Source organism: Atractosteus spatula, chromosome 1, assembly GCF_055471065.1.
Source record: "Atractosteus spatula isolate fAtrSpa1 chromosome 1, fAtrSpa1.hap1, whole genome shotgun sequence".
NCBI classification, from domain to species: Eukaryota; Metazoa; Chordata; class Actinopteri; order Semionotiformes; family Lepisosteidae; genus Atractosteus; species Atractosteus spatula.
Genome location: NC_142706.1, coordinates 248,286 through 320,374, shown reverse-complemented (window position 1 = coordinate 320,374; position 72,089 = coordinate 248,286). Strand labels below are relative to the sequence as shown.

The 72,089-nt window shown below is 38.1% G+C and overlaps 1 protein-coding gene across 3 annotated transcripts; it reads right to left on the bottom strand.

The window, feature by feature from the left end:
- Positions 1-12,949: 12,949 nt before the first annotated feature.
- On the bottom strand, positions 12,950-36,104 carry kdr (kinase insert domain receptor (a type III receptor tyrosine kinase)). 3 transcript variants are annotated; one of them, XM_088923784.1, is made up of 30 exons: positions 35,723-36,104; positions 34,005-34,101; positions 32,562-32,776; positions 31,461-31,582; positions 30,973-31,141; positions 30,146-30,285; positions 29,575-29,743; positions 29,268-29,385; positions 28,990-29,162; positions 27,998-28,154; positions 26,701-26,824; positions 25,351-25,459; positions 24,036-24,377; positions 22,620-22,766; positions 22,395-22,526; positions 21,860-21,966; positions 20,748-20,883; positions 20,170-20,274; positions 19,971-20,084; positions 19,640-19,728; positions 19,027-19,183; positions 18,548-18,645; positions 17,964-18,086; positions 16,835-16,946; positions 16,641-16,740; positions 16,190-16,295; positions 15,907-16,049; positions 15,149-15,233; positions 14,260-14,345; positions 12,950-14,095 (listed from the first exon to the last, which is right to left on the bottom strand). In XM_088923784.1, exons 1-30 carry the CDS (start codon positions 35,784-35,786, stop codon positions 13,879-13,881), a joined length of 4,056 nt encoding a protein of 1,351 aa, XP_088779910.1. In that variant the 5' UTR covers positions 35,787-36,104; the 3' UTR covers positions 12,950-13,878. The 3 variants fall into 3 exon arrangements, with proteins under 3 accessions (XP_088779910.1, XP_088779928.1, XP_088779919.1); XM_088923802.1 differs by having other exon boundaries at positions 15,200-15,233; XM_088923793.1 differs by having other exon boundaries at positions 19,027-19,180.
- Between the last annotated feature and the right edge of the window lie 35,985 nt (positions 36,105-72,089).

The following is a 72,089-nucleotide window of genomic DNA, read 5'->3' as shown; positions in this document are numbered from 1 at the left end:
TTTCCTTCCCCTCCACTGAACCAAAGACCAACAGAAAACTGTTCTCTTCCTACTAGGCAATAGACTGTCGGTTAAACATTTTAACTTTTTTTTCATAACCCTGCTGTCAATCAAGATTTTTTTAAACCACATTTATTGAATTTGCATTGATATTCCTTTACAATACTGTTCAGCTATCAGATGATTTTTGTGTAAGAAACTAATTTGATTTTTGCTATTTGGAAGTAATAGCTTTTCTAAAGTTTTAACCGCTATCACATTTAAGAGCCATAATGCCTCCTTGGTGAACAGTGCGAGTGTGTTTTTATGTGGAAGGTAAGATGCTATCAATTTCAGAATGTGATATTAGCAGGCGTCTGAATATCTGAAAGGCCAAAAATGAGAGGAGATCATCTGGTCCATCATGTTAATTTGGATTTATTTCTCTCAAATGCTGTGACTAGTACTGTTTGTATTGGGAATATATCCCCTTCCCAGAAATGGAATCCCTTCGAAAACACCTCATAGGACACCAAGGTGTGAGAGACAGGAGTGCTAACTCTAACCCTAGCATGCTATATGTAAGGCTCTGCAGTGGCATTAATGTCTTGAAGTTAAGAAAACCTTTCATTAATTATTTCCATTGTGAGTATAGTGTTATTTTATATAAAAAGAATGGTTGATTATATCCTGATGGAACATATTTCAGAATACACGCTTGAACATTAAAATCCAAGGATCACTTTAGAAATCTTAAGAAATTCTGATGTGATAAAGTATCTGAGAGCATGTGACTATGATGGAATTCTATGATGTAGACTAATGGCAAACTGTTTTCCTAAGCAGAGCAGTACAGCATTTACTGTTATGAATGTTTACCATAATATGTTGCTTGAGTATTGTCACAGCATTTACCATGCATATTCTGAACATTTATTCCATATTTTCATAGTTGCCTGTAGTTTTCTTCATGCTTCACCAGGTTTCTGTGCACAACAGAGACTTGAAGCTGAGGCCTCAGTCTTGTAGCTGAACCTACTCACCACAGGATTGTTTCACCACTGCTCTGAGAAAGTTGCACACAGTCGAAATGGAAGTGCTAGACCTCAAAGAAACTTTACATTTTAAGCAAAACATTATTTGTATGGGTGTGCTTTTATTCAACAAAAGATAAAAAAATAAAGAAAATTTAACTGCATCAAAATCTAAACCAAAGATTTCAGCTTTCCTGTTCCTGTTCATACTTGGAGCAGCCAGATCAGCAAAGATCCATTGTCTTAGCTCTCAAGTGTCCAGCTGCTTCTTACTAACCTTTAATCTACTGCCAATTTCACATCCGTAGACTGAGATGATGCAGGGTTCTTCACAATGGGAATGGTTTTCCAGAACTGAAGACATTTATCAATACAGTTGGATATAATTTCCAAATGTAGAGTTTGTTTTATACTTTTCAATTGTATTATCAAATAGTTTTGCCCAACAATTTATTCTCTGTTTCCATTTTCAAAACATTTTACATTTACTGTATTAACATTATAAAAAGATGTGGGGAGACATACAAAAGCAAACCTTTAAGGAACTGATGGAGTTGATAAACAATTTGTTGTACTGGGAATGTTAGACAGCATATTGTATGTAATATCTACAAAATAAGCACATTGAGTCAAAAGATGAGTAGAGAAAAGCATTCTGAACAAAACATTTAACTTCAAATACAATTTCAACCTGTTACTAAAACATGGTTGTTAGTGATTTTGGAATTCAAATTATTTTTTTTCTAAAACTTAAATTGTAATTTTATTTATTTATAGTAATTCAGTGCAGGATACATGCATCCATAGAATTCCCCATAAAAATGATTGACTCCCAGAAATTAAGATAAAGTGAATAGCAGCTATAAAGAAAAAAATATATTTTAAAATCTTAATTAAAAGCATTGAGGCAGCTCTGGGGGTCCAATACCTTTATAAGTGTACTTCCATGATCTGTTGAAAAAGTCCCTTAAGTGCTGTAAATACTACATATAAATTCATCCTTGTTATGTCTTAATACCAAAATTCACCTTCATGAATCTGTTCAAATTCATGTGGACATAGATGAACTCTCACCAACATTTGAAACTGAGCAAATTGCTCATTTAGAAAAAAGTAGGACATGACCCTAAAGGCCTTTGCTTGTTTATATACTGTCTATAAAGCCACCTTGCCTTGTCAGCTTTAAATTATTTTTGTCCTACGAGCAGGCATGGCCCAAGAGAAATTCCTTCCCTGGTCTCGAGTGTTACACTGCACTTCCATCGACTTCCAGTTTCACATACAACCCTTCAATAAATGGTTCTGTTGAGGCGCCGAATGAGACATCCTGAAGGCAGGCATCTCCCACAAACAAACACATTCATAGAAAGTGTAAAGAAGAATTGTCATGTTGGATTGTAAAAGGCATTGCCACTGTGGTTTTCATAGCTGGTGAACTGAACAACAATGGGTTTGTCTGTGTACCAGGGAATAAACAAGATAAGATCACTTTATTAGCCATACACAATTTCTTGCATTAGGAATTTGTCCTTTCGCATACCCCAACGTGCTCTTCATTAGACACACAGACAGGGAGAAAAGCTTGGGGTCAGAGCACAGGGTCAACAATTTATACAGCACTCCTAGAGTAGGTGGGATTAAGGGCCACACTCAGGGGCCAACTGGGGTATGATTCCTCTGCCAGCCATGGGATTTGAACTGGCAACCTTCTAGCCACAGGCGCAGAGCCACTGTTCCACCCATGTGGAGAGGCACAAGAGGCACATTAAAGGTAGATTCACCAAGGCTGACAGACTTTAAAGGTTGTTGTATATGCAATGGAAGAGAATTTTTATACTTCTATATTTTCTATAAAGGAACAAGTAATAGGTTTATTCCATGCTGAAAAAAAGAAGAGAGAAAAAACACAACATTTCGGCCGTGGAGCCTTCTTCAAAGAACTTGTTACTTTGCAGCCTACGCATGCTGACGCAGCTGCCCACCTGAACTATATTTTCTATATATAAGTTTCTCAATTTACATTTCTATAATGCTTCAAAACCAAAGAACATTTCTCTATTTCTATAGGATGGATACAGAGGCCAAACATCAGGTGAGTGGTCAAAAGTGATTCTTACATTTCACCATGTTAAATGCAAGGAGTCATGGTGCAGTTCGCTGAAGATTTGAAAGCATGTTTGTTTAGTAATGATATCAGACACAGTGATTCTTTCCCTGTCTGATCTGCTTACCACTGGCCATCTTTGAAACATCTTCTCCTTGCACCCAAGTTGGTATATAGAGAATCGCATAATTCAGGACCAGTATGCTTAAAGTTAACCTTTTGATCCTTCACGTATATTATATATAAACTTTATATACAGATTTCTATATATGTGATTCATCTGTGTACTGTCAGTTCTTTTTTGAATACAAAAAGTAAGAAAGGTTACAAATAAAAGGAGGTCATTCTGCCCATCTAGCTTATTGGGTTTTCCAGTAACTAATTGATCCAAATATCTTATCCAAACATTTTCCGAAAGAAGCCAGGATATCCTCTTTGAGGACGTGTCTATACAAAGGGTTTACTGTACCTCAAGCTCTTGGTTCTAAATGCACTATTCTTTAAGATCCATTGTTTCATATCTCAGTGTTGAGTCCAATACTGTAGGTTACCTTTGTCATTATCTTTGAGGATTTTGAATATCTGAATCAAGTGCAATCACTCTTGATGTACTTTACTTTCTTAAACACTATAAATAGTGCATGTGATCCCCTTCTCTCCCTCGCAAACATCTTTTTGCATCCCTCCTCTAACCCATGTCCACCTCTGCATCACTCTGCATGGGGGTCCCAGTCTCCTAGTCTTCTGACAATGGGTCAGGCACTCAGTCTTTCAGTACACTTCATTTTTGGGTATTGTTATTCATAGTGAATTCTAGACTAAGTTCCTGTCTCTACCCTCTGTAAAAAGCTGAGTGATTTCTTAAAATACTTGGCAGTAAAGAGCACTGTATCATCATATACTGTCACTTGAAAGTACCTGACAGAATGATTATCTAGCAAGAACAAGGTACTGTAAATGTACAACCCCACCTTCCCGGTCAGCACAATTTCCATTGGATACCTAGCTCAACTGGTTTGCCGAAGCCTCACCTGTGCTTAATACCAAAAGATCAATCACTAAATTTTGTATTTTAGAGGCAGATAAAGATACATAATGTACTTGTTTTAAAATTACAGACTCGGCTAACCTTCTGTACAGAATTAACAATGATATTAAAATTCTCTTTAATTTCATTAACCAGGATGTTTACTTTGCCAATAAAGTATGCTTCTGTGTGACATTATAACTGAGAGGAAAAGATATAATTCAGCGATCTTGGTTGATGAACACATAGAATTTTTCACTTAGAAGTTATAAGATTGAAAATATGAAGCTTGCAATAGCACCTTGATTTAGAAGAACTTAGCTAATGGTAGGAAGGGTCCACCTAGTGGAGAAGACCAGTACTAACAAACACATTGAGAGAGGTAAACAGAAAAGGAATAACCAGTTATCTAGTTACTCATGAACATCAAACTGCACTGATTTTTGATGCATTACATATTTAAATGAAAAATGAATAAACATGTACTGAAACAAAAGAACAATTCCTAGTATTTTTCATCATCAAATAGCAAATAGCTGTGAAGCCACTACACCACCCATGAAGCAGAGCCCCTTTGTGGTTTGGTACCATTTACAGCACACCTGATCACCTCATTTGAAATTCTGCTCCATGAGAAGAGTGCCACTTACTTGTCACTAATATTAATTTCAGCATTTTATTAACTACTCATTTCAAAGAAACCAAAATCAAAATGTCAACTTAGGTTGTGATAGGTATTAAATATCTAGTCTGAAGTTTTCTGTGCACTGAAACTGAATTTTATTGCAAAACAATATTGCAGCCATATTTCTGCAAATAAAACTAGAGTTGTTTGAAAGGCATGTTTGTTGAGTCCCTTTTTCTAAAATAAAAATGTATATTAGCAGTGAGGTGGTTGTTCACGCTTTTAACATATATAATCATTGTTTGTTGCTATCATCAAGTAACTACTATTATTACTATTACAATTACTATTACTATTTTATTTATGTAGTTCAGGTGGGTAGATGCGTCAGGATGGGAAGGCTGCAAAGGAACAAGTAATAGGTTTATTCCATACTGAAAAGAAAGGAAACAACATTTCGGCTGTGGAGCCTTCTTCAGGTGTGAGGGTACCTGAAGAAGGCTTCACGGCCGAAACGTGTTTTCTTTCTTCTCTTTTCAGCATGGAATAAACCTATTACTTGTTCCTATTTTATTTATTACCCCTTAGAACTGCAATATACTACATATTTCAGCTTTACAAAATAGTGCACATTCAACTTGAGTTGCACCATCATAAAAATGTCCAAAGTAGAAATTGAAAATGAATTGGAATCACTTGTCTGCTCAAACTTCCCCATTATTCATTTTAAAATTTCTCATAATGGCTACAATGCAACTTCTGCAATGCAAAATGTCATAATTGTTGCTACTCACCCACTTGTGAAAGTGGGTGAGTAGCAAGATGTGACTGCATGTGCTTAGTGGCTGCATGTGGTTAGTGATCAGACAGCCTGTCCTGAACTGCACATGAAGCTGTTTGCAGTGAGACTGACTTACACCGCCTTCTGAAAAGGTGATCACAAAAATATTTTTTCATAGATCTCAATGCACATATCCTGGCATGTTGTACTTACATTAGAAAGCAGCTGATTTTTGTATAATAATTATGTTTATTTCTACTAGCAAACAGATGAGAATGATGGGATGAATAGCTTCTTCATTTGTAAACTTTATGTTCTTTTGACAGAAACATATTGTAACGGGAGCCGGTCCAAGCCTGGACTCAGACAGTCAGGACGCTGTGAGGAAACCTATGCTGTCGGGTCCCTCCTGGATCCACTGGCAGGCGGGCTTCCGGGCGTCCATCTCCCAAAGCTGAGTCAGGAATTGCCAGGCTTAAATAATTAGGCACAAAACAGGTGGCAGGTGCACATAATTAACTAAACTACGAAAGGGTCGGAGCGCCCTGAGGAGGGATCTCGATCGTGACCCATATACAATATAAAGTATATTGTTTAAGAAAGTGTTACAAGATTTTACACAATACACACTGTAGCATTTAAATAACTTCTCATGTTCTCCACACCATTCTGCTATTCTTTTATAGTTTTATTTTGACTACTTGTTGAAAAGTACTTTTTATTTTTTGTTTTTCTGCATATTTCTGCCTTTATTATTTGCCATTCTAAATTTCTCAGAAAAAAACTTTTGAAAATATTTTTAAAATATATTCAGAATGGAGGCAGTGCAGCAAATTTGGGGGATTAACTTTTGACTTTTGCCAATGATATTCAGAGCAAGGCTTTCCATAGAACTCTAGAGGATTTTTTTAAATAGAAAACCTGTAGCATCTGAAAAGGTCTTTTGTAAATAATAGGTTAGTAGGAGAAATAAAATACATTATTGATATGAAGAACTTCTTCTAATAACTAAAATATTAGGTGGCCTCTGCATTTATAAACAAAATCGAACTATATTGTAAATTAAGTCTTGTTAGTGCATTATACCATTTTAACATAAATTCACTTAAATTGTATGCTTTAACTATTGTTTGCATGTTTATTTCCTCTCCAATGTATCCTCTCCACTGCATCAAGATGTGAATGTCAACATAACACCTTTTACAACACTGGCCTCCTAGCTCTGCTTCTCGTTTTGTGTTTAAAGTTTGTTTTTCCTGCTTGCATGCAACTTATATGTGTGCTTAGTCTTGATTTTTTCTTACATTTGAATTTCATTTTCTGCTTCTAGACTGTGTGCCAATACTGTTTCCCAGTACTGTACTTAGTTATCCTAGTACAGATCCCTAAAGTACTCCACCAATGTCACCTACTGTACATTTCTAGAAACCATCAATTCAGATATGCATGTTTCTAAATGCTTATTGCCTATAATTTCATAATCTCATTAGTAACTTTTTGTGATTAACTTATTTAAATGATGAACAATAAATGAACATTGAAACAACAAAAAAGGATGGAACCCCCCCAGTCCCCTCTGAAACCAAATGCCTTTCTAGCCTCTCCCAAACCCAATCCTGTCTTTATTGATGCGTGCAACATCAATAAAGACAGCGGCCCACTGAGCTGGGGAAGAGAGTGAGGCAACTGCTAAACCATTCCTTGTTTTTTTTTAATTTCATGATTCTGATTATCTAGGTTATTCTATTCTTTAGTTGAAGTAACTATCTTGATTACTTTGGTTTAATTTTCTCACTGTTTTTATGGGTAAGCACTACATTAGCAATTCTACAGTCCATGGGTACTACCTCTCTTGAATATCTATTGGACAAGTTGCGTCAATAGATTCTGAATAACACCTGTTTTCTTGAGTACAACTGGTAAGATACCATAGTTGCCATTGGATTTATTAATCTTACGTGCTCCTTAAATACTTTCTCCTGCATTTCCTAACAGCTTGTCTATTGTACTATTTTATGTGTTTCACACATTGAAGAGAAAATGTAATCATTTAAGTCTATCCACATCTCTGAAGAGAATCACAATAGAAGTGAAAATTGAGTTTTTAATGAAAGTTCAGGAGGAATGAAGGCAGCCGAGCTCATTCAACACAACTGCTGCATTCTCACTAATTCTGATGTAAGCAACCGGTCTCCATATATATCTAACGTCACCCTCTCTTCTTCCTCGTTCATTTTCTGCATCCCTCCTCCACCCCCTCTCCACCTTTGCAGCTGCCCAATAGGTCCCGTCCAACGGCCGGGAGGTTTGCCCTCAGCCAAGCGGGTTACGCCAAATCTCCACATCCCAATAAACGATCTAATTTCTCCCAAGCTTTCGGCTGCTGTCATTCCTCGTGAACCGTAGAATTGAACACCAGAGGGCACCAACATCACAGCACCGTTACACAACAGTAAGAAGGTAAGAAAGCAGGCTTGAAAAACAAAAGCTTAAACTGAAACAAGCTGTTAAAGTGACATCAGAGGTACAAATCAAAGGGCTTTTGTAGACCCTTTTTTTACAAACCCACATACATTAAGATTTCAAGATGGTTTAAACACCTGTGACAAATCCAGAAAGCCAGATATTCAGAGAATGTTAGAGTGAAGATATGAGTTTATTATTCATCCAAAAGGGAGAAAAGATCTTTGGCATCACCATACAAAACTACAAAAGACAAGTAAATACCCATTTAAGACAAGTAGTACCAAACATGCAGCAATACATCTACACGCATCAGGGATGATTAAATTAAAAGGGCTCCGGTGGCTTCTAAAAATAAAATTCAGTGGAACACCTTCCCATCTTGTCTGGGTTTCCAAGACCAGTCTCTTGCTGCATAGTAATGATCTCCTGATTTGAATGAGTTATGGTTTGTGTAATGCAGCATCAGTGTATATGTCATATTTCAGTTAACAAAATCCTCAGTTATACAACAGCAGTACTCTTTACAGCCATCTTAAATTACAGCTTTTGAATGACATTTCAAATTAAAAGGGACATTCTTGTAGTCCTGTAGAAGACTACCATTATATACTGTACCAAGTCTATATACGAAACTAAAAATGTGATTTCCATTCAGGTGTCTACTAGTGTGACCATTTGCTTTTATCGTTTCATAAAACCTTTTGTTTAGCTGCCACTAGGAAGTGATTTAGAACATAAGCCCAAGATGCACAGAACACATTTCTTTCAGACAAAAAAAAACATTAAAATGCAAGATGTTAATGTTTAAACACAATTTTAACAGCTGTTGAAATTCAACACACCATAAATGTGGTGGTTGTGTTTTAAAAAGAGACCATTTTCTGCATACAAAGTTACAATAACAAATGATAAAGTACTGCATTTTTTTGCACTGTATTTAATGCGGTTAGTGTTTTGAGAAAAGCCTGCACCATTCATTCATTTGAGAAAATCAGGATGGGTGGATATTAAATTGCTTTTGGAAGTACTTGTAAATTGAGACATGTCTTTCATTGAACATCAAACTTATATATTATTTTGTCTGAGAGAAAATAGGATTGATAGAATCAACTGAAAGTTACAGAACAACATTAAACTATAAACAAAATGATAAAATATAAGCTGACAAATTAAGTGCCACATCTGCGATAATTAAGCACTGATAGGTATTCCTACTAAGATCCTACAAAACAAGAGGCTGCTTTTTTTCCCAAAGTGGAAGATACCCTACTGGAGTAACATGTATAGTAGGAGCCTTCAGACACAAACTGCACTCTAACAAAAAATAATTTAAGGTTAAACTAATAATCCTGGGTGTATCTTGAAGTCATTGACAACTACCAAAACCCATAAAAGCAAGTCTAAACAGCTCTCAGACTCCTTTATGTACTATAAAAGGATTTCTAAATTACACCACAGTGACACACCCCTATATACACAAAGCCCACTAATTAATCCCATGTGGGAATACCACATTTCCAAAACAATTAGCTGAACAACACAGGTGAAACTACAAATTCCTATTTGTAAATAGTCTACTTGACTAATAGTCTAATAGTCTTTGACTAATAGTCTAATAGTCTTTGACTATTTACAAAGTCTTTTGAAGCTATTTTTGGAGGCCTCTAGTGATGACTTCATTGCTATTGCAGTCCTCTCTGCGGGCAGCTTTTACACAGCTTTACATCAAGGTTTCAAAAGCATCACCCCAGGTGGTGTATGGTGTACTCTAGAGCTAAGATCTGATCACTTATAAAGTGTTCAGTGAAAACTGTCATTACTAACATGTAACTTCATGGTGGCTTACAGTGGACTCACTGTCACTATCCTTCAGGCTTTACTTGTGAAATAATGCTGGTGAAATCTGATTACGGCTATAACATACAAATCAACCAACTAAATGACAACAGTGTCTCTGCAGTAGATGATAGTCTTAGAAAATGGTTGTAAATCGATATATAAATTTCAATATAATCAGAACGTATATCCTTATTTGAAGAATTAGAAGATTTTGTTCCCAAGCAATAATTAAACAAGCGTATAGTGTTTATACAGTATATTGTATGACTTTCTGAAAACATTGTGAATACCTTTCTTGCTTTATTGGTGCTACATTTGGTTTCCTGTGTTACTTTACACAATGCTGCCCAGAGGCAGTAATACCAAAGGAAATTAATGTGAAGCTGCTTTGTTTTCAGAGTTATTTAAGGATGTCCTTTTATCTAAACATACAGCATGATTAAAATTCCCAACAAAAAGGAGTTCTCTGTGATCATTTTGAAAAACTCTTAAACTTTTCATATAAAAGAATTTCCAAAACAATACGTTTTTTCAAAATGTGAAGCATTTAGCAATCTGGGTGACAGAATACAAGAGTGAAGTACAGTAGCTGGACAGAAGGGTATTTAAAAAGATAATTCATTGATCTGAGTTGGAGAACTGGAACATTTACAAGAATTAGGGATGTGGTATTTCTAAATTAAACAGAGCAGTTTAGTGTAATGAGCAATTCTAAAGAAATTTCACTGCATGTTTTTAGAAAAATAAACTATACATATTTTACATAGTAACTAAATGGTTTCGAAGTTATTATGATTAACAGATAGCTAGAATAAAATGGTTAAAAATTAAGAAGAAATGTTAAGATTTTTTTTTCAAATTTAATTTGGTTGAATTACTTTTCTAATTACTATAATTTTCACAAAAAGAAGTTTGTAAGTCCTCACATACTGTAGTATTGTCCTAGGAAGGCAACTGCAAGAAATGGAATACAATAGTATCAATGAACAGGTTGTTGGGAACAAAATGCAAGTACATCACTATACTCACCGCTTAATAATTGTTTCCATATAACCTCCCCTACTTAGAAACAGGAAACTCCATACTGCCTTGTCTCTATTCTGCCTATATTTAGTCAATGAATGTGCATGTGAAGAAGGGAAACACATAGATTTTTTAAAACCTCAGCCTGTTTCCTTCAGTGGTCTATTATTAAAAAGTGTTGTCCTTGATCAAAACCACAGTACAATATAGTATGGGAAACATTTTGCACTGGAATAAACAAGTATGTAAAATGTTGCAGTGACCTGTCAAATATAGGAAAAATATTTTTGAAAATCAGTTTTGAAAAAATAAGTGTGTGACTTAAAACTGATTTTTCATTTATCTGGGCTTTGGAAACAACTTCTTTCAAAAGTTACCCTTAAGAAAGTATAAAAACAAAGTAGAGGAACCTGGAGGAAATGGATGAGGCATGAAAAAAGGACAATCTTTTAAATTCAAGAAGGACAATTGCAGCTCTTTTATTTTTTAAAATTCATGCAAGATGCATTCCTTTCTGTTTTTCAAATAAGACAGTGTGCTTCCTTTAATGAGAAGAAGGAGGATAAACAGATTTAATTGAGCTCTTCAGGCAGATGCCAAGGGCTTCTTGGTACTACTGTATGCAAGCTCTCACAGCATATATCAGTAATGCAATACTTATGGAGGAGATAAGGTTTTGAATAGTTTCAGCGTGGAAAGTGAACTTACTGTTAAGGATGTCTTTACAACCAAACTGCAACTGAAGAATACAATATAAACAGAGATCTAACAAAGAAGTAATTAAAACACACATAAAACAGTGTAATGTCTTTGCTTAGAACCAGTTTCAGAACTTCCTCCAGGAGGTATCAAAGTATTTTTGGTAGGAGAGCAGGGGAAGAATTTTCCACAATGTGATGTTAGTGTAATATTTTTATAACAGTGTATCAATCTCAGTTGGAGCAAATGTTTGTTGTCAAATTTTACCTGACTACTTTCTTTATACACTGTTTTCATAAATAAAAAAAACATATTTTGTAATTTTTATGTAAGTTCCTTGCTGCTCTGTTTTAGTGGGGTCAGACAGGGGACAAGAAAATGAAGATGTGTTTTCATACACTGTAATAAAAATGCTATTGTTCTTTTATTCCTTATTTTAAAGAGATCCATATGCCCTTACCCTAACCCTTCATGTCTATTTTGGCTATCAATTGTTAAATGAAAATAAAAGGCATATAAACAAATCCCAACCTGTCGTGTTTCCTTTTGATTCCAGATTTAGGAAGAACCAATTTCACAATGCCGTAGTTGCAATTGTTAACCTCAATTGACAACAGAGCTGTGTAGGGAAGCATCCCATTTAATGTTCTATGCTTCCTCATCAGAAGTTTAGCTAGGACTTGTCCACAGAAGTTCGAATGCAATGTATTAATTAAATCATGTTCACGTTTTCTTTTAAAATGCATCTTTAAATAATGAGTAACGAGTAACGAGTAATGAGTAATGATTAACATTAAGAACACTTCTTATTGTTGTAGAATATAAATGTGTAAGCTTAAATGTGTTTAAACAGGGCAGACAGACCAGATTCAGTTTGTTATTCCACTCTGTTACACCCATTATATACAGTTGGTATCATAGTGTGAAAACCTCATACAGACAATTGTATTCCTCACTGAAAGTGTGTGTATTTTAATATAAATGTTTAGAAGAATTCCCATTCAATGATGATTTGAAAGAGAAATATATACATTTAAAATTTCACAGTTGTAACAGCTAAGAGTCCCAGAACAGTGTCAGGAACCTTGTCTGTCCTGCCATCATTCACTCTCCATGATACTTGGTACTTGCTGACACATGCCATCCCCACTGGCATTAAAAATGATCCTGTTCTAAAACTAGATAGGTTCAGTCACACTTATACTCTTGGTTCAATCTCTGAACATCAAAAGATTTGTTCGGACATTTATTACATTTCTTTTGAACCTTGCAGGTGTCAATATGTTTTTCAGGCCTGCATTGACATTTTCCGTAGACATAATATTAAGTGTACAACACCTAATATAATATCTTTGATTTGAACAAAAATGCATTTATTTTATAAAACTAATTTTATTTATCATAATTCAGAATACAAAAAAAACTAATTAATATAACATTTAGCCTTTCTACTCCTGCAGTACTCTCAGCCCACTGTACAAATTAATGTCTTATTTAGGAACGCCTTACATGATATTTAAAAAAGTAAGGAGTAGAGCAGTGATGGCTTATACACTTTAAGATAAAATAAAAAATTGATACTGTTTTCTGAACGCATGCTTTGCGTGTAAATATTTTATCTGCTTGGTTCCTTCACAGTTTTTATTTATTGTGAAATACAAACACAAACATTATTGCATATCTTATCACTTGAAAAATAAAGTCCTCATAAAGCAAATTGCATATATTTATTTTCTGCTGCATAATATATTACGTTTCTTTTTACGAAAAAAAAATATGCCTCACTGGTCCCATGGACTTAAACTCAAGCACACTTCATATGATAAACCAATAATAAAAAAGCTTTAAACAAAATAACCTTATTTAAAGTACGTTTTATCAAAAGTTGAAGTTCCCTGGATGAAAAAAGACATAGAAACAAAACTAACAGGGCTGCTCTGAACATAGTGAACATAGTGAGGTCTAATGCTTTTTAAACCAGATTCCATGATTCAAGAATCTGAAATAAACTATTTATTCTGTAATGTCAATAAAAAATTACCCATTTTTATGGCAATGTAGTGCTCACAGGAGGTCATGGGGAATGTGCAAAACAAAGGAATATTGATTTTGCATATTAGCTCTCGAGTACTTTGGTCTTGATGTTTCATCATGAACTTAATGCAGAAAAATAAGCACAAACCTGCATGGAGACACAGGTGGGCTCCCAAAGGACACAAGTAGTAACAGCTTGTCTCCATCTACTAGTGTCTCTGTTCTGTCCTTCACAAGCTTGTGTTTCCAAGGGCCAAAAGTGACCTACTACACTGGTGGAGCACTATAACGTACAATAGGGCTGTATTTTCCAGGGGACCCACAGCAGATGTGAGGATCTTCCTGCTTCTGAAACAGCTCTGTTTCCTCGTTCGTGTACAGTGGGGTGTCTGTGTCATCAGAATGGTATCCGGACTGGTATCCACTGGTCTGATTGGATGTTTCCGAAGCCACAGATTCTTTGCTTTTGCAGTGAACCATAGGGCTGTGGAAAACATTATTTCATCGTTAAAGATTTAAATAAATGCTTTTATCTGAAAATATTTCTTTCAGTGTTTTTTTTTGTATCATAATTCATACTGTATTTTTTTAAAGAATAATCATTGTACTGTTAATCAGTTATTAGAAATTGTGACACTGACAGCTTACCTAAACGGGGATGACTGAGTGGGCTGGGGTCCCAGGCTTTTGAGTTCTTCTGAAGGAAGAATCATCCCACTGTCTGTCTGACTGTCCTGTAGGATGAAGTAGTTGGGAAAAATGTAAGTCCAGAGGAGATCAACCTTTTCTAAACAAATCCTGTGTCCAAGCATCAAAAGCAAAACAGGATATTTATGATTTACAAAGATGGTGCCTAAAAAGCTAAAGGGGGTTAAGGCTCTTTACTCAAAGCAGAAAATTGAAAGTATCAATTTTTTAACATGGCATAAGTGGGAGGATTGTGCATTTATGACAGATTGACCATGACAGGTTTTGTAGGATTTTAGACATCTCTGGCATAACCTCCATTATCTCAGAGATCAGAGAAAGGGAGATAATGATGTTGGACTGCCCTAATACTTCATGTTCAAGACCTATTAAGGGAAATTGAGAGACTCCAGCTCTACAAGATGGTTAGATATCATGGACATTAACACTTGGGTGTCTCAAAACTGAGATCAGCTAGGTATGACTTCTGCATACTGAAGATTAGGTTTAAAAGAAATGAGTAAATCTGGGATCCATTGCTCTGGAACTCATTGCATTGAAAGTTTGAATTTTGTGTCTACAAGTAAGAAACATGAATACTAGCATACACAAAAAAATAGTTCAGAAGGATAGCTGTGTCAGCATGCATAGTCTGCAAAGGAACAAGTAATAGGTTTATTCCATGTTGAAAAGAGAAGAGAGAAAACACAATGTTTCGGCTGTGAAGCCTAACACAAAAAAGAATTCGGGTACACATGCCAAGCAATGTGTTCCGCAGCAAAACAGTATCTTTTGCACTTTTCATGTGTTTAAGGTACAGTTAAACTGGTAGAAATTAAGACATCCTTACAGATACAGGGTTTTTTTCTACAGGAACATCCTCAAATGTTTTCACACTCACTGGTCGACTTCTTCTGTTACATTGCTGGGTATACCTGCAACCAGAGCAATGAGCAAAAAAATTAGATTTGTTTCCATTGAACTTTTAATATTCACAAAAAATAAACCCCTTCTTGTTTTGTTTTTCTCAAAGATAGCGCCTCAAGCAGCTTGTGCAGATCTCACTGTTTCCATGAACAGTGATGGAGCAACAGCTGGTGCAGCTGGTGCCATTAGTGCAGTTGCACAGGGATCTACACATTTTCATGGGGCAAATCACAAATCTCCTTGTAAATCTTAAATTTCTGTCTCCTGCCCCATTTCAGGAAATCATTAACTTTTCACCCAGAAACTCTGCACTGGAACTCATTTTATTGTTTGTTTGTGACTGGAATTCTGACTTTCAACTATTATTTAAGATAAGAGGAAGAAGAGCTCTCAGCTACAGTTATCAGCGACAATGAAGAGTGATTTCTGTTACAAGACGTACTGTATGGATGCAGAATAGCATCTCCTGGTATCATGAAATTCTAGGAAGCCTATTAACATCACCTATTGATTATATTTGTTGAGATATGTTAATCACTTAACCATATTTCATAGGATATACGCAGTGAGGCCATGGTCAAGATCTGCATTCTTGTTCTTTCTTAAAAATTATGACTTTTTCAGGCTTATGGCAGTGTACCATAATTTATGTTACCAGCTGTGTCCAGCTATAATATTGACCTGAACCCTGGAGCGTTGTCATAGTGGAACACAGGGTCACTGCTGTCTTCCTCTGCTGTGCAGGAAACAGGTGATCTAGGCAGTGAGATACCAAAATCCTCCTCTGTATGGACTGATGTGAGGGGAATGTAATCCTTACCATCCTAGAGTTTTTCAAAAGACAATATATGTCAATGATGATTTGTCAATGCTTTCTGTGAAACAAGGTAATAGAAAAGCATATATAAGCCATATTAAAAGATTTGTTATTGAAAGAATACAGAGGAGGGAGCTTTTCTTGTACCTGTTGCGCATTTGCTTGAAGTAAGTTTCCTAAATGTTCCACTAATTCAGTGAACGTGGGTCTATCCTTTGGATTGTCAAGCCAACAGTCCAACATAGTCTGATATCTGATAAAAAACATCCAAACTTAGTCAATGGTGTACAGTATATAGTATTATGTTGTCCTTAAGCTTCATTCCCAATTTATCATAGCTGTTCTGTCATTATTAAATATATTACAGTAGTAGTGTTCATTGTAAGCTAAGTACAATTCAGTCTTTTCCAGAATGACCAGATGTTTATGTTAATACATACTAGACAAATTTCACTCCTTCTTACAGGTGCTTTAACAAAACCCTTTCAAACACAGGAATAAATGAAGCTCTGCACCCTGGCATTATTACCACATCATGCCACAAGCTGGGGCTTTTTTAACTTGACACTCACTGGGTTCTGAATTAGCAAACACTTACATCTCAGGAGTGGCATAGTCAGGTGCTCTCATTCTAGTACCCTCTTTTAACCTAATGCAGAAAGTCTCATCAATGCTCACTCCAGGATATGGGGATGCTCCTATCACAATAAAATAAAAACATAAAATGAAATTAGAATGTTGCACTGATCCAAAAAATGAAAATCTTTAACTTTATAATTATAAATAGCTTACCTAAAGAAAATATTTCCCATAGAAGCACACCAAATGACCAGACATCACTTTGTGTTGTATAGACTCGGTCAAAGATTGTTTCTGGGGCCATCCACTTGAGAGGAAGACGAGCCTTTTGAGGTAAAGAAATAACTGTTAGTCTACCGCAGTCCACATTTCTCAGACCGGTTATTACTGTTAATCTAGGTAATAGAAGAAACTTCATTGATGTTATAGAAAAAAATTACAAATTCTGAATTAAGCACAAAATCGTGAACTTTGTGAAAGTACTGTAAGTCCCCATGTTATCGCAAACTAGTATTCGAGCTCCCACAAACTGTGAAACGATTAGTCCCTTCCTGCTCACTAGTCACTGTCATGACTAATGTAATGTGATGTACAAGCAAATAAATACATGTTGTGCAGCAGACATTTCACTGCAGAAATGTTGCAACGTGATCTGTATGCAGAGTTAACAAGTAACTTTAAGTTAACAAGTAAAGAGTTAACAAGTAAGTTAAACAAGTCTGTTTGTTTACAACGTGATTAGACTGCAACACGTCACTGGACATTTTGTTGCCTCGTTCTGAATCACAGAACATGGTGCTGCACACACTGGAAATTTTGCCTATTTTTTTATGTAAATTGGATGTTTTACAAGTTATGGTGTACATTTTACTTTTATTGTGGTTTGAAATGTACTTCTTCTATCTTTCATAATTCTTTCTAACCCCGAAACATGAAAAAAAAGTTGCATTTCCCCTTTAATTTGCTTTATTAACCCAAATACCTATGCTCATATATCAAGCTTTATAAATTTAAGTAAATACCCAGGTGACAAACACATAACAGTTGTTTTGCAGAATTAATCAAGGTCATTTTTGTCTTCAATATTGCTGAAAGGACTGCCTGAATAATTAGTGAATTAAATAGATTTTTTTATATACTGTATAAGTTCTGTGTCACTTTCATTTTTCTCTGTGATATGTCATGCCATTTATTACTGTATTGAGTGACTAGACCTTTATTTTTAAAAATAAAATACCAAAAGTAGAAAATGCTTTACTCGCTAAGAGGTACTGCACTACAGAATTATAATACTGTACTTAATAATAATAAGATGACACATTATCCGCTGATGGTCACTTACATCTCCTTTCCGTACATAGTCAGGGTCTTTGTAGACATCCCGAGCCAGGCCAAAGTCACAGATTTTCACCACATTGTTTTCGGACAGGAGGATATTGCGAGCTGCGAGGTCCCTATGGATGCACTGCAAACAGGGGACAGGGGACAGGGGACATTTTTCGACTGCATTATCAAATGCCTAGCCACTTAATACAGATGGTAGAAATATTAGCCTATGTAGAGTAACTGGACATCTCATTTCACTTCCAGAGCAATGAGATAGCAACATTGTCCTTTAAGCATGCAGAGGAGCTGTATTTCTATTCCTGACACTGAAACAAAAAAAACTTGACATTTTAAGTGCAAGTAAAACTTTATCCAGCACCTTGCACTGAGAAGAGTTGCGAGCGAAAAGGGAAATTAATGTATTTCAATTTTAAAATAGTGGAAGTCAAGACTTTAATCATTATGTTGACAAAAATATTAAAATATTTGAAAAATCGAGACTCAGGTTTAATTATGCGACAGATAATACAATTACCAAACGATGCCACATCTATATTCTGGATCAGGAAATTGCCTATGTGGTATGAAAGTGTTTCTTACCTTGCGAGAGGACAAGAACTCCATCCCCTTGGCCACCTGGAAACTATAGCTGATCAGGTCCTCCATAGTCAGGAATGTCTTGTCAGTCTTCTCAGTTGCTGTAGTGAGAAAATCATTGGATATGAGCATGATGTTTCATATTTAAAGGGAAAATGCCTAGAAAAAAATCTAAATTATTTTCCCCAGGTCTGTATCATGAGTTTTATACATATAAAAAAGGGATGGCTAAATGCTTTATGAAACACTTTGGCTTTTTACCAGTGTGTTGAAAATAAAAAACACAACATTGATAGAATTATGTGAATAATATACAAGTTCAATTAAATTATACACAGTCTTCCTTATACTAGAAATTCTGTACATCTCATATTAGAAATGGTAGTTCTGTGCAACATTTGGTTAATCCTGTGTAAGAAAACAGAGTAATGTTGACTTTGAAACATGCTGCCACAGATGATAATAACATAATAATACTATACCTTCATCCTCTTCTACTTCACCAAGGAATCTTTCTTCTGCAAGTCCACATCTGACAGATCTCCCTCTGCTGGTGACTGTGTCCACATGATGCTTCATCTCTGAACCCAGTTCAACCAAAGCCCTTTCTCTTGACTGCTTAGATTTCAAAGTCTTCTTCTGGTGAAGTAAGGTATCAGCTTTAGTATGAATAAATACTGCACCATGTGTATAACTAAGTGATCAATAACTCTTTCCACAGTCCAATATCTGCATCAAAATAAAACCTTACAAAATCTTACAGGTTGTATGTATGTCTCCAATTTATACAACAGCAATAATAAGAAAAAAATATATACTACAGGAAATTTAAAAGTTATGGACCAGGAAAGAAATTCAGAAATATGGAGTTACACATTTTAAATCAGTGAACATCTGAGAGAGTTCAGATATGTTCATCAAATCAAACATAAAAAAACAGCATTTAAAGCATACATTTTCAAAGAAAAGTAGAGATAAAACAGCACCTACAAATAAACTGCACAAATTTATGAGAAGATCAATAAATTATGAAGTACTTTACATCACTAAAATAACTGGCTCATTAGCTAGAAGAATGCAAAATGACTTATTTACCTTGCAAGGACTGTACTCTCCTCTTCTGCTTTTTAAGTAGCTGGAGAGGTTTCCATGCTTGCAGTATTCCACAATAACCATCAAAGGACCTGAAAAAAAAACCTCTAGTGTAAGGAGATGTTTGCCACATTGACAATCACTTCTATGTCTTTTAACAGGTGTTTAATTAAATGTGAGTATGCTTTCTAGGTATATAAATATATACCTTCATTAAATTGCACAAAAACACATTCCCACAAAATCTACAGTACATAATAGGATCTTTTTTTAGAAAATTGCTTGATTTTACAGTGAGCACCATGGGAGAGGGAAAGAAAGGGCAAATACTCACCACCTGGTTTGGTACAAGCCCCAAGTAAGTTAACTACATTGAGGTGATGGCCGATATGGATCAGAATCTTTAACTCTGACATTAAGGCCCTGTATTCACTAGAAGTAGCACCCTCTGTAAAAAAAAGAAAGTTACATTATTATAAATTTGCAAATACAATAATAGGCATCTCCTTTATTGAGCTGCTAAACAATCTCACCTTTCAGCATCTTCACAGCAACTGTTGTGCAGGTGGTGGCTTTTTCAATGCCAAAGGCAGCCGCCTCCACTACTTGACCAAAAGCACCACGGCCCAGATGTGCTCCTAACAGCGCAAGACAGCACAAGACAAATAGCCAACTTTATGTTCTCTGTTAAAGAGTGCAAGTTTCTGTTCCTGTGCACAACTATTAAAAATAATAATTTCCTAATTATTTGTGTGAAACTAGTAGGCCCACACTTACTCACAAGGGGCAGTTTGTTCTCCCAATGGTTTAGTTGCAAAATGAAACTGAACAGCCAGTTCTATTAGAACTACATCACAGATCTATCTGCATAATTAAGATAATCTTAAAATTATCAGACATTAAAACAATTAAAACAATTACTCACATTCAATTTAATGTTCTTGTGAGAGAGAACCTTTAATTTCCCCAAGGGGCAATTTGTTTTATATCAGCAGACAAAATACATAACATTCCTAAACAACACACATATACTGTACATGCACAAAATAATAATTTGTTAAGCAAGGTTACAACAACAGGTAAAAATGAGAATACATAGTAATCAGCTCACCTAGTTTAAGCCTATCACGTGGGAATTCCCACTTGCTGGCGTCATAAGTTAATCTATCACACTGCTCATCCATGGGCACTTCATCTGGATCAACTATAATTGACAAGTAGCCTGCTTTTAGATCCCCTCCACTAGGCTGAAAAACAATGAAACATCCAGATATGTGAACTGTATGTTTTGGGATGTTGAGAGAAGTGAGGGTCACTACAATTCAACAAGCTTTTCATTCCACGTCCCAGAATTAAACAAAGTTTGCCATTGTCTCATTATTTTAAACATGCATCTGTGCATTGCACAATTATTTTATTTGTGTTCTTTAAAGAAAACTAAAGAAACATTAATACCAGTTCCTTAAAATTCTATAGTGTAACTATATAAAAGTGTAACTTACACATTATTTGACACTCCACTCAAAGCGATTTACAGGTAATAGGAACTCCCCTCCACCCCCAGTGTGCAGCCCCACCTGGATGATATGCCAGCAGCCATAGTGCACCAGTATGCTCCACACACATCAGCTCTCAGTGCGGAGGAGAGCAGAGGGATGTAACCAATTCAGTGATGGGGATTATCAGGAGGCCATGACTGGTAAAGGCCAGGGGGAAATGTGGCCAGGACACCAGGGTAATCACCCCTGTTCTTTTTGAGAAGTGCCCAGGGATTTGTAAAGACCACGGAGAGTCAGTTTTACATCTCATCTATAGGATGGTGCCTTTTTACAGTATAGTGTCCCCGTCACTATAATGGGGCATTAGGACCCAACAGACCACAAGGTGAGCGCCCCCTACTTGTCCCACTAACACCTCTTTCAGCAGCAACCTTGGCTTTTCCTAGTAGGTCTCCCATCCAAGTACTGACCAGGTTCAAACCTGCTGAGCTTCAGTGGCTTCCCATTTGTGAGTTGCGGGTTGATATAGTTGCTGACAATAATTGGTTATGTCTTAAAGAGCGATTCAATTAACAGTAAATTATATTGTTCTTAGAATGCAGGTTCTTTTAAAAAGAGAAATGTGTCTATTGGTTTAGACACAAAGGAGAGTTTCAATACAAAAGAGGTCTGGTCAGTTTGCAAGGTACTCATGCAGTCTAGCAATAAAGGCAAAGTTTCATACCCTCTTTCTGGTTCTGAAGACGAAGACTAGAAGCAACCAGAAGAACATGGCAATCACCACAAAGCCAATAGTGACAATGAGTTCCACATTAGTCTTCTCTTCAGCTCCTGCTCAACCCAGAATAGCGACATATTAATGATCAAGGTTATACTTGTCATACATTTCCTATAATAAATCATAAAAGTCTTGACCAATTTCATCGTGATTTCATAGTGAGTGCTACATATACTGGTATGTAATGGATGTTTCTGGGATCTTATTTGAGATTATCTCATAATTTTGCTACTCAGTAAATCTGTTTATGTAAATACATTTTCAGGACCACACATTTTTTTTAAATGGAGTGGAGAAACACAAAAGCACATTGTAGAAAATGACTGAAAAAAGAAAGTAATAAAAAATTAAATGACAATGTTGGACAATCTATGCTTCACAAACAACTTAAAAGGGTAAAGCCGTTACCATTATTATGATACATCGAAAGAGTTTTGTGATTTTTGTCTCTGATATTTAGAAGATGTTAATCCACATTTACCTACTACAAAAAGAGAAGCCACTGTGGAGTCACACCCTTGGTCATTGCAAGCCATGCAGGTATAAATGCCACTATCTTCCTTCTTCACTCTCTGGATGGTGACAATGCTATTCTCCTGAGCAAGAACAATGCCTGGAAGAAAGAATTTAAACTGTATGGGAGCAAGAAAAGGAATGGTACATCTTGCTTTAAACAAATTCAAAAAACAACAAAAGTGTTCTTTACCAGAGCGCTCTTGTAGTTCCTTGTTGTCTTTAAACCATGCCACGTTCGGCTTAGGTGATCCACTAACCAGACACTTCAGTTCAATAGTTTCACTGATATTCACAATATGGTCAGTCAAATTTGTTAAAATCTTTGGGGCCTGAAGAGCTGCAAGGTAAGCAAGGAGTCAAACTCATTTGCTGCTTCATAAACTCCTGAATACAACAACGTGTAATCTTAGACCAGTCTTCCAAGAGGAGAATAAAGTACTCCCTTGCTATAAATGCCATAAATGTAAATAAGAGTAACAGTCATCCAGATTCCACTGAAATCTGTTGTATTTAAACTTTGATGACACAGGGCTTTTTTGTCACTATACATAAGAAAACATCTATTTTTTCACCGTGTTCTCCTAATTAACTATGGTAAATTCTAATTTCATATATTCTAGATTTTTATGTATTACTTATATCACTCTACTGTGTTTGCATTCACTCGATGGTGGGTTGTACATTCAAAAATACTTCACATTAAATCTTCATAGCAAGCAATAGGGCTTTATGTTTTGAACGTTGAGTCCTACTTAAACACATAAACACTGAAGACATATCTAAAGTGTAAACCACAAGAAGAATAAGAGTGAAAGGCAGCATAGTTTCTTTATGAGGTATAAAATACTCCATATTATGCAAATAAAGGAAAGGAGTGGACTAACTCTTTGGCACGAACATGTTCTCACTTCCTTCCTTCCTAGGTCATACAACTCTAACTGTATCCTGCAACTTAGTCTCATTTACAAAGAAAAATTCTAGCTGTTCATGTGCAGGATCTAGAAAATAGCTTGTCAATTCAGAGCACTCTAAAAAAACATAAAGGCACACAACACTCTTATTCAAGTATGTAGGCTTGACACAGACCTGTACATTTTCAGGCCACACTACTACTTGTGCTCTATGGCAATACCCTTCTTGTGTGCATCAGTTCAACTTGTAAACCAGCAGCATCAGGGCAACCTAATTACCTGTACTTTTTCAGTTGAATGTCCTCAAGTAACTGACTAGGCATTTAAAACAACATACAGTATGAGTAAACATTGTGTTTATTTCATGTTAACGTTTGTTTTGTCATTTTTCAGTCAAACCCTAAGAGGCATAATTTGAATACTGAGGATAAATGGGGGAAATCAACAGACTGACACCCTGTCCATAGGATTGGGGCCATTTGGCCTGCTGTTTTTCGAAGAAGGATGAGACAGGGTGTCATGTAAAACTACATATACTGTATTGCGATCTTAAAAAATAGTTGCAAGCTTTAAGCATCACAATGTTGTGTTTAAGAAAGCAAGATAAAAACCTGCATATCCAAGTTGTATTAGTCTGAATGATATGTTGATTCTACCTGCTGACAATATCAAATATACAATATAAACAGTCTCACCTTTCAGGGAGAGGTGTTTAATGAGACAGGTCTTCTCCTTAGTTTTTGTGTTCTCCACCTGACATACATATAGCCCCTGATCCTTATGGGACACGTTGCGCAAGTCCAGCTCCAGAGTGACTTTCGCTCCGCCTGGCTCAGACAGAGTCCCTTCGAGATGGGATTGCTCAGAAAGGTTAAGGCGCTGGCAAGGTTGCATAGATGGACCTCTGTGAAGGTTGTTGTTTTTCATCTTGAACCACTTCAGGTTCCCATAGATCAGCCTGTCAGCTTTGCACTGCAGAGCCACATTGTCCCTCTCTATGGGCTCACTTGTAGGTAGTAGGTTCAGCTCCAGTCCCCCTGCAAATGAACAATGAAATTGTTCTCAGGAAGGTGACTCTGGAATGGCTCTTGCGTGAGCTATCATATTCATACCTTACTAGTAAATAAAGTTAGGAAGTAAAAACCTTAGAATGGAAAACAAAGTCATCTAGCGCCAAGGCATTTTTTATTCACATGAAATTAACAATATATATAGTATAAAACCAGTATCTCAAAAACAGCTAGAATACATTTAAGCTTTAATACAGCACATAAGTATGAAACCAAGAAAGTATGGTGGCAGATAAAGTACTGATTTCTGCAGACCAGTACTTTTACAGTGATCAATAGTATGCAGCAAAAGCCTGTGTGGAATAAATGTATTTTTATTCAGCACACTGTTATCTCAAGTCACAATTGAGATGTGTATAATCAAAATCATTAACAAACAGAAATCTAGACATGATCAGTATGACTATATACCAAAATGCTGTTACAAGATTTACCCTAACCCTAAACTTGAGGCAGAAACAGATATTAAATAACATGAATACAGATTTATAAGATCCAAAAGTACTCTAAACTTTTAGCATTTCTTTTGTTGTCGAATACCTTTGTTGCTTCATTAACCAGAAAGAGAAGTTTCTAGTATTGTATATATATTAAAACAACACTGAAGCATTGAAGGTTAAAGATGCTTTACCTCCTTAGTGAGGTTAATTTTGGTAACGAATTTTGCTGATGAGACTAACCACAATTTGTAAAGATGGAGATGTTGGAACACCCCCTCCCTCCTTTAATGAGGAATGAGGCAGGGAGCTGCTATAAAGGTATTCCTGGGTGGTGGCAACAAAAATGGAGCGCACATAATTTTTGTATTTTCCAGTTTCTCTTTGCTAGTAATGGTTGTATAATTTTTAATACTTTGAGCAAGAATTTAATCATTCATCAATCATGTGCATTAAGAAGTGATTATTTTAATGAGATAATGCTGGGAAGATGGGGTACTCACTTGTTACATGAAAGACAATCACTCTCTCATCTTGACCAACTTTATTAGAGGCCAGACATCTGTACATGGCTGGAATATGTGCTGTCTGAATCTTGAGGGTGCTCACAGTCTGTGTGCAACAAACAGAACCAGACCTTAACCATATTGAGACTTGAAAGAAACCGTTCATATGCAATATGCATACAGAGATGTAATGCACCTCAACAGAAAGGGAATAGGGGATCACAGAGATTAAAAGCAACATGACAGCAGCACCATCAAACACTGATGGAGTCAGTGTCTTCTTTTTATCTTTTGATTTGAACTTCCAATTAAACTGTTAGAGCTAATTATTACCTCAGGCTGAGGGGTGATAGCAGAGCATGGAAATAAACATGGAATCGGTGCTCAGGGGCTCAGTGTCCAAACTCAGTGAGTCTTGAGCTCTGTCTGGTCTCAGTATTCTGTGGACAACCTGGAATGTGGTGACCTAGAGTGCAAATTGATTCCAGGTGCTTCGAGTCACCAGGTGACTATATTCTGTGGTGCCAGCAAAGGGAGAGAGATTGACGCCATGATGTCACTGGCTGCCTCCCCACACCAGGACACGGTTGTCATCATTCAGTTCTATTTATTATTGTATTTTTAAAAACTTGATCTGTCTTTAAACAGAAACATTTAGATGAAGAGTGTATATTTATCATCAGACCACAGACCACTTGGAGGTCATTGAAACCTGGCTTCTTGTAATGTGAGTTCATAACTGAAAGCTAAACATTCGGTGTAAAGTGAGTGTTGCACTGAAGCATGGTAACTTCATAAGAGACATACAGTATATTTGTTTTTTTTATTTTCCAGATTACACTGCTTCATGCAAATGTGAGCAAAAATAGTTCAGCATGATTAGATAATATGGACTGGATCAGAATAATTCTTTAGATTATATTAAAACACAATTTTGCACATTTGAAAAACTTCTACAATGTTTTTTTGCATTTTACTAACTAGAAAAATGGCCATTTCATTACACTTGTTCCTCATTACACAGCTCTGCAGAGATGAAGACAGGCAGAAACTATGTGTTCAATAAATGTAATCTTGAAGGGTACCCACGTGCAAAAAATACCTAAATTACAGTATATGGTAATTATAAAACCATTATACAAAATACAAAAATCTGCTCAACTACCTCTTCGTGGATACTTTTTTTATGTTTGTCAGATTTTTTACTATTTTTGTCTAGTTGAAAAATGCATGAACTTTACACATATATCTTTAAATATATGTGCAATATGTCCTCAATAGTAAAGTATCATAGGAGACATTTTGAACAAAGTGATAAGTGTAGTTTCCCTTAAAAAACAAACTTGCCTTAATCACCCCATCAGTGTCAGTCTTTATGTCAATCCTGTCAATGGGATTCATGCCTGTGTTGTTGGTGATGTTTCTCCACTCTTTACATTCATGCAGCTTGAAATGTGATTTATAATCTTGACTGTGAATCAAATAATAGAGTTATCAGAGTTATCAGCTTTATTTTAGTTCAAAAAATAATTCAAAATCAAATTTCCTTGAGACAAACATGGTATCCTAATTTTAGAATCATTTTATTCTCCCGCTGTTGGGAGGTTATTTTTGGAATAGACAATATTTACAGTACTTGCAACTTAAAAATATTTCAATAAACATTGCTAAAGGAAGAATGAGAGACATTCACATCTCTATTTCTTAAAACTCTTTCCGAGGGAAACTGGGCGCACACTCCAGCTGAGAAAGAACGGGACAGGAAGAAACTAGTACTTGAAGTCAATAGATAAAAACAACAACAGGAAAGCAGAATGCTCTGGACTGTCACAAAGGAAGCCGCGCCAAGTGTTGGGCCAAGATAAGGCTCTCCTCATGGGCCTTCTGAAAAGGATCTGTCTTTCAATAAGTGCATTAATCAGAGCCTTTCCGCTGGGATGGCCACAGAGATAACCACTACACTGTGTAGTCAATCAGTGTGCAAGCAAAACAAAGAATATCGTCTGATGCTAACACAATATGATGAATATTTAAGCTTAAATATATAATTTATTCTTTTATTTAATGTGAAGGAAAACTACTATTTTTGGGTGGGTTTATTTGCCATTTACCCTTTTTCTTGCTAATATTTTTCTAATAATTACTGATTGTTTTGCATCACAGACAGAATAAGGTCATAGTGCAGTAATATTACAGTAAAAACAAAGAATGTATTACAACATGTTTTAGTTTGTTATTAGGATGGAGAGTACTTTTTTACTATTTTACTTATTTAATAATACAAAGAAATTATTAAAATTAGTAGTCTCCACAAAAACACTTTAGAAAAAATCTAGAATGGGGAATACACTTTTGAAACCAGTGCATCAATCAGAAATTGTTATAATGCTGATTTAACCACAAAATTCAAACACTGCAAAGACAAAAAACAGTCTTTTGTAGACTCACATCACTTATACACTTTAGGGCAAAACTGACAATTAAGTGTATGAAGTAACGTGACAGCACTGGGTGGTTTTGCTGCCAGGTTTGCCTGGGCAAACCCGGCAATGTCTAGGGATCTCCTTGTGGCACATGTCAGCTAAGAATACAGATTGAGACTGTGAGTGTTTTGCAACATGTGACTAGCTCATGCATTACTCACGTATAGTTTAAGGGACAGTCCCCCTGCAGCGCCCATTGCCACTGAATCTCTATGGGTGGGGGGTACCCACGGACTGTGCACCTGAGGGCTGGGCTGCTGCCATACATGTAGATGTCACTGCCGTGGGCCACCTCCTTCTCATAAATCTGTGGAGGAACTGAGATGGACATGAGGTCAATGTTACTGTGTTATCGTATCGTTTTCAGCCGAGGTGCTTCATGTAATCTTCAGGTTCACACAATTTTTAGTTATATTGAGTCACTACGGGGTTGTCTTTTCTCTATTATTGTACATTTTAAAGCAGTGATTGTTAAAGCAAACACAGAAAGACTTCTCATGATTGATGATGACAGCTTTGGTAAGTTTATTAAATAGCACAGCCTCATTGTAAACTAAATGTTAACAAAAAAGCTCTTTGTTAATTTTAGGAAAAATGCTGTCCCCTTCCAACCCACTGGAATAAGTCTGTCAGACTGTAGAGGTTAACAATAATTACATGTATTTGGAATTGGTAATAGATAAAAATTAAAATGTGCCAAATATGGTGAGAGCATTTATGAAAAAGGCCAGCAGAGATCTTTATAAGGAAGTGGAACTTAAAAGTAGTTGGAGAGAACTATTTTAACAATTTCTACAAATTATCTATTGAAAGTATCTTAACGTCTTATCTGTTGGTGTGGTAACGTCAGTATTGCAACAGATTCAGGAACATAGTGAGAGGGGAAAGATAGTGAGGTGATAACTCCCTAGAGGATAAAGAATTTCACTCTCGATGTTCTCACTTAGTGGGTGAAAATATCTCTTATGTTCATTTGCAAAAGAAGTAGTGTGCAGCTTTGTTTTACATATCACATGAGATTATATTGTATTTTAATTTTTGGCTGCAGCGCTAGAAATGTTTTACACAAAAATGACAGATTAATCTCTCTCTCAAATTGTTCAATATCTTATCAATCATGTTCACCTACAAGGACCCTGATCAGAGCACATACCATTCACCAGCAGCTGGTATATATGTCTCTGCTGCTCCTTCGTTGTTGGATTTTTCAGTACAACAGTGTAATTGCCAGCATCCCTTTCAGATACATCATGAATAGTCAGTGTGTTACCAGCTTTAATTCTGTATCGAGACTCATCTCTGTTAACTGGCACTCCATTCTTGAACCTAAGGCATAAAAAAGGACATTTTAAAAAAAGTATGCTTAGAAATATGGAGAAGATATTTTTTTTTCTTAATTTTATATTATAATTTTATATAATAGCTTCTTACCATTTCACTTCTGGTTGGGGATATGCTTGAAAGTTGACAGGAATATTAGCAAATCGATCTCCTAAATTTGCTTCGAAGACAGAACGTGAATTCTCATCAATGGAAATAAAAGGTTTTTCTAGAGTAAAAATAGCAAAACAAACAACTAAATATTATTGTTCCATATTTAGTATTTAATCATTGTTAATTTCACATTTTTAATCATTCCGTTTTTTTTTCTTGTGGGTTGTTGTATTTAGAATGCACACAAATCCCAACAGTTTACATGGGACAATAAGGTAAATTTGAATCATTCTCTAATACTTACCATAAACAATCAGACTAACTCTTTCTGTTTTTTTCATAGCTCCACTGGAAGCTGTACAAATATATTCGCCTGTATCATTCAGTGTTACATGTTCAATAATCAAAGTACTTGAAAGTTCCAGGCAATCCCTGAGTTTTTTCTTGTAGGGCTTTATTTCTGAACGGTTTTCCTGTAATACAGAGTAGTTTATAGGATATAGGTTATCCATTCCTAAGATCCAGTAGAAAATACACAAACTTCTCATTTTTAATCTGGGAAAATCAGAAACATATACTGTATATTCAAATTATGGTTCAAAAAGATCTCAGAATTAAGCAGAAGAAATGTTCAAGACACACCTCCATTGTGGTTACTTATTCTTTACATTTGATATTTGATAATAACCAACAGACATTTCAGATGGTTTTGTTCCTTTAATATTTTTTCACTTTTTGTCTTGCACCAACACTCTTTTATTATATTGTTATTATATATTTTTATTATATTGTTATCCTAAAAACTTTGATCTGTTTGCATTTTGTTTCAGTTTTTTAAAATGTGCCTCAGTAAGATGTTAACATACAGTACGTACCTTCCAAGCTGGGTATTTCCACTGAAAGTCAATCCCTACATTTAGCTCTGTTGTAGCAGTGCAATTCAGCAAAAGCTTTTCTCCCACTGCTAGCTTTACTTGATACTTAGGGGTCAGAGAGAGCTCATGAATTCTGTATCCTGCAGGAAGGGAAGGGAGCACACAATAGGATACTTTGGCACACTATTTTCTTCAGTCCTTAAATAAATAATATTTGGAAGCTGTGACTATAGATTGCTCCTGTCTTGTCATTTGTAAAAGGTCATTTGGTACAATGTAATTTTGCAGTGTGTTTCCCAACTAAAACAGTTTAATTTAAAAATTAAACAAAACAATAAAGTAAGACATATATAATACAGAAAAATTAAATATACCATACTTTATACAATTATGTAAAATATACAAATATATTTTTGAAATCTTTAATAGAAAAATATGTATTATTTAAAATAACAACAAATTAAAATAGTCAGTTTGAGACTAATTAAATGCCATTAGTTAATAATTAATAATTTTTATTTGCAAGTAACTGTAAACTTTAAAAAGCAGATATTCTTATTGAACAACTGGAGAAATATTGACTAGTATATATTTATTTGGTTATTTTGTTGGTGAGTTTAAATTTGTGGGTCCAGAGTTAGGGATTCACTAGTATGGGCTTTAATGGGAAAACAGATGATCTCCAAATTATATTTGTAACAGTTTTCAGTTCATTCTAAAGCTCACTTTTCTTCCACAAAATGCCACCTTTGTACTAGAGAGAAGCCCAACGTTAATGTTGGTTCCAGCAGTCAAGGATTCATAAAGGTAAATAAGGCAAAACTTACCAACAACAGCAAATATATATAATGAGGACTGGAATGTTTCATTTTGAATGATTGTCTGGCAAAAAGCAACACCTGCAGAGCTAATGAATCGGCTGGGAATAGTGAATCCTTGTCGACTATCCCAGTAAATAGTTTTACCATCAGGAAAAAACTCTTTTCTTGGATAGTTCTAAAAAGAAAAAAATATGAGAAATTGCAGGTTTATAAAGCAAGGTTTCGTGATAACATTTAATGACATGTTTTTGTTTGCTGTTAGTGTTCTGTAAAATAAATTATTTAAATATTTCAGAACAGCTTTGTTGTAATTCAAACAAAGAGTTGTGGAGTTCTGCCCTCTTCCCATCATAATATCCTAATGTTGTTATTTACTTTAATGTTGCTTTGCTTCAATTACATAATATAATATTTTAATATCAAACAGATAATGTGGAGAATTTATTTAAGTGTTTTTTACTCAATGGGACAAACAAAATTAAAGAGATTCTTACTGTATAAAGAGTCACACTGAGATCCTCTATTGATCCTAAGCAGGGAATGACAACAGGTGAGGCCTCCCTTATAAATACAAATTCAAAATTGGGAGAAGAGCTGACAAATGGAGATCTGTAGTCTGCAATGAATATTTGAAAAAAATCAGAAGAAAAACCTTGTCTTTAATGTTCCTAAAACATGACAATATCTATGTCCCTGTGCCTTGATAAGTGATTACTTACATATCAATTGCAGTAGTTTTATGGGATTCATGCTACAGTATTCATGTGCAAAAGTAATACTTACTAAAATATTGAAATGGCTATTGTGCAAATAAATCAGGAAATTGATTGCAGTTTTCTCATTTTTTCAATTTCCTTTTTCTAAAATAAAAGGAAGTGCTCCAGGCTTGGAAGGTTTTTGCTGTGTTCAGTTGGAAGGAAAAAAGGAGAGACTCTGCTGAGAATGAGCCCAGCATGATGTATCACTTTCATGTGGATGTGATGCTTTGCTGACCAACTTCAGGTGTCATTTCATGTCTCCCTTAGGTCAGGCTAGATAATATTGTAATATATCAAATAAGATTCTATGGTCTTTGCAGATTATTTAACCATTTTTGAAAAATGGTTAAAACACTATATGGAACAAACTACATATGTTGTGTACTTTTGTTAACTAGCTGCCGATTGTTGTGCAAAAAGTTGGTTTGAATTTAAAATAATTTGCTTAATTTTGTTTAGATAATGAGTTACTCAAGGCAACAAAATCAGACCTTTATGGCTAAATTGACCAGGTATGGCTTATTCCTAGTATTTCTTTCCAAAAATACTTTTTTCCAATATTGGAACTCAGTTTCAAAACAACAAATACACTTTTTTAAAGCAAAAATTTATTTTTGGACATCAAACTGGGAAGGAAAAAGTGCTAACAATTACCAATTAGTTAATGTTTACATCTGAACGTTCCTTGTACAGGCCATTCATGACATTATCATGCAATTAGGCATTTGGAAGAAAACCCCAAATAACACAGCTGAATTTTAAAAAATACAGTGTAGAACAGTACTACTGTTGGTACATGTCACAGTCACACACTACATTTAAAATGCAAAGTATTACCTTGTACAAAGACATAAATACTGGCAGATGTTTTTCCCTGATTGACAGGTAAGCTCCTGTAGGAGCATCTGTACTCTCCAGTGTCATTGGCAGTTGCCTTTACTAGCACCAGGGTCTTACAGAAAAGTCCAGAACCACTGCAATCCACCACTGACAGTCCCTGTTCTGTCCCACTCTCATTGCGAGGCCATGTCCATTCTAAATGGTGCTGTCCCCTTAAAAGGCAGAATATACAACTCAGAACCCACATTCAGCTGAACAATCTGCTACTGAATGTTAACACTATACATGAGCACAATCAGCAACGGAATTATAAAGACCAACATTATTCACAAATATGATAACTGGTGAATCATTTGTTTTCACTATCAACAGTGACAATGGTATGTAAACTGCCAACTTAAAATTAACTTCATTATTTAAAAAAAAATCACATTATTGTTTTCATAAAACCACAAAACCTAAAAAGGTAAAACCTAAGAAGAACTTTCAAAAACAATTGAAAAGGAACCCTACAAGGTTCAACTTCATAACTGATGCCTGAAGCACATTTTCATGTTCAATTTGGATGATTAAATAATATTGATGGTAAATTATCCATCCACCCAAATTCTAACCTCTTTCTTGAATTTAGGGCTGCAGGGGAGCCAGAGCCCATTTAAGAAAGCAACTGTGAAAGGCGGGGTACACACTGGACATGATGCCAATCCATCACAGTGCACACACAGACACAGATACCACACTCACAACACAGACGGTTTTCTCAGAAGCCAATTAACCTGCCAGGAAACTGGAGTACTTGGAGGAAACCCATGTGAACATGGAGAGAACATACATACTCCACACAGACAGCACCCCAGGTCTTGAATTGAACCCAGGGACACAGTGATGCAAAGCAGCAATGCTTTGATTAATTATTTGTAATTTATTTATTAATTTTCTCTGTTGGTTAATTTAAACTCTAATAATAAGAACTGCATAACTATTTGATAATCAATATTGACATATCTGAAAAGTGTTTTTGGAGTCCAATGATGGATTAATTAATAACTAATTAATTAAGGGTAACTTGAAAAGCATAAAGGAAAATCAACACATGAGAAACAATTCTAAAACTTTAAGGAATGAGTTATTTATCAATGCACCATAAGGTAGCATATCATAAAAAATAAAATGTGCAGTTGGTTTTTGGATCAGTTGAGTACTCAAACACTAGGCTATCCAAGCCATCCTAACATCAGCAGGATTCAGTGAGTAGAATGTTGCTAGTAAATCTGCAGAGTTCATGGCCATTCTAGAACTTTTCAAGTATTTTGAAATGGATTGAAAAAGTGAATCACACATTTTAAATTAATCAATTTGTTAAATCCAAACATCATGAGAATAATGTATGATACATTTCTTTACATTTAATAGCCATTCTTGGTATAGTCTGTGTCTTACCTGCATGTTAGTTCCAAAGTGTCTGTAGCATTTATTTTGTATACCTTATCTGAGATGCTAAGTTTTGGTGGATCAGGCACATACTTCAAGGTACTTGCTGAAAACAAAAGTGATTATACAACAGGTGCTGTTAGGAATATGAAGAACATTTTAAATTATTTTGCACAGAAATTGAATGCTACATACAGTAATGAAGCATTACAACATGTAATGTATATTTTAAAGACATTTTCTTAAGAAATATACCATTGATAACATTCAACTTTATAAAATCTCACCTAGATTTAAAATTACAAATTTTGTATCATTTGTGTGAAGTTCAGTTCATTGTATTTTTTGTATAACAGCAAGTCAGAATTCTGTCAAAACAGGAAAAGCAGGCAGATGGCCTCCAGTTAACTCAATGGCTTTATATTTTCTGAAATTAAGGTGGAGTTCCTGTTTTCTGGTGTTGCTGTGAAACAGACCAGGGGAAAGGATATAGTGTATTGAGAAAGGAGACCTTCAACTGATGCTTTTATCCTTATGGGAATACTTAACATTTTACTGATAATGTTTGCATGTTTTCTGCTGACCTAATATTTCTAGTGTCAGCTTTATTTACTAGTCTATATACTATTCTACCAATATCATATATTTATATATTATCTATATAATTGGTATGTACTAGCAATTGATATTAATACAAGAGTGCCTTGCAGTCCAGAAGTAGGATTCTAGACAGAAAAAAAAACACTATAGATTTTCAGTTAACAGATAAAGTCATCTGTTTTTATATCAGCTGCTAATAAATTTGAATATTTAGTTTCTACCAAAGGCTGTAGCTGCAAGGTAGTTGCAGCTGAAGGATTAAGAATGTAATCTAAGTGTATTTTAATTTTAAAATTAATCACACATGGAATTTTCCACCAACAGTAATAATCAGGGCAGTTTGTCCTGCAACCTGTTTACTATAAAATTAAATGTTATTCTTTTCCAGGCATAGTAATCACCAACTTCTAGCACAGATAAAACTAAAGAGAAACTCATAGTTACAAGCACACGTCAATGTCTAATACATTTTGCTATAGTTGCTATATATTAGTTTAAATTATTTTGTTTGTAATAATTACAGTTTTAGTAAACAACAATTATTAAGCAAGTGTGTATCAACCAAATATAACTTTCATTCAGAAAATGATCAGGACAATAGAGTAAATATAATATATAGCAGACTATTATTTAATGATATACGTTTAAAAACAATATTAACAGAAAGCATTTAGTAAATTTTCTGCTGCTGTGTTTTTTATTATAAAAAATAGCGTTGCCCATTCAGTGCGTGACGGTAGGAAAATTGTCTCAAATTCAGTTATTTTGCAGTATTTTCTTTTTTTTTCTCCATTTATAATAAGCATTTGAACTGCCCAAACTCTACAAGCGAATTTCATTAATTACAATAAGATGTAATAACACATGTAAGAATGTGTTATATATTTGCTGGGTCTGTATAAACCTTCAATACTTTGTTGTCGTTATATGCATATATAAACTCCTGCAAAAGGAATTTGACCGTCATTTATTATTTCTATAATTCGTTTTATGACTACATGCGTTTTCACCAAAGCCCACTTCAGAAAGTTAGCATGCAATCTAGTATTTGACTTATGAAGATGACGTAATATTTAATGATTAAACTGTTACTTCACTATATTTAGTAGAAACGAAAGATTTCTTACCTGTCAACCAGTGTGCTTGAAAAACAAATCCCACAAATGTAATGACAATACATGAATATGCCATTTCCGAGCACAAATGAGGTGAAATCCCGGCATTAAGATGCAATTAACTTCTGGAAGCAATCATTACACGCATATATTCCAGTAATTAACTTGTTTCAGAAATGTAAAACCTTGTCTTTAGTATTGATAAAAAAGGATAAAAAGTATAATATTTTAAGTGTTTCCCGTAATGAGCGTCAGTTCATCCTTTCGAACCTGTGTATTTTCTCTCCCGATTCAGTAATACTGTACATTCAGGACAAGCTGGTGGGCACTGTTAGGGTGGAAAGTCCTTTAGGAGGGAGGGAGAGTTTCCTACATTCGCGTGACAACACCCAAATGAGCTCTAACTTCTAATATCCGACTATAGTATCCGTCACTTTGATGATGAATGAACGGCAGGGTATTCTATCGTGTAAGATGTGTGAAGATGTAAAAAAGGTAGATTCAGAGGGATTTCTCCGAGATAGCTGTCGTTAGTATTGTCTAGCCCGAGGATGTTCAGAAGTGGAAAATGATCTAGAGATTCATTTATCATTAAACGCCTGATTTTTTTTTAATACACGATGTTTCAGATGTCAATAACATTGCGATTACAACACACACAGCCTTCAAACCACCAGCATAAAGATCTCGAATTGTCAATTTTTTACAACGTTTTGTTTTATAACTAATACCTTCTGAATTGCATTTTGTTAGTTTATGCGCAATTGCGCACCGCGTAAAGTTAGCTTGAAGTTCGAAAATGATTTTGGCATGCCTGTAGCGTTTTCACGAAACCTAGTTACGAAAACACTTGCTGCGTGTACAAAGTACATTGTGAATATTTTCACAGCCTTCACTATGTCGTTTTTACGCCATTTTTTTTATCACGCACGAATACTCTTATGTCTAGATCTTCGCAAGGGAAACACAGAAAGCCTTCAAACCAAACGCATTTTAAAGACCTCTACTTGTGAAACTTTTCACAGCCTCTACATAAAACAGTGAGCTAATTCTCTCGTATAGTTTTTTAAATCATTTAAATAATGGGTGCTCCTACAGTTGAGAGATCTGAATAAAGGACCCAAAGAATCTAAAAGCTTCACAGCTCAAGGGCAAAGTATCCATAGATTTTGCCAAAGCTATTTGAATCAAAAGGCTTTTTAATTCCTTTTTAGGAACATATTTATAGCAAACAAATTATGCCTAGGGACATTTTTACAGCAAAAAATATGTTCTGTCTGTACAACTGAAACACACTTTGGAGTACTTTCAAATGGTTTTCTGTTTTAATTAATGCAAACATTTCTGTCTCCAGCATGCCAAAACAACAATGTCTTTAACATCATCCCTGAAGACATGGTCTTCCCCCCTTTGTTTTAATATTACTGGGTATAACACAGAATTGCATACATATTTTATCATCTATCAATCTGTTGCATCTGATTCTATTGTTGCAATGGTTGTGCATTCATGTAATAAGGAATACAACAATAAAAAAAAGATTTATCGATAAACACTTCTGTGTTTCCTTTTTGTACTGTATGCTGTTGGATTCCTATTCCTTAGTTTACAGAACCAATACTCCTGCAGATAAACTTAGTCCTTCCACTGAACTATGCTTTGCTCCTTTCAAATCTATCACTACATTTCCTGCTTGCAAAACCTACCACTGTGACATTGTGCATACCATACCCTCATCAGACCAGGGTTTGCAAAATGTACATATCCAGGTATCTGAAAAAAGAGCCAGGTATCTGAAAGGAAGGCTTCACATATCAAAGCAAGGTTGTGATGGGTCAGTGGGCATGCCTAGTGCGTAAAACCCTTGGTTACAGCATTATAAGTATGGTTGTGCAAAAGCTATTGACTTGTGAAGAGCACCCCCATCCCCATGTACTGCCTCTCTAATGGTGCCGTATTGAAAACATCATAAAAAAATAAAGAAAAGTTTCATATCCCAAAGCAAGGTTGTATAAGGTGAGGGGGCCTGCAAAGTGTGTAAAAGTATTACCTGTAGTGTGATCTACAAAAAATCATTAAAAAATAAAAGTTTCACAACCCAAAACAAACCTGAGAAAGGTCGGAGGACCTGCTTAGTGTGTGAAACACTTAGTTGCAGCATTGTGGGCGTTGTGCTTAAAAAGCTATTGAGTCATGAAGAAGACCCCACTATCCCAGTGTATTGCATGTCTAATGGTGCCATATTAAAAAAATCATTAACATTTTTTTAAAAGGTTTCACAACCCAAAGCAAGGCTTGGAAAGGTCAAAGGACCTGCTTAGCGTGTAAAACACTTACCTGCAGCTTTGTGGGTGCTGTGGCTTTAATGCTATTGGCTTGTGAACAGCATCTCCCTATCCCAGTGCAGAGTGCCACATTCAATAAAACCATGAGAAAAAGAGATTCACAACCCAAAACTGTGTCAGTCTTCTGTGTAAAAAAATCATGGACATTATTATTTGAACATCATGGGTGCTGTTTTTAAAAAGCTGTTGAGTAAAGATTAGGAATTTTCCTGCTGAATGAAAACAGGAAATAAAGAAAGGGTTTCAGAAATAAAACAAAGCTTTATTCCCCTGCTTACAGTCTGGGTAATTGGAGACTGTGCTGTTCTGCTTCCTATGGTGATATACAGTACAGGTTTTTGCATGAAACTCTATTGAGCAGTATTTCTCGGGTTGTGAACGCATGTATGTATACAGCGGTCCCCTAGTGTTCCAGATGGTGCGTAATTGTGTATCAATGAAAACCCCGATGTCCCTGAGTGTCAGAAAAAAATAATTAGCTTACTGTTATGTTTATGTAGGGGTTTCTGAAAATGTTCACAAGTAGAGGTCTTTATAATGCATTTAGTTTGAAGGCTTTCTGTGTTTCCCTTGCGAAGATATGGACATAAGAGTATTCGTGCGTGGTCAAAAAAAATGGCAGATAAATGACAAAGTGAAGGCTGTGAAAACCTTCACAATGTACTTTATACACAAAGCAAGTGTTCTCGCAACTCTAGGAGGTTTCGTGAAAATGCTACGAGCATGCCAAAATCATTTTCAAACTTCAAGCTAACTTTACCCCGGTCTGTTTAGTGTGTAAAACACCTAGTTGGAGTGTCTGATTGTAGAAGAACATCGGCCTATCCCAGTGTATTCCATGGCAAACCATGACATATCCCCCTCCCCCCCCAAAAAACAACAAATGACCAAAATGTTTCACAAAAAATCAAAGTTGTGAAAAGTTAGGGGTCTTGTTTACTGTGGAAAACACGTGGTTTAAGCATCTTGGGGGTTGTGGTGAAAAGTTTGTTGACTGTAGAAGAGCCCCAGTAGATCAAAGTATTGCATGTATTATAGTGTCATATTGAAAATCATAAAACTGTACACCAGTTCATAATAAGATATATACTATTCATAAGCTTTGTATGTGAAACACCTGCATATGACCGTATCAAGCAGAGTAACCCAAACTCATAATCCTTTACAATGTTGCATATTGTGTGACTATTGGGTTCAACCCTTCTTTAATTATTGAAACTCTCCACAGCCCCCAAGATCCCTAAACCAGGTGTTTTACACAATACACAGGACCCCTGATGTTTCAAAATTTTAATTTTATTTTTGAAACCTTTCTGTTATTTCTTTTTGATTTTTGAATATGGCAAAGTTAAACAGTTAAACATGTAATACACTGGGATAGGGAGATGTTTTTCCACAGTTAGTAGATTTTTTATAACAGCACCTATTCTCATCCACTTCCACCTGACCAATATTTATATATATAACTGGCTTGCAGATTTTGTTTTCACATCTCTTCCTCCAACCCATCTTCACCCTTGCAGTAGCTCCCTGGATAATCCTTCATGAAAAGGAAGGGGTGGGTCTGAAAGTCCCATCCTTATGGACAGGTTGTCACACTCCTCAACCAGGCGAATTAATAAAACTCACTATTTGAATCATGTCTCTTCTCAACAGTGTTTAGGGTTTTGAGTGAACTACTGAGATGATTAAAAGACAAGGACAAAACAGTAATAACTGTACGTTTTAGTGAATAAGGGAAAGTACATTTTGAGGAAATAACATATTTTTCTACTTTGATTAGTCATGTCCTTCCTCTTAACTCATCAGAGACCTGCCTTAGAAAAACAAAGGGAGATGGGTGTTGGCTGTAAAGATACACAACACTGTTCAAAATTGGAAAATTCTGTGTTGCTTACTATGAATGAATAAGATCAGTGAGCTGTGTCAGCATGTACTGTAAGCACACCTCAACACTGCTGCTGGCCACTGTCATCTTTGCTAGTGCTGGTGCATGAAGCATGGGTCCAAAATTGCACTGTAAAACAAATAGTTATTTTTATCAAAATACATTTGATAATTTAAAACCTTTTAGCTACATAAACACTTAAAATCGACTTAATTAGGCCAAAAACTGGTACACCTGTATGCACATTGAGGTGTTGAAGATGTCTGCAATATATCCCAATCTGTTTGAGGTAATATGTCTGAGGAATAATTAAATATTTTTTACACACTGATAAAACATAAATGCTGAACAGATGTTGGCATTTGTCTTAATGTCTTTCAGTATTGTTTATTATAGCCTTTGGTCTGTCTTGACCAGGTATTAATCCAACAGTATTTGCAACTGCATGTATCTGTGATACTGGTTAGGTAGTATATAAAGTATTATAATTGCTATCAAGTAATTAGCATATTTCATGCATCAGGTTTCAAGGTCACTGTTCTACCTCAGACAGAGTAAAAAAATCATAACCACTTCAGTTCAGTTTGTCAGATGCACAAGCACAATGAAATGCCTATTTACATGTGTGCTCTGATACAAAAACATTAAGGAATCACCAAGACATAAACACAGAACAGCAGCAGCAACACCAACTTAACATACATACAACCTAAAAAATAAACAAGTAAGCACAAGTAGTTTGAGAAGAGAAAAACACATCAGTGTGAGTATAAATGTAGGTGTAGTAATGTAGATGAGTCTAGTCAGTGGTAGGGGCTGAGTTCAGTAATCTGACATCTTGAGGGAAGAAACTGTCTCTGAATCTAGATGTTCATGCCTGTATGCTCCTATAATGCTTACCAGAGGGAAGAGGGGAGAAAAAGTGAGAAACCAGGATTACTGTTGTCCTTAGTGATACTACCAGCCTTTCTGAGACAGTGAGTTATAAAAATGTCCACGACAGAGGGAAGATGTACTCCAATAATGGATTGGGCTGACTTGATTACCCCCTGTAACGCCTTTTGATCAAACAATGACCTGCTGCCAAAACACACTGTAATACCACAGGTGCGCACACTCTCAACTGTGCATCTCTAAAATGTGGTAAGGACAGTTGAAGATAGACCAAAGTTTTTCAACTGAGGAAGTAACAGCGCTATTGTGCCATCTTTGTAGCTCAAGTTACATACTGAGGCTGCGTTAAATCATTAGTAATGAAGTTACACAGGAACTTGTAGCTGCTAACCATCTCTACAGCCACTCCATTGATGTGAATAAGGATGTGGTCCCCACCCCGCTTTCTAAAATCGATGATCAGCTGTTTGGTTTTGCTATTGTTGAGGGAGAGATTATTGTTGAGGCACCATTCCACCAGGTTTCTGACCTCATCCCTGTAGCCGTCTCATCATTACTGGAGATTTGGCCTAAGATGGTAGTGTCATCAGCATTCTACAATATCTTGACAAGTAGCAATGCAAGCTTGATATTCAGAAACACCTCAACAAACAAACTAGATGTTGTTTTCTGTCACTAAAACAATACTCATTCTCTAAAGTTTTATTTCAGAGCCATATTTGTTATGTTATGTTATTTTATATTATTTGTTATGAATAAAAAATGATTCACACGCAAAATAGTTTTTAACAGAAATTCTGGAGGGAGCTAATCTCACTCACACTATAATTTTGAATGTACTGTGTTTCAGAATACATCTTTGTGTTTACAAGTCCATAAATAGAGCATGAAGACACTTCTGGATAAATTGTGAAATATTTATTCTCATTCCCTTACTGCCACTTTTAAGTATGCATCTAAAATCATAACCATGGCAAGCAAGAAAGCAATGTTTTTCCTAGTGTCATTGCAATGTTATTCTGATTGTGTTGTGTAGCCCCTGTATTTCTTTAGTATGAGTGTAGAAAAAGTTGCTTGATCAGATCTCCTCATTCCACATGTTTCCTGACCTTGGCCACCTCTGCTTTCTGTTGGCATCGCTGCCACATACTGCACATATCAGCTCTGTTAATATAGCAGTATCCTGCCTGTCATTCATGTGACTACCAGCATTGTAACTTCACATTATTTTAAAATGGCTATAATGCCATTTCAAACCAACAACTTAATATAATCTGTTATGCATTGTTGTTGTATCTGGTTATTTCTACATTGGTCTGTGGATTACAAAAATAAGTAGGTACATATAAGGGCATATAGAGTATGGATACTGTATATACAGTAAATGTACTTTTAAGATTGTTTTACATTTTCTGGAAAATTATTCTCAGAACATTAACATTGTGGTGATTATACTGAATTTCCATAAATTTATTTTTTCTAAAATACTAAACCCTACTTTCTTGAACCAGTCCTTAACACTGTTATCTAATCAAAGGAAATCAATTAATCAAGGAAAACCTAAAATGGTTAGACTATGACCAGACCTTTGTCACTTGTTGTTTTTGTAATTCATACAAAATCACAAATCATACATCAGATTTATATATCAACTCCGGATCACCTAAATGAAATGTATTTTAATTGGTGAAATAAAAGATAGGGAAAATAACATGACATTCCTAAATGTCACTTTAAATCCACGCATTTTCTAACCACTTCTTCCAATACAGTATCATAAAGAAGCCATAGCCATTCCTGGCACACCACGGGCACTTGGCAGGGTAAGATTAAATTATTTTGAATGTGTAGTTGCTTAGAGCTCTATTCAGGTTGAAAATCCTTTATCAGAAATTCCAAAATCCAAAAACCTCCAAATCCTAAACTTTTTAGCTCACAGTGATGTCATCGATAACGTACCCTCTCCCTCAAGTTTCTCGGACCTGATGTACAGATGCAGCCATTCAAAATGCGCGGGCGATACCGCATTATTTTGCGGTACGCTGTACGCAGTCTACCGCAAGCTACCGGTAAATACCGCGAGTTACCGTAAATTCTCCTATAATACGACAAGCAAAATAATAGTATCCGGAATTTCCGCAAGGTGGAGCTAATAAAGCTCAACCTCTCATGTTTGAGCTGTGGCCATCAAAGTCTTTAACGAAGATATTACTAATAGTATTAATAATGAATGACCTTGGACAAGCTGTAAGTGTAAACTCAAAGTATTGCCCTGGTCAACATTCTTTTTTTCATTGACCGTCTTTGTAAAAGTAACACCACAGCATTTCGCAATCACGCATTTGTTTCCAATCATGCAAAGTACAGTAATTTTTGAGAATCGATTCACCATGCCTTTCACATGCTCATAAAAGAGATTGATTTAGGAACATAAACATATTACCGTATGAAAACTGTACTGTATACAGTATGTATATGTATATTTAATGTCTTAACTGTGCCCGTTTAAGTATTGAATATTCATATCTAATTTTACCACTGAAGGGAAATCTTAGTAGCTGAGCATAAAAAGAATAGGAGCATACTGCAACGCGTGTGAAGGCCATAAACGATATTAATTTTGGAACATAAACATACAGTATATGGCTGGTCTCGGTACTTTAAAGAAAACATACACGAAACATGGTTTCATTATGACCAGAATCGGTCTTGAGATATTTTTAACTTGATTTACAGTATTTGAGAGGTATGTCTTAACACCGATACTACAGTGCTTAAGTACTGCTCACGTATATGTTTCTAGGTTTATATTATGCATTTCATACGGTCAAATTACTTTTGAGCAACTAATAAGAAGCGCGAAACGGTATGCGTTTTAGTTTCGTTTTGTGCTGGGACCCGTGGATTGATTAGAGATATCAAGTACATACCGGACATTTTTTAAATGTTGTAGTTCGTCTTGAAAAAATGTTACGAGTACATCATCTATCAACAATTACACAGGTTCTGTTTCCATATTGCGGATTTTGGTTACGTAATATTATTTTCTAGATTTCACGTTGTGAATATATGATTTGGGCAAACAGAGCCGCAAAGAAGTACATTATGGGTTGTTGTTTTTTTTTGCAGTTTTATCTAGAACAAGCGATGCTTAAACCTTTGTCTGATTCTTGTGAAACTATCCACACGACAGTTACAGTACCTAGGAGTTGACTTCAGTGATGTCACTGATGGGATGTTTCTAAAAATCCATCCTCTGTAAAACGTCTTCTCTAGTTGTCCTGCATATGTATTTGCTAATGAAGCTGTGTGTTCTGAGCCTGGATCTCTACATTTCTGTATGAACCAGCTTAGAGGGCTAAAGACAGCTTGTGTTTAAATTGAATGTAAGGCAATTTATGCTTCTAAAGTCATGGTCAGCATTTATTATTGTACTGTGCTGTAAACTTGTTCTGTGCCTAGTCACATTATTTTATAGCGTTTTTATAGCATTATCAAATCCGGTGGCGCTGTGTGTTAGTTTCCTGACTCCCATGTCACATGGTCTGTGATTGAAACCTGTGAAACCGGTTTAATTCGTCACAGCCAGCACTCCGGCAGAGAGGGGGTTGTACTCGTAAAGTAGAAGCAGGCGAGATTTCCAGCGAAAGACACCTCCCCCCCTCCCCCACCCTCATACGATTCAAATTGTATTACAGCATTGTAATTACACATTGTAATTGTATTACACATTGTACACATGCTTAAAAGAGAAGAGAGAAAACGCAAGCCTTCTTCAGGTGTGAGGGTCTTCTGCTCAGAATGAAACGCTAAAATGTAATGTAGGCTCTGAATGGGTTCAATTATGATTTGGGCTTGATTAAGGTCGCTGCCTTTCATCTAAAACCCTACTTGAATCCTTCTAAACTAAAAATCAGTGTTAGTGAGTTCTAAATAAAGAGGTATCCAGGTAACAGTGAAACGGGCGGACAGTCTGGGGAGATTGCCCGTTTTCCATGTAAATAGTTCCCTGGTTCCGCACCCCTTCGTGTTTCTCTCGCTCTCTCTCGGGTCACCTGATCATTAGCTCGAAAGATTTCAGTGCTTTGTGTATATTCTAATGGTAGTGGGGGCAGGGTGTGTGGGAACAGGTTTGGTTGAAATTGCATTGGAGATCTATATTCTTCACACCTGAAACATTTTCTCTGAAAGCATTTTCTTCGCAGTTTTACTGATCTTGTTACAGCATGTTACAGTTTACTATTATTAACCATATTTTAAGTGCTTAATGCCATTTTTTGACCAGGCACGAATATTCTTAAGTCCATATCTTCGCAAGGGAATCAGTGCGAATTGCAATACTAATTAAATGACCGCAGCCACTTTCCACCCCCTCTGCCAGCAGGAACATTCCTATTCTTAGCTCAGCAGCTCATTACAAACCGGGTTTTTTTACACAGCGATACAGCTTTGCGTTGTGAATCTGTTTTTCCGTGTTTACAAAGAAAGTGGAATACAGTGATACTACCTGCTATACAGATACATATGTTTAGATATTTAGACTCTTAAATTAATATCATTATTAATAATAATGATTATAATGATAATAATGATAATCGGCCAGTGAAAGCTCTGTTGTCCTTCACATCAATGCCTGAAACATTTTACCGAACCCAGGATTTTACAGAGAGGGAGGAGGCGCAGAGCTCAGCAGTACAGAACGAACATTCTGTTGCCTGGAGCGCTTATGGCAGCAATCGCGTCTGCATTTATAACTTAGTTTTTGAAATTAATCAAGCAATATGAAGCATCTCTTTTTACTTTTAAGTCCCTTAATTATCATTAAGCACATCTTTCTCACCACTTAGACTACTTTTTGATACCATCCTTAGTCAAACCAGAAACGTGTTGTTCTGTCTAATGACATTACAAGTGGAAAGATTACAGATTTTAATCGTCTTTAATTTTGTTACGTTATACATTTTAGAAACGTTTCATCCATACAAACACCACAAAACTATTTTCGATTGTATTTCTGAATATTATGTTACACTTAGTTCACTGTTTTAAATACATCTAATTAAGAAAGTTAGGTGTTAGCATAAACTATTAGCAATCAATAATATTAAATTTAGCACTGTAATAAGCTGTTGCACTTTACCCCCCATCTTGTAAAAATATATTTTCATTGTTCAAATATACATTAAGTCTGACTATCATATAATAAGTTAAATACAAAACTAAAGAAAAAATAGGGTTAAATATAATTCAAAATATTTTGCTAACAATGTTAACTGTTTATGAATAATAAAATGTATTAACTAAGGAGTAGGATGGCACAGTTGTTAGTATGTTTTTTGTTTTGTTTCTTTTTCATAAATACAACAGTAGTACCTGATGTCTCAGTGGCTTTCAAAATTAAATTATGCATGCAAACCTGTGAACTAGAAAGATAACTAAGATATACATCCATTTATAATGGTGGCGAAGTGGTTAGCATTGCTATCTTGCAGCACTGGGGTCCTAGGTTCAATTCCTGCCATCCTGTGTGTGTGGGGTTTACATGTTCTCTCTGGGTTACATGGTTTTTCTCCATATGTGTGATATGACTCCCTCTCGCACTCCAAAACATACTGGTAAGTTAATTGGTTTATGGGAAAACTGGCCCTGGTGTGTGTGTGTTTGTGTCTGTCTGTCCTGTGATGGACTGGCGCTATGTCCAGGGTGTATTCTGCCTTGTGTCCGTTGCTTACTGGGATAGGCTCCAAATCCTCTGTACTGGATAAAGAGATTAGAAATGGATGGAAGTAAAGCCACTGTGTGGATGGAACTATACACAGTGTTAGAAACCCACTATGAAATGGCAGCATCTCACTGAGAATAAAATATTTTATAGTGCTGGCTTAAGGAAACAGCCTTTCCACCTCTCTTGCACATCAGTATCCATACCTAGTTATTTAAACAAATTGCCTCTAATTATAAACATCTTAATATGCTGGCTCTGTGGATCCGCATCAGCTATGTTTGCCCATTCCTTCAATTCATGTGCATCCAACACACAGTTCAATGCCAGCAACTACACATAATCTAAAATACAATCCTTATTTCAGTATCTATGTAAACATATAGTCTGTTAACTTCATCATCTTCATCAAAAGTATGCCTAACCCCATTAGGAAGTGTTCTTGTTATAAGTGTATTCCTCAGCTTTCCCCAAATTATCTTCTTCTTGCCAACATCTCTAGTCTTTTATCCTGCAATAACTCAGCCAACACTTAAATCTCCAAAAGCTGCTTGTGTTAATTTCTTTAACTCACAAATATCATGTGTAAATACTGGCCATGTAATACTCTGCATTGTGGAATAATAGTTTATTTTAAAGGGAACTAGAGAAACTAAGAACTAGAGAAATCAAGAAAGGCTTTTTTTCTAGAATTAATAAATGCACATCCTGTTCACTGGGGAAATTAAATCCACACTGAGCAATCTTCAGTATGTTCAGAATATGACAGCAAGAATTCTATCAGGGATGCATTACACCTGTTTTCAAGTCCTTGCACTGGTTACCTATCAGATTTCGAGTCAACTTCAAAATCCTTATCCTCCTTATATACTGTCCTACAACTGTTATTATTGATCACCGAATTATTGTACTTGACATGACTTCATTCAGCCTTTCCTGAACGTCTATGACAGGCAGAGAGAGTGCTGTTTCTGGTGCGATCTTTTGCAGCTGACATTTCACTGTTTTAAACGAACAAGAAATTAGATTGCTCATAAATCAGTTATTCTATATAAACACAGCGTAATTGCCCTCCGAAAATCCTCTTTTTCTTGTTCGTTTTAGAGACCTTGATCGAAACTGATTTTAGATGTCAGAAAGGATTTATTTTCTCTGTATTTCCTACATTGCTTTGTCGAGATTTTAACTTTATATCTAACTTTATATCTAGGCTCAGATTTCAACTATAAATCGTACAGTAATTAATAGCAGTAAATACTGATGTTTTGCGCCCTCTTACCACAAAAATATATGTTTTGTAGTTGGGATTAACTTTATTTCGTATGCGTAGCTACTCCGATTCGGACACCGAACAGTTAAAGATGGCGGCAAATCAGACACCCAGAGAGGGGGGGGGGGGGCGTCTTCTCGCCTCCATAACTAAAATGCCAAATAGGAGTGGCTTAAGCGACATACACAGTCGTGTAACTGACAGTTTGAGGTAGCCTATCGTGTAAATTTCACTTTGTTGCTGATAGGTTAAGCTTTCGAAACTCTGCCCCAAAGTCATGTGACTGATTTTTCGCCCTGTTTCGTTGGTTAAACGCAATGATCACAAGCACCACCATGGTAACTGGGATGTGTAGTTTTTAATTCCGTTTGAATTATAACTGTACGTACTGTCTTCATATTTGGCCAGGGCTTTAAAGAGAAGGCGCGCCAAAAAATTTCGGTGCCGTCGTCTCCGCTTTAAAGGTACCCCCGTGCTGGAAGAATTTGACTTTGGAACGTTTCCCCAGCGTAGTTATAGTGGACATAAAAACAAGAGTTCGCTGGCATTATATCCTAGAAGACACAGACCGGCGCCAGACCGGTAAATGCTTGATGAACTAGGGATTGGACAGTTTCCAAGTGCTTGTACAATCGATGGAAATGTTCAAATAAATGTGCAAAAGAAATAAACAAAATAATCATTTATTTCTTTATCATATTGGCTAGCTAAGGTCCTCTCTTTGCTAGTTAGTGGCTGTGTTTCTGCGTTGGGTAGCAACGGGTGACTGTTCTCAGGCGGAAGATGTAAACAGCTTAATTTTCATGTTAAATAATTTTTAAAAATTAAAATTCATTCTATACAGCAATCACATATTTGGGTACCGTTTCATAAAACTTTCATGCTTAAAATGTTTAGGGAGAAATGGAAGACTGGTGTGTATTTTTTCTTTAAACTATCAAGACCAGCCATACACAGTACAGTTTATGTACATACAGTAATGTTTATGTTCCTAAATTAATATAGTTTATGACCTTCAGATGCGTTATGCTCCTCTTCTTTTTATGCTCAGCTACTAAAATTTCCCTTATAAATTCCATATAAATATTCAAAACTAAGCGGATTGAAATGTGCACAGTAAAGACATTAAATGATTAAATCTTTTCACTACCAACCAATGCACCACGAGTGCCCCTGTCGGTCATTTTGGCCAGCCAATCACTTACCGCGGTGCCCTGCGGTGCCCTACGGTGCCCTGCGGGTTGGTTACTGTACCGCGGGTTTTTACCGCTCATTTTGAATGGCTGCATCTGTAGTTGTAATGTCTGGGGCTGCATTTATCTTCAAATTTGTAAGCAGTGATCATCATGTTTTGTTTTGTTTTCTTGTACAGTAAGTACAAAACGTTATTTTTACGTGAGATCTTAATTTCACCTCCATGTATGAGTGTAACTTGACTAGCGTCATTACTTGTACATTACTTCAAAAATAAAATGCTGACTTTATTCAGGTTTCATTTTATTTACCAGTAATCATATTCAATGCTTTGTTTTTATACCTTACATAAAACTTAATACCTGTATAGTAAAAAATAAAATACAAATGGCGTATGTGTACTGTAACCTTTTAATCAAAACATGACATCGTAGGTGGAGACTGATATCTTACCTTTCTGATGGTATTATGTTTAAAAAATCATTAAAAATGTATATAAAACTACATTCAGGGTATATGTATAAGCTATATTATGAAATGTAAATGGATATCGTGTTTAGACTTGGGTCCCATCCCCAAGCTGTTCCATTTTATAGATGCAAATAAAAAATATTCCGAAATCCAAAAAAATCCTAAAGTCCCAGGAATTTCGGATAAGGGATTCGCAACCTGTATTTTGCAATGCTTTTTCCTTATAAAATGTATGAATTTAAAGCCTTTAATATTTACCTCAATGTGGACGAACCCCCTTTTATTGGGTAGTGTGGAGTTTCCACATGAACCGTAACTTTATCTTTCCATAATCTGTAAGTGTCTCTTCCCAGATAGCAGTGGCAATAGCCACTTTTGGTCAAATCTGGTTGGCCTGGGGCGCTCATTAACCATCTTATTTACCGATGTCCCGACCTGGAAAATTACAGAGGCTGCTATCAATGTTATCCCACTACACACACTGCTTCCTAAAACCTTGAGGACTCTGAGGAAAAGGCAACCTTTGACCGCCTCGGGAACCACTTATATAGGGAGCTAAAGTCACCAGGTGCAGCCAATTCCGTGATTTCCCTTCGAGAATCCGAAGAATGTGGCTCTCCTGAATACAACGACTCTGCCCCTTAATAACTCACCCATGCTTCCAACTGCACTTTACTACACTTAAATTAATCTATCTCTGGGTTCATGATTTTTTTAAATTGCTGCTTTTTTTGCTGCTATCTGAATTTTTTTTTCAAAAACTCCCTGGGGCCAGGACAGTGTGGTAAATGGTGCTGTAATTCTACCTCAACACTGTCGGTCAGATCTAAAGTTGTAATGAATCATTAATGAATCTGTTTCACTTGCCAGAGCTTTGATCGATAGTCTTGATTGTTTGGCAATCATAATTTTTGTTTGGGGAACATGTCAAAATCCGATGCACAGAGAAGATTCCATATAGATCGCGGAAATGCTCAGTTGACACCCAAGGTAGGGTTTGGGTTATTATTCACACTCTAATTAGACAAGTTTTAAGCTCAGCGCTGGATATTGCGACCCAAGTCGGGTTTAGGATGGGTCAGGTCAGGATTAATTTTTTTTTGGAAACTCTCTGGGGCCTGGTTAGTGGTGCACGGCACGTTAATTGTATCCCAAAACTGAATCAGTTGGATCTAAAGTTGTAACCAAGCATTATTGAATCTCTCTCATTTGGAAGAGCTTTGATTAATGGTCTTGATTGTTTCCCACTCATACATTTTGATTTGGAGAACATGTCAAAATCCGATGCCCAGAGAACTTCAGATATAGTTCGCGGAAATGCTCAGTGGACACCCCATCTTTACTCTACCAGTCCGGATCCCAATGAAGTCTGGTCCCCTTGGGGTTTTAATCTACGGTCTGGATCCCATGGATGTCTGACCTGTTCCGGGTTTTACTCTACCAGTCCAGATGCCATGGAAGTCTGATCTGCTCTGGGTTTTACTCTAGCAGTCCAGATCCCATAGAACGCCGATCCGCTCCGGGTTTTACTCTATGAGTCCGGATCCCATGGAAGTCTGATCCGCTCCCGGTTTTTACTTTGCGAGTTCAGATCCCAATGGAAGTCTGATCCACTCCGTGTTTTACTGTACCATTCCGGATCCCATGGAAGTATGATCTGCTCCGGGTTTTACTCTACCAGTCCAGATCCAATGGAAGTTTGATCTCTTTACTCTGTGAGTCTAAATCCTAATGGAAGTCTGATCTACTCCGGGTTTAACTCTACGATTCTGGTTCTAATGGAAGTCTGATCAGTTTCAAGTTTTAATCTACCAGGCTTGATCCCATGGAAGTCTGATCTGCTCTTGGTTTTACACTAAGTTTCCAGATCCCTTGGAATTCTGATCCTTTCCGGGATTTACTCTTCCAGTCAGGATCCCATGAAAGTCTGATCCGCTCTGATTTTCACTCTACCAGTCCGGATCCCATGGAAGTCTTATGCGCTCCAGGTTTTACGCTAAGAGTCAGGATCCCATGGAAGTCTGTTCTTCTCCGGGTTTTACTCTACCATTCCGGATCCCTTGGTATCTGATCCGCTCCGGGCTTTAGTCTAACAGTCTGGATCCCTTGGAAGTCTGATATGCTCTGGGACCTACTCTACATGACTGGATCACTTGGAAGTCTGATCCGCTCTGGGTTTTACCCTGTGAGTTTGGATCCCATGGAAGTATGATCTGCTCCTGGTTTTACTCTATGAATCTGGATCCCATGGAAATATGATTCGCTCCGGGTTTCACTCTACCATTCCTGATTCCTTGTAAGTCTGATACACTCCTGTTCTAACTCTACCATTCAGTAGTATGTAAACGCTGATCCTTACCCTACCTGGGGTGTCCACTGAGCATTTCCGCGAACTCTAGTTGAAGTTCTCTGGGCATGGGATTTTGACATGTTACCCAAACCAAATGGAATGAGTGGGAAACAATCAAGACAACGGGTAGAAGCACTTGCATTTGAATGAGTTTCAAGCATGCTTGGGTACTCGTGTGATCTGAGTGACTCAGTTTTGGAATACAACTGTCGCGTGGTGCACCGCGACCTCCAGGCACCCCGGAGTTTCTGAAAAAAAAATTTCTGTGATTTTCCCGAAACCACTTTTCTTCAACTTGAATTGGGCTAAAAATCCATCCCTGAAAATAAAAATTCTCTGAGTAGTGTGGAAATGCTGATCCTTACCCTACCTGGGGTGTCCACGGAGCATTTCCGCAAACTCTACTTGAAGATCTCTGGGCATGGGATTTTGACGTTACCCAAACCAAAAGGAATGAGTAGGAAACAATCAAGACAACAGATAGAAGCAGTTGCAATTGAATGAGTTTCAAGCATGCTTGGGTACTCGTGTGATCTGAGTGACTCAGTTTTGGAATACAACTGTCGCGTGGTGCACCGCGACCTCCAGGCACCCCGGAGTTTCTGAAAAAAAATTTTCTGCGATTTTCACAAAACCACTTTTCTTCAACTTGAATTGGGCTAAAAATCCATCCCTGAAAATAAAAATTCTCTGAGTAGTGTGGAAATGCTGATCCTTACCCTGCCTGGGATGTCCACTGAGCATTTCCGCGAACTCAACCTGAAGTTCTCTGGGCATGGGATTTTGACATGTTCCCCAAACCAAAAGGAATGAGTGGGAAACAATCAAGAAAACAGATAGAAGCATTTGCATTTGAATAAATTTCAAGAATGCTTGGGTACTCGTGTGATCTGAGTGACTCAGTTTTGTAATACAACTGTCGCGTGGTGCACCGCGACCTCCAGGCACCCCGGAGTTTCTGAAAAAAAATTTTCTGCGATTTTCACGAAACCACTTTTCTTCAACTTGAATTGGGCTAAAAATCCATCCCTGAAAATAAAAATTCTCTGAGTAGTGTGTAAATGCTGATCCTTACCCTACCTGGGGTGTCCACGGAGCATTTCCGCGAACTCTACTTGAAGTTCTCTGGGCATGGGATTTTGACATGTTACCCAAACCAAAAGGAATGAGTGAGAAAAAATCAAGACAACAGATAGAAGCACTTGCATTTGAATGAGTTTCAAGCATGCTTGGGTACTCGTGTGATCTGAGTGACTCAGTTTTGGAATACAACTGTCGCGTGGTCCACTGCGACATCCAGGCACCCCGGAGTTTCAGAAAAAAAAATTTCTGCGATTTTCCCGAAACCACTTTTCTTCAACTTGAATTGGGCTAAAAATCCATCCCTGAAAATAAAAATTCTCTGAGTAGTGTGTAAATGCTGATCCTTACCCTGCCTGGGTTGTCCACTGAGCATTTCCGCGAACTCTACTTGAAGTTCTCTGGGCATGGGATTTTGACATGTTACCCAAACCAAAAGGAATGAGTGAGAAACAATCAAGACAACAAATAGAAGCACTTGCATTTGAATGAGTTTCAAGCATGCTTGGGTACTCGTGTGATCTGACTGACTCAGTTTTGGAATACAACTGTCGCGTGGTGCACCGCGACCTCAAGGCACCCCGGAGTTTCTGAAAAAAAATTCTCTGCGATTTTCACGAAACCACTTTTCTTCAACTTGAATTCGGCTAAAAATCCATCCCTGAAAATAAAAATTCTCTGAGTAGTGTATAAATGCTGATCCTTACCCTACATGGGGTGTCCACTGAGCATTTCCGCGAACTCTAGATGAAGTTCTCTGGGCATGGGATTTTGATATGTCACCCAAACCAAAAGGAATGAGTGGGAAACAATCAAGACAACAGATAGAAGCACTTGCATTTGAATGAGTTTCAAGCATGCTTGGGTACTCGTGTGATCTGAGTGACTCAGTTTTGGAATACAACTGTCGCGTGGTGCACCGCGACCTCCAGGCACCCCGGAGTTTCTGAAAAAAAATTTTCTGCGATTTTCACGAAACCACTTTTCTTCAACATGAATTCGGCTAAAAATCCATCCCTGAAAATAAAAATTCTCTGAGTAGTGTGGAAATGCTGATCCTTACCCTACCTGGGGTGTCCACTGAGCATTTCCGCGAACTCTAGTTGAAGTTCTCTGGGCATGGGATTTTGACATGTCCCCCAAACCAAATGGAATGAGTGGGAAAAAATCAAGACAACAGATAGAAGCACTTGCATTTGAATGAGTTTCAAGCATGCTTGGGTACTCGTGTGATCTGAGAGACTCAGTTTTGGAATACAACTGTCGTGTGTTGCACCGCGACATCCAGGCACCCTGGAGTTTCCGAAAAAAAATTTTCTGCGATATTCCCGAAACCACTTTTCTTCAACTTGAATTGAGCTAAAAATCCATCCCTGAAAATAAAAATTCTCTGAGTAGTGTGGAAATGCTGATCCTTATCCTACATGGGGTGTCCACTGAGCATTTCCGCGAACTCTACTTGAAGTTCTCTGGGCATGGGATTTTGACATGTTACCCAAACCAAAAGGAATGAGTGGGAAACAATCAAGACAACAGATAGAAGCACTTGCATTTGAATGAGTTTCAAGCATGCTTGGGTACTCGTGTGATCTGAGTGACTCAGTTTTCGAATACAACTGTCGCGTGGTGCACCGCGACCTCCAGGCACCCCGGAGTTTTTGAAAAAAAATTTTCTGCGATTTTCACGAAACCACTTTTCTTTAACTTGAATTGGGCTAAAAATCCATCCCTGAAAATAAAAATTCTCTGAGTAGTGTGTAAATGCTGATCCTTACCCTCCCTGGGTTGTCCACTGAGCATTTCGCCGAACTCTACCTGAAGTTCTCTGGGCATGGGATTTTGACATGTTCCCCAAACCAAAAGGAATGAGTGGGAAACAATCAAGAAAAGAGATAGAGGCACTTGCATTTGAATGAGTTTCAAGCATGCTTGGGTACTCGTGTGATCTGAGTGACTCAGTTTTGGAATACAACTGTCGCGTAGTGCATCGCGCCCTCAAGGCACCCCGGAGTTTCTGAAAAAAAATTTTCTGCAATTTTCACGAAACCACTTTTCATCAAATTGAATTGGGCTAAAAATCCATCCCTGAAAATAAATATTCTCTGAGTAGTGTGTAAATGCTGATCCTTACCCTACCTGGGGTGTCCACTGAGCATTTCCGCGAACTCTACTTGAAGTTCTCTGGGCATGGGATTTTGACATGTTCCCCAAACCAAAAGGAATGAGTGGGAAACAATCAAGACAACAGATAGAAGCACTTGCATTTGAATGAGTTTCAAGCATGCTTGGGTACTCGTGTGATCTGACTGACTCAGTTTTGGAATACAACTGTCGCGTGGTGCACCGCGACCTCCAGGCACCCCGGAGTTTCTGAAAAAAAATTTTCTGCGATTTTCACGAAACCACTTTTCTTCAACTTGAATTGGGCTAAAAATCCATCCCTGAAAATAAAAATTCTCTGAGTAGTGTGTAAATGCTGATCCTTACCCTGCCTGGTTTGTCCACTGAGCATTTCCCCGAACTCTACCTGAAGTTCTCTGGGCATGGGATTTTGACATGTTCCCCAAACCAAAAGGAATGAGTGGGAAACAATCAAGAAAAGAGTTAGAGGCACTTGCATTTGAATGAGTTTCAAGCATGCTTGGGTACTCGTGTGATCTGAGTGACTCAGTTTTGGAATACAACTGTCGCGTGGTGGATCGCGACCTCAAGGCACCCCGGAGTTTCTGAAAAAAAAATTTCTGCAATTTTCACGAAACCACTTTTCATCAACTTGAATTGGGCTAAAAATCCATCCCTGAAAATAAATATTCTCTGAGTAGTGTGGAAATGCTGATCCTTACCCTACCTGGGGTGTCCACTGAGCATTTCCGCGAACTCTACTTGAAGTTCTCTGGGCATGGGATTTTGACATGTTCCCCAAACCAAAAGGAATGAGTTGGAAACAATCAAGACAACAGATAGAAGCACTTGCATTTGAATGAGTTTCAAGCATGCTTGGGTACTCGTGTGATCTGAGTGACTCAGTTTTGGAATACAACTGTCGCGTGGTGCACCGCGACCTCCAGGCACCCCGGAGTTTCTGAAAAAAAATTTTCTGCGATTTTCACGAAAACACTTTTCTTCAACTTGAATTGGGCTAAAAATCCATCCCTGAAAATAAAAATTCTCTGAGTAGTGTGGAAATACTGATCCATACCCTTCCTGGGGTATCCACTGTGCATTTCCGCGAGCTCTAACTGAAGTTCTCTGGGCATGGGATTTTGACATGTTCCCCAAACCAAAAGGAATGAGTGGGAAACAATCAAGACAACAGATAGAAGTAATTGCATTTGAAAGAGTTTCAAGCATGCTTGGGTACTCGTGTGATCTGAGTGACTCAGTTTTCGAATACAACTGTCGCGTGGTGCACCGCGACCTCCAGGCACCCCGGAGTTTCTGAAAAAAAATTTTCTGCGATTTTCACGAAACACTTTTCTTCAACTTGAATTGGGCTAAATATCCATCACTGAAAATAAAAATTCTCTGAGTAGTGTGGAAATACTGATCCTTACCCTGCCTGGGTTGTCCACTGAGCTTTTCCGCGAGCTCTACCTGAAGTTCTCTGGGCATGGGATTTTGACATGTTCCCCAAACCAAAAGGAATGAGTGGGAAACAATCAAGAAAAGAGATAGAGGCACTTGCATTTGAATGAGTTTCAAGCATGCTTGGGTACTCGTGTGATCTGAGTGACTCAGTTTTGGAGTACAACTGTCGCGTGGTGCACCGCGACCTCCAGGCACCCCGGAGTTTCTGAAAAAAATTTTTCTGCGATTTTCACGAAACCACTTTTCTTCAACTTGAATTGGGCTGAAAATCCATCCCTGAAAATAAAAATTCTCTGAGTAGTGTGTAAATGCTGATCCTTACCCTGCCTGGGTTGTCCACTAAGCATTTCCCCGAACTCTACCTGAAGTTCTCTGGGCATGGGATTTTGACATGTTCCCGAAACCAAAAGGAATGAGTGGGAAACAATCAAGACAACAGATAGAAGCACTTGCATTTGAATGAGTTTCAAGCATGCTTGGGTACTCGTGTGATCTGAGTGACTCAGTTTTCGAATACAACTGTCGCGTGGTGCACTGCGACCTCCAGGCACCCCGGAGTTTCTAAAAAAAAATTTTCTGCTATTTTCACGAAACCACTTTACATCAACTTGAATTGGGCTAAAAATCCATCCCTGAAAATAAATATTCTCTGAGTAGTGTGGAAATACTGATCCTTACCCTGCCTGGGTTGTCCACTGAGCATTTCCGCGAGCTCTACCTGAAGTTCTCTGGGCATGGGATTTTGACATGTTCCCCAAACCAAAAGGAATGAGTGGGAAATAATCAAGACAACAGAAAGAAGCACTTGCATTTGAATGAGTTTCAAGCATGCTTGGGTACTCGTGTGATCTGAGTGACTCAGTTTTGGAATACAACTGTCGCGTGGTGCACCGCAACCTCCAGGCACCCCGGAGTTTCTGAAAATAAATTTTCTGCGATTTTCACGAAACCACTTTTCTTCAACTTGAATTGGGCTAAAAATCCATCCCTGAAAATAAAAATTCTCTGAGTAGTGTGGAAATGCTGATCCTTACCCTACCTGGGGTGTCCACTGAGCATTTCCCCGAACTCTACTTGAAGTTCTCTGGGCATGGGATTTTGACATGTTACCCAAACCAAAAGGAATGAGTGGGAAACAATCTAGACAACATATAGAAGCACTTGCATTTGAAAGAGTTTCAAGCATGCTTGGGTACTCGAGTGATCTGAGTGACTTAGTTTTCGAATACAACTGTCGCGTGGTGCACCGCGACCTCCAGGCACCCCGGAGTTTCTGAAAAAAAATTTTCTGCAATTTTCACGAAACCACTTTTCATCAACTTGAAGTGGGCAAAAAATCCATCCCTGAAAATAAGTATTCTCTGAGTAGTGTGGAAATGCTGATCCTTACCCTACCTGGGGTGTCCACTGAGCATTTCCGCGAACTCTACTTGAAGTTCTCTGGGCATGGGATTTTGACTTGTTACCCAAACCAAAAGGAATGAGTGGGAAACAATCAAGACAACAGATAGAAGCACATGCATTTGATTGAGTTTCAAGCATGTTTGGGTACTCGTGTGATCTGAGTGATTCAGTTTTCGAATACAACTGTCGCGTGGTGCACCGCGACCTCCAGGCACCCCGAACTTTCTGAAAAAAAATTTTCTGCGATTTTCACGAAACCACTTTTCTTCAACTTGAATTGGGCTAAAAATCCATCCCTGAAAATAAAAATTCTCTGAGTAGTGTGGAAATGCTGATCCTTACCCTACCTGGGGTGTCCACTGAGCATTTCCCGAACTCTACTTGAAGTTCTCTGGGCATGGGATTTTGACATGTTACCCAAACCAAAAGGAATGAGTGGGAAACAATCAAGACAACAGATAGAAGCACTTGCATTTGAATGAGTTTCAAGCATGCTTGGGTACTCGTGTGATCTGAGTGACTCAGTTTTGGAATACAACTGTCGCGTGGTGCACCGCGACCTCCAGGCACCCCGGAGTTTCTGAAAAAAAATTTTCTGCGATTTTCACAAAACCACTTTTCTTCAACTTGAATTGGGCTAAAAATCCATCCCTGAAAATAAAAATTCTCTGAGTAGTGTGGAAATGCTGATCCTTACCCTGCCTGGGTTGTCCACTGAGCATTTCCGCGAACTCAACCTGAAGTTCTCTGGGCATGGGATTTTGACATGTTCCCCAAACCAAAAGGAATGAGTGGGAAACAATCAAGAAAACAGATAGAAGCATTTGCATTTGAATAAATTTCAAGAATGCTTGGGTACTCGTGTGATCTGAGTGACTCAGTTTTGTAATACAACTGTCGCGTGGTGCACCGCGACCTCCAGGCACCCCGGAGTTTCTGAAAAAAAATTTTCTGCGATTTTCACGAAACCACTTTTCTTCAACTTGAATTGGGCTAAAAATCCATCCCTGAAAATAAAAATTCTCTGAGTAGTGTGGAAATGCTGATCCTTACCCTACCTGGGGTGTCCACGGAGCATTTCCGCGAACTCTACTTGAAGTTCTCTGGGCATGGGATTTTGACATGTTACCCAAACCAAAAGGAATGAGTGAGAAAAAATCAAGACAACAGATAGAAGCACTTGCATTTGAATGAGTTTCAAGCATGCTTGGGTACTCGTGTGATCTGAGTGAATCAGTTTTGGAATACAACTGTCGCGTGGTCCACTGCGACATCCAGGCACCCCGGAGTTTCAGAAAAAAAAATTTCTGCGATTTTCCCGAAACCACTTTTCTTCAACTTGAATTGGGCTAAAAATCCATCCCTGAAAATAAAAATTCTCTGAGTAGTGTGTAAATGCTGATCCTTACCCTGCCTGGGTTGTCCACTGAGCATTTCCGCGAACTCTACTTGAAGTTCTCTGGGCATGGGATTTTGACATGTTACCCAAACCAAAAGGAATGAGTGAGAAACAATCAAGACAACAAATAGAAACACTTGCATTTGAATGAGTTTCAAGCATGCTTGGGTACTCGTGTGATCTGAGTGACTCAGTTTTGGAATACAACTGTCGCGTGGTGCACCGCGACCTCAAGGCACCCCGGAGTTTCTGAAAAAAAATTCTCTGCGATTTTCACGAAACCACTTTTCTTCAACTTGAATTCGGCTAAAAATCCATCCCTGAAAATAAAAATTCTCTGAGTAGTGTATAAATGCTGATCCTTACCCTACATGGGGTGTCCACTGAGCATTTCCGCGAACTCTAGATGAAGTTCTCTGGGCATGGGATTTTGATATGTCACCCAAACCAAAAGGAATGAGTGGGAAACAATCAAGACAACAGATAGAAGCACTTGCATTTGTATGAGTTTCAAGCATGCTTGGGTACTCGTGTGATCTGAGTGACTCAGTTTTGGAATACAACTGTCGCGTGGTGCACCGCGACCTCCAGGCACCCCGGAGTTTCTGAAAAAAAATTTTCTGCGATTTTCACGAAACCACTTTTCTTCAACATGAATTCGGCTAAAAATCCATCCCTGAAAATAAAAATTCTCTGAGTAGTGTGGAAATGCTGATCCTTACCCTACCTGGGGTGTCCACTGAGCATTTCCGCGAACTCTAGTTGAAGTTCTCTGGGCATGGGATTTTGACATGTCCCCCAAACCAAATGGAATGAGTGGGAAAAAATCAAGACAACATATAGAAGCACTTGCATTTGAATGAGTTTCAAGAATGCTTCGGTACTCGTGTGATCTGAGAGACTCAGTTTTGGAATACAACTGTCGTGTGTTGCACCGCGACATCCAGGCACCCTGGAGTTTCTGAAAAAAAATTTTCTGCGATTTTCCCGAAACCACTTTTCTTCAACTTGAATTGAGCTAAAAATCCATCCCTGAAAATAAAAATTCTCTGAGTAGTGTGGAAATGCTGATCCTTATCCTACTTGGGGTGTCCACTGAGCATTTCCGCGAACTCTACTTGAAGTTCTCTGGGCATGGGATTTTGACATGTTACCCAAACCAAAAGGAATGAGTGGGAAACAATCAAGACAACAGATAGAAGCACTTGCATTTGAATGAGTTTCAAGCATGCTTGGGTACTCGTGTGATCTGAGTGACTCAGTTTTCGAATACAACTGTCGCGTGGTGCACCGCGACCTCCAGGCACCCCGGAGTTTTTGAAAAAAAATTTTCTGCGATTTTCACGAAACCACTTTTCTTTAACTTGAATTGGGCTAAAAATCCATCCCTGAAAATAAAAATTCTCTGAGTAGTGTGTAAATGCTGATCCTTACCCTCCCTGGGTTGTCCACTGAGCATTTCGCCGAACTCTACCTGAAGTTCTCTGGGCATGGGATTTTGACATGTTCCTCAAACCAAAAGGAATGAGTGGGAAACAATCAAGAAAAGAGATAGAGGCACTTGCATTTGAATGAGTTTCAAGCATGCTTGGGTACTCGTGTGATCTGAGTGACTCAGTTTTGGAATACAACTGTCGCGTAGTGCATCGCGCCCTCAAGGCACCCCGGAGTTTCTGAAAAAAAATTGTCTGCAATTTTCACGAAACCACTTTTCATCAAATTGAATTGGGCTAAAAATCCATCCCTGAAAATAAATATTCTCTGAGTAGTGTGGAAATGCTGATCCTTACCCTACCTGGGGTGTCCACTGAGCATTTCCGCGAACTCTACTTGAAGTTCTCTGGGCATGGGATTTTGACATGTTCCCCAAACCAAAAGGAATGAGTGGGAAACAATCAAGACAACAGATAGAAGCACTTGCATTTGAATGAGTTTCAAGCATGCTTGGGTACTCGTGTGATCTGACTGACTCAGTTTTGGAATACAACTGTCGCGTGGTGCACCGCGACCTCCAGGCACCCCGGAGTTTCTGAAAAAAAATTTTCTGCGATTTTCACGAAACCACTTTTCTTCAACTTGAATTCGGCTAAAAATCCATCCCTGAAAATAAATATTCTCTGAGTAGTGTGGAAATGCTGATCCTTACCCTACCTGGGGTGTCCACTGAGCATTTCCGCGAACTCTACTTGAAGTTCTCTGGGCATGGGATTTTGACATGTTCCCCAAACCAAAAGGAATGAGTGGGAAACAATCAAGACAACAGATAGAAGCACTTGCATTTGAATGAGTTTCAAGCATGCTTGGGTACTCGTGTGATCTGAGTGACTCAGTTTTGGAATACAACTGTCGCGTGGTGCACCGCAACCTCCAGGCACCCCGGAGTTTCTGAAAAAAAATTTTCTGCGATTTTCACGAAACCACTTTTCTTCAACTTGAATTGGGCTAAAAATCCATCCCTGAAAATAAAAATTCTCTGAGTAGTGTGGAAATACTGATCCATACCCTTCCTGGGGTATCCACTGTGCATTTCCGCGAGCTCTAACTGAAGTTCTCTGGGCATGGGATTTTGACATGTTCCCCAAACCAAAAGGAATGAGTGGGAAACAATCAAGACAACAGATAGAAGCACTTGCATTTGAAAGAGTTTCAAGCATGCTTGGGTACTCGTGTGATCTGAGTGTCTCAGTTTTCGAATACAACTGTCGCGTGGTGCACCGCGACCTCCAGGCACCCCGGAGTTTCTGAAAAAAAATTTTCTGCGATTTTCACGAAACACTTTTCTTCAACTTGAATTGGGCTAAATATCCATCACTGAAAATAAAAATTCTCTGAGTAGTGTGTAAATGCTGATCCTTACCCTCCCTGGGTTGTCCACTGAGCATTTCCCCGAACTCTACCTGAAGTTCTCTGGGCATGGGATTTTGACATGTTCCCCAAACCAAAAGGAATGAGTGGGAAACAATCAAGAAAAGAGTTAGAGGCACTTGCATTTGAATGAGTTTCAAGCATGCTTTGGTACTCGTGTGATCTGAGTGACTCAGTTTTGGAATACAACTGTCGCGTGGTGGATCGCGACCTCAAGGCACCCCGGAGTTTCTGAAAAAAAAATTTCTGCAATTTTCACGAAACCACTTTTCATCAACTTGAATTGGGCTAAAAATCCATCCCTGAAAATAAAAATTCTCTGAGTAGTGTGGAAATACTGATCCATACCCTGCCTGGGGTATCCACTGTGCATTTCCGCGAGCTCTAACTGAAGTTTTCTGGGCATGGGATTTTGACATGTTCCCCAAACCAAAAGGAATGAGTGGGAAACAATCAAGACAACAGATAGAAGCACTTGCATTTGAAAGAGTTTCAAGCATGCTTGGGTACTCGTGTGATCTGAGTGACTCAGTTTTCGAATACAACTGTCGCGTGGTGCACCGCGACCTCCAGGCACCCCGGAGTTTCTGAAAAAAAATTTTCTGCGATTTTCACGAAACCACTTTTCTTCAACTTGAATTGGGCTAAATATCCATCACTGAAAATAAAAATTCTCTGAGTAGTGTGGAAATACTGATCCTTACCCTGCCTGGGTTGTCCACTGAGCTTTTCCGCGAGCTCTACCTGAAGTTCTCTGGGCATGGGATTTTGACATGTTCCCCAAACCAAAAGGAATGAGTGGGAAACAATCAAGAAAAGAGATAGAGGCACTTGCATTTGAATGAGTTTCAAGCATGCTTGGGTACTCGTGTGATCTGAGTGACTCAGTTTTGGAATACAACAGTCGCGTGGTGCACCGCGACCTCCAGGCACCCCGGAGTTTCTGAAAAAAATTTTTCTGCGATTTTCACGAAACCACTTTTCTTCAACTTGAATTGGGCTAAAAATCCATCCCTGAAAATAAAAATTCTCTGAGTAGTGTGTAAATGCTGATCCTTACCCTGCCTGGGTTGTCCACTAAGCATTTCCCCGAACTCTACCTGAAGTTCTCTGGGCATGGGATTTTGACATGTTCCCGAAACCAAAAGGAATGAGTGGGAAACAATCAAGACAACAGATAGAAGCACTTGCATTTGAATGAGTTTCAAGCATGCTTGGGTACTCGTGTGATCTGACTGACTCAGTTTTGGAATACAACTGTCGCGTGGTGCACCGCGACCTCCAGGCACCCCGGAGTTTCTGAAAAAAAATTTTCTGCGATTTTCACGAAACCACTTTTCTTCAACTTGATTTGGGCTAAAAATCCATCCCTGAAAATAAAAATTCTCTGAGTAGTGTTTAAATGCTGATCCTTACCCTGCCTGGTTTGTCCACTGAGCATTTCCCCGAACTCTACCTGAAGTTCTCTGGGCATGGGATTTTGACATGTTCCCCAAACCAAAAGGAATGAGTGGGAAACAATCAAGAAAAGAGTTAGAGGCACTTGCATTTGAATGAGTTTCAAGCATGCTTTGGTACTCGTGTGATCTGAGTGACTCAGTTTTGGAATACAACTGTCGCGTGGTGGATCGCGACCTCAAGGCACCCCGGAGTTTCTGAAAAAAAAATTTCTGCAATTTTCACGAAACCACTTTTCATCAACTTGAATTGGGCTAAAAATCCATCCCTGAAAATAAATATTCTCTGAGTAGTGTGGAAATGCTGATCCTTACCCTACCTGGGGTATCCACTGTGCATTTCCACGAGCTCTAACTGAAGTTTTCTGGGCATGGGATTTTGACATGTTCCCCAAACCAAAAGGAATGAGTGGGAAACAATCAAGACAACAGATAGAAGCACTTGCATTTGAAAGAGTTTCAAGCATGCTTGGGTACTCGTGTGATCTGAGTGACTCAGTTTTCGAATACAACTGTCGCGTGGTGCACCGCGACCTCCAGGCACCCCGGAGTTTCTGAAAAAAAATTTTCTGCGATTTTCACGAAACCACTTTTCTTCAACTTGAATTGGGCTAAATATCCATCACTGAAAATAAAAATTCTCTGAGTAGTGTGGAAATACTGATCCTTACCCTGCCTGGGTTGTCCACTGAGCTTTTCCGTGAGCTCTACCTGAAGTTCTCTGGGCATGGGATTTTGACATGTTCCCCAAACCAAAAGGAATGAGTGGGAAACAATCAAGAAAAGAGATAGAAGCACTTGCATTTGAATGAGTTTCAAGCATGCTTGGGTACTCGTGTGATCTGAGTGACTCAGTTTTGGAATACAACAGTCGCGTGGTGCACCGCGACCTCCAGGCACCCCGGAGTTTCTGAAAAAAATTTTTCTGCGATTTTCACGAAACCACTTTTCTTCAACTTGAATTGGGCTAAAAATCCATCCCTGAAAATAAAAATTCTCTGAGTAGTGTGTAAATGCTGATCCTTACCCTGCCTGGGTTGTCCACTAAGCATTTCCCCGAACTCTACCTGAAGTTCTCTGGGCATGGGATTTTGACATGTTCCCGAAACCAAAAGGAATGAGTGGGAAATAATCAAGACAACAGAAAGAAGCACTTGCATTTGAATGAGTTTCAAGCATGCTTGGGTACTCGTGTGATCTGAGTGACTCAGTTTTCGAATACAACTGTCGCGTGGTGCACCGCGACCTCCAGGCACCCCGGAGTTTCTGAAAAAAAAATTTCTGCGATTTTCACGAAACCACTTTTCTTCAACTTGAATTGGGCTAAATATCCATCACTGAAAATAAAAATTCTCTGAGTAGTGTGGAAATACTGATCCTTACCCTGCCTGGGTTGTCCACTGAGCTTTTCCGCGAGCTCTACCTGAAGTTCTCTGGGCATGGGATTTTGACATGTTCCCCAAACCAAAAGGAATGAGTGGGAAACAATCAAGAAAAGAGATAGAAGCACTTGCATTTGAATGAGTTTCAAGCATGCTTGGGTACTCGTGTGATCTGAGTGACTCAGTTTTGGAATACAACAGTCGCGTGGTGCACTGCGACCTCCAGGCACCCCGGAGTTTCTAAAAAAAAATTTTCTGCAATTTTCACGAAACCACTTTACATCAACTTGAATTGGGCTAAAAATCCATCCCTGAAAATAAATATTCTCTGAGTAGTGTGGAAATACTGATCCTTACCCTGCCTGGGTTGTCCACTGAGCATTTCCGCGAGCTCTACCTGAAGTTCTCTGGGCATGGGATTTTGACATGTTCCCCAAACCAAAAGGAATGAGTGGGAAATAATCAAGACAACAGAAAGAAGCACTTGCATTTGAATGAGTTTCAAGCATGCTTGGGTACTCGTGTGATCTGAGTGACTCAGTTTTGGAATACAACTGTCGCGTGGTGCACCGCAACCTCCAGGCACCCCGGAGTTTCTGAAAATAAATTTTCTGCGATTTTCACGAAACCACTTTTCTTCAACTTGAATTGGGCTAAAAATCCATCCCTGAAAATAAAAATTCTCTGAGTAGTGTGGAAATGCTGATCCTTACCCTACCTGGGGTGTCCACTGAGCATTTCCCCGAACTCTACTTGAAGTTCTCTGGGCATGGGATTTTGACATGTTACCCAAACCAAAAGGAATGAGTGGGAAACAATCTAGACAACATATAGAAGCACTTGCATTTGAAAGAGTTTCAAGCATGCTTGGGTACTCGTGTGATCTGAGTGACTTAGTTTTCGAATACAACTGTCGCGTGGTGCACCGCGACCTCCAGGCACCCCGGAGTTTCTGAAAAAAAATTTTCTGCAATTTTCACGAAACCACTTTTCATCAACTTGAAGTGGGCAAAAAATCCATCCCTGAAAATAAATATTCTCTGAGTAGTGTGGAAATGCTGATCCTTACCCTACCTGGGGTGTCCACTGAGCATTTCCGCGAACTCTACTTGAAGTTCTCTGGGCATGGGATTTTGACATGTTACCCAAACCAAAAGGAATGAGTGGGACACAATCAAGACAACAGATAGAAGCACATGCATTTGAATGAGTTTCAAGCATGTTTGGGTACTCGTGTGATCTGAGTGATTCAGTTTTCGAATACAACTGTCGCGTGGTGCACCGCGACCTCCAGGCACCCCGGAGTTTCTGAAAAAAAATTTTCTGCGATTTTCACGAAACCACTTTTCTTCAACTTGAATTGGGCTAAAAATCCATCCCTGAAAATAAAAATTCTCTGAGTAGTGTGGAAATGCTGATCCTTACCCTACCTGGGGTGTCCACTGAGCATTTCCCGAACTCTACTTGAAGTTCTCTGGGCATGGGATTTTGACATGTTACCCAAACCAAAAGGAATGAGTGGGAAACAATCAAGACAACATATAGAAGCACTTGCATTTGAAAGAGTTTCAAGCATGCTTGGGTACTCGTGTGATCTGAGTGACTCAGTTTTCGAATACAACTGTCGCGTTGTGCACCGCGACCTCCAGGCACCCCGGAGTTTCTGAAAAAAAATTTTCAGCAATTTTCACGAAACCACTTTTTATCAACTTAAAGTGGGCAAAAAATCCATCCCTGAAAATAAATATTCTCTGAGTAGTGTGGAAATGCTGATCCTTACCCTACCTGGGGTGTCCACTGAGCATTTCCACGAACTCTACTTGAAGTTCTCTGGGCATGGGATTTTGACATGTTACCCAAACCAAAAGGAATGAGTGGGAAAATATCAAGACAACAAATAGAAGCACTTGCATTTGAATGAGTTTCAAGCATGCTTGGGTACTCGTGTGATCTGAGTGACTCAGTTTTCGAATACAACTGTCGCGTGGTGCACCGCGACCTCCAGGCACCCCGGAGTTTCTGAAAAAAAAATTTCTGCGATTTTCACGAAACCACTTTTCTTCAACTTGAATTGGGCTAAAAATCCATCCCTGAAAATAAAAATTCTCTGAGTAGTGTGGAAATGCTGATCCTTACCCTACCTGGGGTGCCCACTGAGCATTTCCGCGAACTCTACTTGAAGTTCTCTGGGCATGGGATTTTGACATGTTACCCAAACCAAAAGGAATGAGTGGGAAACAATCAAGACAACAGATAGAAGCACTTGCATTTGAATGAGTTTCAAGCATGCTTGGGTACTCGTGTGATCTGAGTGACTCAGTTTTCGAATACAACTATCGCGTGGTGCACCGCGACCTCCAGGCACCCCGGAGTTTCTGAAAAAAATTTTTCTGCGATTTTCACGAAACCACTTTTCTTCAACTTGAATTGGGCTAAAAATCCATCACTGAAAATAAAAATTCTCTGAGTAGTGTGGAAATACTGATCCTTACCCTGCCTGGATTGTCCACTGAGCATTTCCGCGAGCTCTATCTGAAGTTCTCTGGGCATGGGATTTTGACATGTTCCCCAAACCAATAGCAATGAGTGGGAAACAGTCAAGAAAAGAGATAGAGGCACTTGCATTTGAATGAGTTTCAAGCATGCTTGGGTACTCGTGTGATCTGAGTGACTCAGTTTTGGAATACAACTGTCGCGTGGTGGATCGCGACCTCAAGGCACCCCGGAGTTTCTGAAAAAAAATTTTCTGCAATTTTCACGAAACCACTTTTCTTCAACTTGAATTGGGCTAAAAATCCATCCCTGAAAATAAATATTCTCTGAGTAGTGTGGAAATACTGATCCTTACCCTACCTGGGGTGTCCACTGAGCATTTCCGCGAACTCTACTTGAAGTTCTCTGGGCATGGGATTTTGACATGTTCCCCAAACGAAAAGGAATGAGTTGGAAACAATCAAGACAACAGATAGAAGCACTTGCATTTGAATGAGTTTCAAGCATGCTTGGGTACTCGTGTGATCTGAGTGACTGAGTTTTGGAATACAACTGTCGCGTGGTGCACCACGACCTCCAGGCACCCCGGAGTTTCTGAAAAAAAAATTTCTGCGATTTTCACGAAACCACTTTTCTTCAACTTGAATTGGGCTAAAAATCCATCCCTGAAAATAAAAATTCTCTGAGTAGTGTGGAAATACTGATCCATACCCTGCCTGGGGTATCCACTGTGCATTTCCGCGAGCTCTACCTGAAGTTCTCTGGGCATAGGATTTTGACATGTTCCCCAAACCAAAAGGAATGAGTGGGAAACAATCAAGACAACAGATAGAAGCACTTGCATTTGAATGAGTTTCAAGCATGCTTGGGTACTCGTGTGATCTGAGTGACTCAGTTTTGGAATACAACTGTCGCGTGGTGCACCGCGACCTCCAGGCACCCCGGAGTTTCTGAAAAAAAAATTTCTGCGATTTTCACGAAACCACTTTTCTTCAACTTGAATTGGGCTAAAAATCCATCCCTGAAAATAAAAATTCTCTGAGTAGTGTGGAAATGCTGATCCTTACCCTACCTGGGGTGTCCACTGAGCATTTCCCAGAACTCTACTTGAAGTTCTCTGGGCATGGAATTTTGACATGTTACCCAAACCAAAAGGAATGAGTGGGAAACAATCAAGACAACAGATAGAAGCACTTGCATTTGAATGAGTTTCAAGCATGCTTGGGTACTCGTGTGATCTGAGTGATTCAGTTTTGGAATACAACTGTCGCGTGGTGCACCGCGACCTACAGGCACCCCGGAGTTTCTGAAAAAAAATTTTCTGCGATTTTCACGAAACCACTTTTCTTCAACTTGAATTGGGCTAAAAATCCATCCCTGACAATAAAAATTCTCTGAGTAGTGTGGAAATGCTGATCCTTACCCTACCTGGGGAGTCCACTGAGTATTTCCGCGAACTCTACTTGAAATTCTCTGGGCATAGGATTTTGACATGTTACCCAAACCAAAAGGAATGAGTGGGAAACAATCAAGACAACAGATAGAAGCACTTGCATTTGAATGAGTTTCAAGCATGCTTGGGTACTCGTGTGATCTGAGTGACTCAGTTTTCGAATACAACTGTCTCGTGGTGCACCGCGACCTCCAGGCACCCCGGAGTTTCTGAAAAAAAACTTTCTACGATTTTCCCGAAACCACTTTTCTTCAACTTGAATTGGGCTATAAATCCATCACTGAAAATAAAAATTCTCTGAGTAGTGTGGAAATACTGATCCTTACCCTGCCTGGATTGTCCACTGAGCATTTCCGCGAGCTCTACCTGAAGTTCTCTGGGCATGGGATTTTGACATGTTCCCCAAACCAAAAGGAATGAGTGGGAAACAATCAAGACAACAGATAGAAGCACTTGCATTTGAATGAGTTTCAAGCATGCTTGGGTACTCGTGTGATCTGAGTGACTCAGTTTTCGAATACAACTGTCTCGTGGTGCACCGCGACCTCCAGGCACCCCGGAGTTTCTGAAAAAAAACTTTCTACGATTTTCACGAAACCACTTTTCTTCAACTTGATTTGGGCTAAAAATCCATCCCTGAAAATAAAAATTCTCTGAGTAGTGTGTAAATGCTGATCCTTACCCTGCCTGGGTTGTCCACTGAGCATTTCCGCGAGCTCTACCTGAAGTTCTCTGGGCATGGGATTTTGACATGTTCCCCAAACCAAAAGGAATGAGTGGGAAACAATAAAGACAACAGATATAAGCAGTTGGACTTGAATGAGTTTCAAGCATGCTTGGGTACTCGTGTGATCTGAGAGACTCAGTTTTGGAATACAACTGTCGCGTGGTGCACCGCGACCTCCAGGCACCCCGGAGTTTCTGAAAAAAAATTTTCTGCGATTTTCACGAAACCACTTTTCTTCAACTTGAATTGGGCTAAAAATCCATCCCTGAAAATAAAAATTCTCTGACTAGTGTGTAAATGCTGATTCTTACCCTGCCTGGTTTGTCCACTGAGCATTTCCCCGAACTCTACCTGAAGTTCTCTGGGCATGGGATTTTGACATGTTACCCAAACCAAAAGGAATGAGTGGGAAACAATCAAGACAACAAATAGAAGCACTTGCATTTGAATGAGTTTCAAGCATGCTTGGGTACTCGTGTGATCTGAGTGACTCAGTTTTCGAATACAACTGTCGCGTGGTGCACCGCGACCTCCAGGCACCCCGGAGTTTCTGAAAAAAAATTTTCTGCGATTTTCACGAAACCACTTTTCTTCAACTTGAATTGGGCTAAAAATCCATCCCTGACAATAAAAATTCTCTGAGTAGTGTGGAAATGCTGATCCTTACCCTACCTGGGGAGTCCACTGAGTATTTCCGCGAACTCTACTTGAAATTCTCTGGGCATAGGATTTTGACATGTTACCCAAACCAAAAGGAATGAGTGGGAAACAATCAAGACAACAGATAGAAGCACTTGCATTTGAATGAGTTTCAAGCATGCTTGGGTACTCGTGTGATCTGAGTGACTCAGTTTTCGAATACAACTATCGCGTGGTGCACCGCGACCTCCAGGCACCCCGGAGTTTCTGAAAAAAATTTTTCTGCGATTTTCACGAAACCACTTTTCTTCAACTTGAATTGGGCTAAAAATCCATCACTGAAAATAAAAATTCTCTGAGTAGTGTGGAAATACTGATCCTTACCCTGCCTGGATTGTCCACTGAGCATTTCCGCGAGCTCTATCTGAAGTTCTCTGGGCATGGGATTTTGACATGTTCCCCAAACCAAAAGGAATGAGTGGGAAACAATCAAGACAACAGATAGAAGCACTTGCATTTGAATGAGTTTCAAGCATGCTTGGGTACTCGTGTGATCTGAGTGACTCAGTTTTGGAATACAACTGTCGCGTGGTGCACCGCGACCTCCAGGCACCCCGGAGTTTCTGAAAAAAAATTTTCTGCGATTTTCATGAAACCACTTTTCTTCAACTTGAATTGGGCTAAAAATCCATCCCTTAAAATAAAAATTCTCTGAGTAGTGTGTAAATGCTGATCCTTACCCTGCCTGGGTTGTCCACTGAGCATTTCCCCGAACTCTACCTGAAGTTCTCTGGGCATGGGATTTTGACATGTTCCCCAAACCAAAAGGAATGAGTGGGAAACAGTCAAGAAAAGAGAAAGAAGCACTTGCATTTGAATGAGTTTCAAGCATGCTTGGGTACTCGTGTGATCTGAGTGACTCAGTTTTGGAATACAACTGTCGCGTGGTGCACCACGACCTCCAGGCACCCCGGAGTTTCTGAAAAAAAATTTTCTGCGATTTTCACGAAACCACTTTTCTTCAACTTGAATTGGGCTAAAAATCCATCCCTGAAAATAAAAATTATCTGAGTAGTGTGTAAATGCTGATTCTTACCCTGCCTGGTTTGTCCACTGAGCATTTCCCCGAATTCTACCTGAAGTTCTCTGGGCATGGGATTTTGACATGTTCCCCAAACGAAAAGGAATGAGTTGGAAACAATCAAGACAACAGATAGAAGCACTTGCATTTGAATGAGTTTCAAGCATGCTTGGGTACTCGTGTGATCTGAGTGACTCAGTTTTTGAATACAACTGTCGCGTGGTGCACCGCGACCTCCAGGCACTCCGGAGTTTCTGAAAAAAAATTTTCTGCGATTTTCACGAAACCACTTTTCTTCAACTTGAATTGGGCTAAAAATCCATCCCTGAAAATAAAAATTCTCTGAGTAGTGTGGAAATGCTGATCCTTACCCTACCTGGGGTGTCCACTGAGCATTTCCCAGAACTCTACTTGAAGTTCTCTGGGCATGGGATTTTGACATGTTCCCCAAACGAAAAGGAATGAGTTGGAAACAATCAAGACAACAGATAGAAGCACTTGCATTTGAATGAGTTTCAAGCATGCTTGGGTACTCGTGTGATCTGAGTGACTCAGTTTTGGAATACAACTGTCGCGTGGTGCACCACGACCTCCAGGCACCCCGGAGTTTCTGAAAAAAAAAATTTCTGCGATTTTCACGAAACCACTTTTTTTCAACTTGAATTGGGCTAAAAATC

Coding starts and splice junctions, on each gene's coding strand:
- kdr (XM_088923784.1), bottom strand. CDS start 35,786: ATGGCATATTCATGTATTGTCATTACATTTGTGGGATTTGTTTTTCAA. Junction 31,583..32,561: donor TATTTATGTCTTTGTACAAG/GTAATACTTTGC, acceptor TATTCATTGCAG/ACTACAGATCTCCATTTGTC. Junction 19,729..19,970: donor GGCTTGTACCAAACCAGGTG/GTGAGTATTTGC, acceptor TTTTTTTTTCAG/GTCCTTTGATGGTTATTGTG.